General features: G+C 38.8%; 1 protein-coding gene and 1 pseudogene across 4 annotated transcripts; both read right to left on the bottom strand.

The window, feature by feature from the left end:
* Positions 1-17,973: 17,973 nt before the first annotated feature.
* LOC114320721 (homeobox-leucine zipper protein HDG2) lies at positions 17,974-39,014 on the bottom strand. 4 transcript variants are annotated; one of them, XM_028267793.2, is made up of 14 exons: positions 38,734-39,014; positions 38,467-38,611; positions 38,109-38,226; positions 37,179-37,390; positions 36,872-36,989; positions 36,452-36,640; positions 35,905-36,342; positions 35,708-35,809; positions 35,361-35,561; positions 34,927-35,107; positions 34,551-34,822; positions 19,944-20,039; positions 19,456-19,841; positions 17,974-18,418 (listed from the first exon to the last, which is right to left on the bottom strand). In XM_028267793.2, exons 3-13 carry the CDS (start codon positions 38,205-38,207, stop codon positions 19,476-19,478), a joined length of 2,274 nt encoding a protein of 757 aa, XP_028123594.2. In that variant the 5' UTR covers positions 38,208-38,226; positions 38,467-38,611; positions 38,734-39,014; the 3' UTR covers positions 17,974-18,418; positions 19,456-19,475. The 4 variants fall into 4 exon arrangements, with proteins under 4 accessions (XP_028123594.2, XP_028123596.2, XP_028123595.2 ...); XM_028267795.2 differs by having other exon boundaries at positions 19,460-19,841; XM_028267794.2 differs by lacking the exon at positions 38,734-39,014 and having other exon boundaries at positions 38,400-38,611.
* A 30,510-nt stretch (positions 39,015-69,524) lies between these two features.
* On the bottom strand, positions 69,525-69,643 carry LOC114320725 (5S ribosomal RNA; annotated as a pseudogene).
* Positions 69,644-72,089: the final 2,446 nt, after the last annotated feature.

The raw sequence follows: 72,089 nt of genomic DNA, 5'->3' as shown, positions 1-72,089 counted from the left end.
GTTTAATATACTTTCTTTGCATTCCTCTCTTTGGCCTAGAAGTGCATCATGCATTTAACCTACCATGCTCTCATGTTTTGGCCTAACTTTGTGAAGTTCTTGGCTATATCTTACCATGCTTGAGGTCTGTTAGGCATTTTTTTGATCATATTTTCCATGTTTGGTATAGCCCCTTTGCATTTTGGCTTGTAAGCCTTGAGGGTGTGAGTCATGAGCATGTTTTAGTTGGGTTGTTTCAATGATTTGGAGTCATTTCACATGCCATTTTAGTCCCTAATCCATGTTCCTATGCTTGCATCCATCACCCTTTTCATGCCTTGAAGAGGTGCCCTTTTGTGCCTTGAAATGAGCATTGTGCATGCTTATGTATTTAAGTCTTTGGGGCTACCATATCAGTGGGTTTTGGGGCATATTTTGATGCATAAAAACTCTGTTTTGGGTTGCTTAGTTCATGCCATGTTTGCTTGGGGTAGGTGTTGAGCAATGCTCTCTTTTGCAACCTTGAATACCTTCTATTTTGCATCCATCCCCTAGCATGTCTTGGTGTCATCTTTTGAATGCTTTTCAGAGTTTAACATGAGTGTTTAATGTCCAAGCATATTTCCTTTAAGTATGCTTAGAGTTGTCCCCTTCCATGCTTAGATGATAGGCCTTGGTGTGTGCATGTTTGCATACATGAGTCGTACCATTTTTGACCCTTTCGGCCACTGTTTTAGGGTGTGGCTGAGGCCTCCCATTTCAGTCTAAGTCCATTCTTGTACATAGTTGTATGTTTGACTTGTTGCCTCTCGGTGCATGCTTGCGTTGAACCATGTTTGCATCACATGTTAAATTGCATTGTATTGCCTCTTGCATGATTAGCACATTGCATGCTTGCATAATAGATTGCATTGCATTTGGCATGTTTTGCATCTTAGCCTCATGTTGCATTCTTGAGCCATGTTTTTATACATGCATTGCATTGCTTGGTTTGGGGTGTCAAACCGAGCATGAGGATTGAGAGTGTTCGTACTCCAAGTGACGTAACACGTCTCAATCCTCGGTCGCCGACGCCCTTGATCTCAATATGATAAGGTGTTGGCATTCATCTCTTTTGTTGCATGCATTTTACATTTAATGGCAAACATGGCCTCTTAGGCCATCATGCATCAAAATGCATAATTGATAGCCCGAGGGTCGAGGGTCATGCTCCCCTGAGTCCATTGCATGATAGGGAGTGTGGCCATGCTCACATTTGCTTGAAAATTCTATGCCATACACTGCTTGCCCTCTGCTGCTGTCAACTGCAGGATTCTGCAGGAAGAAATAGCCGGCCGACTACTTGGAGTGCCGACTGACCAAATACAATTAGCCGCTGGCTCAACCAATGGTCGATGACCATTCCATTTGGCCGGTGGTGTTCCCACTTGGTCGGTGATGCTCCCCAGTGTTCAGAGAAGCATCCTTGGGACTTGTGCAAATTTTCAGAGGAGCAGGGCAGTGTAAACAGAGGCAACAGTGGCATGGTATGGGCTTCCGGGCAAGACGGATCAAGCATGCATCATCCATGTATTCCGAGGTAGGGCTGCGGCCATCTCTTTTCTGTATTTAATTTATTAATTAATTGGAAGTTCTATAATAATTAATTTACTAGTATTCATTTGGTTGTGTAATATTTATTCAGACCCTCCGAGTGAGGGCAATTGTGTAATAAGTGTGCGTGAGTGTGTGTATGTCTCCCAACCCCATGTCTTTCTTCCCTTTTATTTACCAGCTTTCGATGGTTAGTCTAGGGCATATTTCGATTAGCATACAGTATGATAGCATGTTTGCACCCATTCATTCGTTTTGCATGCACCGGGCTCGGCGCATCATTCTAACTGCATATGTATTTCAATTCCGAATTGAATACGTGTTAGTTGTAGCATTTCACATGTCATTGTAGATTAGCTGAGCCTATCTTAGTTGCATTTTTGCATGTGTTGCATTAGCCATCTTAACATGAACTAGGATCATGCATGTGATTACTAACTAGTTTCTGTTTTGGCTCGGAGTACTCAGTAAGTTCTTATGCTTTAGCATCCTTGCATGCGTGTGAGTGTTGTCATGACAGCATGCTTACCATGAGGCTATTTGCTTATGTGATATAACTGCTTGAATGCCTGTGGATGGAGGTTGAATGACCTAAATTGGAATAATGCATTAAAACTGTGAGTTTTAAGCCCACTAGATAGTGGCAAAACCATCTTTTCTAAAGCCTACTTGAGGGTGGCAAAACCTACATTTTAGCCTACTTGCGAGTAGCAAACCATTTTCAAAACAAACATGCAATGTTTTGTTCCAACTTAGGTGATTTGGTCTATACTTGTTTGTTGTGCGCATAACATAGTAATTCTAGGCTAATAACCGGAATAAGAACGCATAATGCTTTCAAAACAAGATATCACGGATAGTAGAGGCCGATCTTTGATCGGGCGAGAGGGGGTGCTCATAGCTGACCTTCCCCAATCGTACCCAAGTTCCCGAGCCGAGGCAGCTTTGGTGATGACGGACACGTGGCCTTTGGCACCGAGTCAGAGTTTCCTAAATTTTCCAAAATAAAACATTTAGGTAGCGACTCTGTATCTAGCAAAGCAGTCCATGTTTGGCACTTCTTTTCTAAAAATCTGTTTCTTTTCTCAAAACGATTTGTCGGATTTGGACTCTTCGGTTTAGATTAAGAACCGTGACGATTTGAGTCCGAACTGTAGTGAGACCAAAATGAACAGAACGGGGATCTCCCCCGGGATGTTCGGGGACGTCTACAACTGGTTATCGTCATACCGAGCTATTATTGATTGTTACTGCCAGAGAGTCACTGTATGTACCTTGAGCGGGGATTGTTTCCATTTCTTGGGGGATCGGGTTGGTAGTGTGTTGCCACCAGTGTATGATCCGCGAGGGCGGAGTGAGCCTAGTGGTCTTCTCGCTAGCTTTATGAATAGTGAGTGTGATGAGACCCGGATTGAGTTGCCGAGAGTGGTCTGCGAGTATTCAGATGTTTTTCCTGAGGGTCTTGTTAGTTTACTACCTCATCGAGAGATTAAGTTCTCTATTGACTTAGTGCCTGGCACGGCACTGATTTCCATGGCACCTTATTGTTTTGCCCTAGCCGAGTTGAGTGAGTTGAAGGTTCAACTCTAGGAATTGCTAGATAAGGGTTTTGTCCGCCCTAGTGTTTCATCGTGGGAAGCACCGGCCCTCTTTGCTAAAAAGAAAGATGGTGCCTTGAGACTTTGTATCGATTACCAGAAATTGACTCGGGCTACGGTTAAGAATAAATACCCTATGCCTCGTATAGATGATCTGTTTGACCAGTTGAAGGGGTCCCGTTATTTCTCTAAGATAGACTTGAGATCGGGTTACCACCAGTTGAGGGTCAGGGAGAAGGATATTCTGAAGACGGCATTCCGTACGCAGTATGGCCATTATGAGTTATTGGTGATGCCTTTTGGGCTCACCAATGCACCGGCAGTGTTTATGGACTTGATAAACCGGATCTTCTGGGAATTCTTAGATCGTTTTGTGGTTGTTTTCGTAGACGACATCCTGATTTATTCACCTTCTGAGGAGGAGCACGAGGAACACTTGAGAGTGGTACTTGAGTTGCTTAGAGCCCATAAGTTGTATGCTAAATTTGGGAAGTGTGAGTTCTGGCTAAGGGAGGTCAAGTTCTTAGGCCATGTAGTCTCCGGGGAAGGGGTGTCTGTTGATACATCCAAGATAGAGGCAGTGCAGGATTGGGCACAGCCTAAGAGTGTTTTTGAGATCCGCGGTTTTCTGGGATTAGCTGGGTATTACCGCCGGTTTGTGAAAGATTTCTCCAGGCTAGCTTCGCCATTGACTAGATTGACGCGGAAAGGGGTCAAGTTTGTATGGAGTGAGACTTGTGAAAAGTCGTTCCAAGAGTTGAAAGTTAGACTTACCACCGCTCCGATTTTGATTATTCCGGAGAGAGGTTTGGATTATGCGGTCTATTGCGATACCTCACGAGAGGGTTTGCGTTGTGTGTTGATGCAAGAGGGGAAAGTGGTAGCCTATGGCTCACGTAAGTTGAAAATACACGAGAGGAACTACCCTACACACGACCTAGAGTTAGCAGCAGTGATCTTTGCCTTGAAGATTTGGAGGCACTACCTTTATGGCGAGCGGTTCGAGGTGTTCTCGGATCATAAGTTTGAAGTATCTGTTTACACAAAGAGACTTGAATTTGAGGCAGAGAAGAAGGATGGAGTTTATTGAGGATTACGATTTCGAGTTGCACTATCACCCAGGAAAGGCCAATGTTGTGGCCGATGCCCTTAGTAGGAAATCCATTAGTGATGTAGCTTGTATAGCCATCCGGGAGTGGGAGATGTCGGGTGCACTTGGCGAGTTCTATTTGCTCCTAGGCGAATCCGTTGAGGCTGCGGCCTTGTTTTCTGTAGTTGCACAGCCTACACTTATGAATCAAGTGTTAGAGGCACAAAGAGGTGACCTTGAAGTAGAATCCCTCCGGGAGAAGATCTCCAACGGGAAGGCTGAAAAGGGTTTGATTGTGTATCCCGACTTAAGTGTGAGATACCAAGACCGATTGTTTGTGCTGGGGTCTTGCCGAGAGGAGGTACTCCGAGAGTTTCACCATTCACACCTTGCGGTGCATCCGGGAGGCACTAAGATGTATCGTGATCTGGGTCGCCAGTTTTGGTGGCAGGGTATGAAGAGAGGTGTGGCAGTTTTTGTGTCTAAGTGCCTTACTTGTCAGCAAGTGAAGGCCGAACATCAGAGGCCAGCGGGTTTGTTGCAACCCTTGCCTATTGCCGAGTGGAAGTGGGAGCATGTCACTATGGACTTCGTTGTAGGTCTTCCGAGGACTCAGCGGGGTAGTGATGCTATTTGGGTGGTTGTAGACCGGTTGACTAAGTCGGTGCACTTCATCCCTATGCCCGTGAGAGATTCGGTAGATTATCTTGCCGACTTGTATATTCGGAACATAGTGAGGTTGCACGGGGTCCCAGTGTCGATCGTCTCAGATAGAGATTCACGTTTTACTGCCAGGTTGTGGTAGAGTTTGCAAAGTGCCTTCGGCACTAGATTGACCTTTAGCACGGCTTATCATCCTCAGACTGATGAGCAGTCCGAGCGTACTATTCAGATCCTTGAGGAAATGCTTCGAGGTTGTGTCCTTGACTTTAGTGGGTCGTGGGAGAGGCATTTTCCCTTAGTGGAGTTTGCCTACAACAACAGTTTCCAGTCAAGTATCGGTATGGCACCGTTTGAGGCCTTGTATGGCCGACCGTGTAGGTCTCCAGTTTGTTGGACCGAGATGGGTGATGCACCTTTGTTGGGCCCGGAGTTCGTGAGGGAAATGACGAAGAAGGTTGAGCTTATCTGTAGAAGGCTTGTTACAGTCCAGAGTCGCCAAAAGAGTTATGCCGACCGTAGGAAGAGACTTTTGGCGTTTGAGACGAGTGATCATGTCTTTCTGAAAATGTCACCTAGGCAGGGTTTGATGAGGTTTAGGAAGAGTGGAAAGTTGTAGGGAGTTTAACCGTGTAATGGGAGTTTTGATTTATCCGGAGCGGAAGAAGCCACTTGGGAACGTGAGTTGGAGGTCCGAGAAAAATATCCGGACTTGTTTGTTAATGTTTAACCATGTAATGGGAGTTTTGTTTCGTATTGATAGACCTTAAGAGTATAGAATATTTCTTAAGTTGTAAAACATGGTATATGTTTTGATTTATAGGAGCATTGTTGAATATGCTTGGAAAATGGAAGTTATTTTAGCATTGCATATGTTAATTCTGTTTTAGAAATGCAAATATATTATTGGCATTGAATATGTAATTGAATTGTGGAAAATGTGTTGAAATTGGTGAATTTCAAGAAAATGCATGATGATAATGCATGTTGTAATTTGCCCCTTGAGAAGGGATGGTATGACCGATAATGGGTTAGATTATGAGATATTGAATTATAATAGTGTTGATAATTGAAAAATCATGTTTTTGAAAACTTATTGCTAATTTCGGGGATGAAATTCCTTAAGGGGGGAGGTTATAGCGATCCCAATTTTTCCTTTACTATTGAGTTGTATTCCGGACTCGGTTCCGTGGTTGATTGTTGTTGTCTGTGTTGCATTTCCATCCTTTAACTCTTGGTAATAGAGGTTAGAATTGTCTTGGGCGTGTTTCGAACAGGTTAGTTGAGCTTTTGTCCCAACTCTTGTTGCCCAGATTTTTCGTGATCCGCTCGAGCGGGTCTTCTTGCGCTCGAGCGGAGTTTGCATATCTTCAGTAGTTTGTTCGTCTGCAAAAATACTGCAGATGTGTTTTTCACGCTCGAGCGGGTATCATTGCGCTCGAGTGGGTGTTCGATGTCTGTAAAAATACTAGAAGAGTGTAATCTACGCTCAAGCGGGTTCCTTCTTGCGCTCGAGGGGGTGGTGTTTTGTTTTGTGCCTTGGTGCTCGAGCAGGTATTTTTGCGCTCGAGTGGGTTAACTTTTTGTGTTTGACGCTCAAGCGTCCTATTCTCCGCTCGAGCGGGTCATGTGTATATCAGATCTGGACTGTGATATTTTAAATCACTTTTTACACACTCTCTCTCTCTCTCTCTTACTTTTCAAAACCATATTTTGAGAGCCTCTCTCTCTAGATTTCAACTTCTCTCTAAGGATTGATCTAGTTTGAGTGATCCTCCACCCTAGTCCCTTTGTAAAAAGTGTAGAGCTTGGCTTGGGCTACATTTCAATCCGAGAATCTTTGGTTTTGGAGCATTTCGAGTTTCATCATCTTCTCCTTTGAGTCTCATCTTTTGAGGTAGGGATAACTACTCATCTCTATGGTCTTTGACATAAACTTGTAGTTATTTTGAGTAAATGTTGAAACTTGGGAGTTTTGGGTGTTAGGGTTTCAAATGTGAAAAGAGGGGTTTTGTTCTCTTGACCAATACATGTGTATTTGGGTCCTAAAATGAGGTTTTGATGTTTAATGGTAATATTTGAGCCTTTGGGCCAGTGTTGAGAAAAGGGGGAGAAAAGCCCTAATTTGTTGTTATAAATTAATTTGCATAATTAATTTGGAAAGTCATGGAAATATGAAATTGAGTTGGGGATGATGAAATTGGCTCATTATGAAATAGAATGGCGGAGTTGGAACTATTAATCACTCACCTTAGAAATTGTTGATAATTTGTCCGTTTGACGCATTTATTATCTGTTTAGAAATAATTGCTTTGGGCTATCGGTGGAGGATAGTCTTGATTGTTGTAGACACTGCATGATGATTAGGTGAATTAAAACTAATCGATTGAATATGTCATTGAATGTGACGGCTGGAATAGTACATCAAATTTATGTATTGATTGATCTTGTATATGATATGTCACTACAAGAAAAAACACTTTTGGCGACCACTTATTTTTTTTGGTCGCAAATAGTCCACTTTCTGCGACCAAAATTTAACTTTTGGCGACCACAATTTTTTGGTTGCGAAAAATCACCTTTTGGCGACCAAAAAAAAAGTTGGTAGTGAAAAGTATACCTATTGGCGACCAAAGGCTTTTTTGGTTGCGGAAGATCACCTTTTGGCGACCAAAAAAAAAGTTGGTCACAGAAAGTATACCCTTTGGCGACCAAAAAAAAAGTTGGTCGCGGAAAGTATACTATTGGTGACCAAAGGCTTTTTTGGTCGCGGAAGATTACCCTTTGGCGACCAAAAAAAAAAGTTGGTCGGGGAAAGTATACTATTGGTGACCAAAGGCTTTTTTTGTCGCAGAAGGTCACCCTTTGGCGACCAAAAAAAAAAGTTGGTCACGGAAAGTATACTATTGGCGACCAAAGGCTTTGTTGGTCGCGGAAGATTACCCTTTGGCGACCAAAAAAAAAAGTTGGTCGCGGAAAGTTATGGCGGGATAAATTTTAAAAAAAATGATACTACTGTAATTACATGCTATTTTTCTGTTTAGGCATTAAAAGTTTTATGAAATAATATATAACCCAATTTTTATGGGTTATATATATTTTTTGCCAAATATGAACAAGAAGCATGTTATTGGCAGAGTGGATTGGGTGCATGGTGACTCATTGGTCAATAGTTCAAGTCCTAGGCAGCACAAAAGAATTAATTTTTTTGGGTCAAGGCGCTGACTTTTGGCGACCAACTTATCTTTGGTCGCTAAAAATTTACTTTTGGCTAATATGAATTGGAGTTTCCGCGACCAAAAAAGTTGGTCGCGAATGGTCACTTTTAGCGACCAAAGACTTTTTTGGTCGCAGAAAACTATCTATGACGAGGCTTTAGCGACCAACTCGCGACCAACATATTTTGGTCGCGAAAAGGTTTTAGCAACCAAATATGGTACTTTTCGCGACCAAAATGTTGGTCACAGAAAGTGTTTTTTCTTGTAGTGTGTGTTTATATACATTGTGTTGTGTAGGAGGAGATAGGGGACGTACTCCACGGTTTAGGAAGAGATAGGGGATGGACTCCTAAACCGGATATTATTTGGGAGGAGATAGGGGCTAGACTCCATTGATACAGCAAATCTGTGTATCATTTATGAAGTATGGAAGTGTTTTAATGTGATATTGATACAGCAAATCCGTGTATCATTTGTGGAGTATGGAAGTGTCTTAACGTGATATCGATACAGCAAATATGTGTATCTATCGTGAATTACAGAAGTGTTTTAGATATGAGCTATAATCTCATTAAGTTGTTTGGCCAGGTTTTGAGCCATGTGTATGAATTGAAAATTGGTTAAGTAAAGGAAAGTAAAATGAACATGGACATTTTGTCATGAAACTATAATGTGATATATGTTGGTTTATATGAGTTAAACAGTTATCAAATGCTAATGTTTTAGTTATTGCTCATATTATGTTTAGCATATCTCTATTGGGCGTTGGCTCACCCTATATGGGACATCATTTTCAAGTGCAGGTGACATGCCACCTCCAAGGACGTAGCTTGGGAGGCTTAGTGGCTGAGAGACCTTTTTGATTACTTTTTGTATTACATGTATACCAAGCCAAGGGCTTATTTTGTGTAGAGTTAGTACTCTCCTTTTTGTAACCAAGTGTTGGCTTGGAAAGTTGTAAGCCCGTAGGGCATTTACTTTTATTGTCAACATGTAATACATTCTGTAAGAATACTCTGATTTATGAAATATGATATCTCTTTCTTGTATCATGAATGTCTGTTTATGGGTTTATTTTGAGGACGTTACAATGTACAAGCGGCTGCCATTGAGTCGGGGACGACATTGACACACGAGGAGCTTTCAACGCAAGTGCTTGGACAGAGGAAAAGGTACTTGCTTGGATTTGGGAGTGGCCCACAACCCTCTACCATAGCTGCATCACGAGCACGCGATAAGGACATGGAGGCAATGCGTGCTGAGGTGGAGGCACTTCGTGAGGAGCGACAAAAAGATCATGACGAGTTAATGAAAGAGCGAGAGGAGCGCGAGAGATGTTACAATGAGATGTTGAAAAAGCGAGAGGAGCGCATTCAATTAGCCAATGAGATGTTGAAAGAGCGGGAGAAGGGACAAAAAGCAAGGGAAGAGACAAAAACAAAGGTCGAGCATCTTAATGACGTAGTCGCCAAACTGTCACAACTCTTAGGAATCTAAGTTGGGCATCCGACGTTTGCTTTTTCGTAAGAACAATATCATTAATGTCACACTTACTTTGTTTAAATATGTTCGCATTAAGAGTTGAAAATGTCATCAATGTGGGAGTTAGTCTGTCTCATTAATTCAATGGGAATTGTTTAATATGTTCACATTAACTTATGTTTTTAAGTTTCTGACCTGATTATGTGGTATTCATTCCTAGATTTCTATTGGTTAACAACATTCGTACTTTGTAGAATGTTGCCTCCTTAATTGGTGCAAAGTTTAGTCTTGTTAGAGGCTACTGTAAATGAATACGAAACAGACACTATGAGAACTGCTGTTAGTTAAGGTAGATTATGTTTGAAACAAATAAGACGTATCATTAGGGCTCTAATAAATCTTGATGTATAAAAATGCGAATGGTTCACAGTATATGAAGTGAGCACATATATAAGGCTTTGTACTAATCAACTGTCCCTTAAATCTGTACTTATATAGGGAGCACCCAAATGAAATATCTATTAGCCAAGTCAATGAAATTTCACATTTTGATACTGTGTACATTTTTTGGCATCTCATCTTGATTATATGAAGATAAGCTAAGGCCAATTTATACACCTACTTACATACAACTCTTCATCCTCTTCATCAGATTCTTCATCATCCTCATCATCTGAGCCTGCATCTGAATCTGCATCTGCATCTGCATCATCCTCAGACTCCTCATCGAGTATGGTATTTTTCACTTCTTCATATCGCTTCTCATTCTCTAAGAACTATGGATCCGAAACCAAAATATCTGGATGTGGGCAATAACAAGCATTAGAATGATATATAACCAAAGTTAAAACGTCGGAAGGATATACATATACGTAAAGCAATCTCTGAGTCTATTTCCTCTTCCTGAAGAGAGATTTCATGAGTTAGCTGATCTTCTTGCTCAACAAGATTCAACTCTGGACGAACAGTTGGATATCCCTACATATGCACATAGACATGAAGCAGTTTCGGTTAAGACCATTATTCACTGCTAAATACTCACAGAAACTAATCTACTAATAATCTACAAAATCAAATAGGACTGCACCTGAAACTTGGCTTTTCTTATTGCAAATAAACGTTCAATCAGAAATTGAACTCTTTTGTCAATTTCTCCTTCATGGAGAATCCAACAAAAACGCTGAAATATAGCTGTACACATTAGAAAGAATTAAGACAATAATAACTACAAGAGACAGCATAAGGAATATGAATGTATATGAGTCTGCCAGCATGACAATATGTGTACAGTTACTAGTGGAAGCATATGTTCAAGGGAAAAAGTGAAAAGACAAGACATCCTTTCCTAGGAAACAAAACTGCAGATGGAATCTAACTAGAAGAACCACCCAAAGAGAGGAAATGCTCATAAAGGATAGATGAGACTTTCAAAACTCTCCAATATGTCATCCTTGTACTGAGAACTATATTGTAGTCTCCGTTCACAATAAAATTCAAATAACTAAAACCGTAATAGGAGGGTTAGCCTAACAACCAAACCGTAAAAATCCCCATTAGATTCTTTATGAACAATAATCCTAAAATGAATCTTAGAATAGCAAAAAAAAGACTCATGTGGTCCACCCCGTCTAAGTGGAACACTTGGGCTTGATTTAGTTAGAGATCACAGTGGGAGTTAGAGTTGAAAATGTCATGAATTTAATCAACAAAAAGGGGTTTGGGGGGCAAAAATACAAAACAGCCTCCGAGCCATGGATTTTTTGTAACGGGAAGCTTCCCGGTGACAAATGTGACTTGTAGGGACAGACAGCACGTAAGTAGGACACATATGTTGGGAGTTAGAGTTCAAAATGTCATAAATTTAGTCGAGAAAAGGGGTTCGGGGGCGAAAATGGAAAACAGCCCCCGAACCTATGTTTTAATGTAACGGGAAGCTTCCTGGCTCCAAATGTGACATGTATGGACAGACGGTACGTAAATAGGACACCTACGTTGGGAGTTAGAGTTGAAAATGTCATGAATTTAGTCGACAAAAAGGGATCCGAGGGGCAAAAATGCAAAACAGCCCCCGAGCCATTGATTTTTCGTAACTGGAAGCTTCCTGGTGACAAATGTGACTTGTAGGGACAGACGGCAGGCACATAGGACACATACGTTGGGAGTTAGAGTTGAAAATGTTTTAAATTTAGTCGAGAAAAGGGATTCAGGGGGCGAAAATCGAAAACAGCCCCCGAACCTCTGTTTTAACGTAACAGGAAGCTTCCCGGTGCCAAATGTGACATGTAGGGACATACGGTACTTAAATAGGACGCCTATGTCGGGAGTTAGAGTTGAAAATGTCATGAATTTAGTCGATAAAAAGGGGTCCGGGGGGCAAAAATATAAAACAGCCCCCGAGCCATTGTTTTTTCATAACGGAAAGCTTTCCGGTGACAAACGTGACTTGTAGGGACAGACGGCACGCAAATAGGACACATACGTTGGGAGTTAGAGTTGAAAATCTCATAAATTTCGTCGAGAAAAGGGGTTCGGGAGGCGAAAATAGAAAACAACCCCCGAACCTCTGTTTTAACGTAACGGGGAGCTTCCTGGTGCCAAATGTGACATGTAGGGACAGACAGTACGTAAATAGGACACCTACGTTGGGAGTTAGAGTTGAAACTGTCATTAAATTAGTCGACAAAAAGGGGTTTGCGGGGCAAAATGCAAAACAGCCCCCGAGCCACTATTTTTTCGTAACAGGAAGCTTCCCGGTGACAAATGTGACATGTAGGGATAGATGGTACGTAAATACGACACCTACGTTGGGAGTTAAAGTTGAAAATGTCATAAATTTAGTCGACGAAAAAGGGGTTGGAGGGCCGAAAATGCAAAACAACCCCCGATACACTGTTTTCACGTAACGGGAAGCTTCCCGGTGACAAAGGTGACACGTAGGGATAGCTGGTATGTAAATAGGACACCTACGTTGGGAGTTAGAGTTGAAAATGTCATAAATGTAATCGGAAAAGGGCGTTCGGGGAGCGAAATCGAAAAACACCCCCCGAACCTTTGTTTTAACGTAACAGGAAGCTTCCCGGTGACAAATGTGACATGTAGGGACAGACGGTACGTAAATAGGACACCTACGTTGGAAGTTAGAGTTGAAAATGTCATAACAAATAGTTGAAGAAAGCGTTGGGGTCGCGACAATGTGTTTATGTGGTAGAATATGAAATGGTCATGTCGTGTGTAACTATTTTGGTAGTACCATCTTACACTATAGTTTGTTTAACTGTTTTAATATATTAGTTTGTGTACGGTTATATTTATGTGAAATTGTTTACTGCTTTTGTTGACTGTGGCCCCTTTAATTGCCATTAACCTATCATTTGGCATTCTTTCATAGAATTGATGTTCGTCGACCATTCCATGTTTGGGTGTCTTTCATTACTTAATAGCTATTACTCTCCTTGTGTTTTCAGGTTTGAAATTAATACAGTTGCTATATTCGAATAGAATTGCCTTTATAGACACCAAACTAATCACATTTTTTTTATTTGCAGATGGTTTTGGACATAAAAATGTGGATATGATTTTTGTTGACAAGTACGAAAGGGCATTGTTTTTGTACGTCTGTCCGTATATATAGTGGTTTGTACAAATAACTTTTTTGGTGTGGTACATATCAGCTAATTTGGCATGGTTGAAATTTGCATATATGCTAATTTATGTTGTGGTACATATGTCCATTTTGGAAATTAATTTGGTTAGTCCTGTATTATGTATGAAATGAAATTGTTGATGTTGGATTAGACTTGGTTCGTATGGAATTTGTATTATATATAGAATTGGACGTTTATTTTTAATGTTTTGGATGGTTGGAACTAGAATGTGTGCACGTTGTTGAATGCTTGAATGGTTGATAATATATTTATATATTGATGGATTATATTGGTTATACAGGACACAAGTTCTATTAAACATGGATATTGGTTGTGTAGAAATTTTTTGAAAATTTAAAAAAAAAAAAAAACATAAAATATTTGGCCACCAAATATTTTGGTAGTCAAATACGTAGTTGGAATTTTTTGGCGACTAATAATTTAGTAGCAAAAAGATAACCATCTCAACTATTTCTGACAAAATGGTTTGTAGCTAAAACAATTGAGAATGAGAGAAAGAAACTATTGGCCACTAAAATTTTTAGTCATGAAAAAAAATGTATCATTTGGCGACTAAATCATTTGGTGGCAAAAAGTAATTAAGTGAGTCTTCACAGTTTTTGGCTACGACCAACTTTAGTCGGCAAAAGTAACCACGACGAAATGACATGGTCGCTACAAATATGTATTGTATTGGTGACCAAAATATTTAGTCTTCTATAGTTGCTTAAAATTTTCATTTAGAACTTTAGTGACTAAAAAATTAGTAGCCAAACCTCACATTTGCCGACTAACTACGAATTCGTAGCCAAATGTTAAGTTTCGGTGACTAATATTTCGTAGCAAAAAGTGACACCTTCCCCGACCACACGCATGGTAGTAGCCAAAAGTGACATTGGGCAACTAATGGTTTTAGTGGCCCAAAGCTAACATTTGCCGACTAAAAGAAATGCAGTAGGCAAATGTGACACGTTCCGCGACCAAATAAGGTTTAGTCGGCAATACTATCGCCGACAGAGTATAGGCGACGGCCTTGGTGACAAAAAAATTTTGTCGCAAAATCATTTCACCGACCAAAATTCGGACTTTTGGCGACCAATATTTTGGTAGCCAAAAGTGACATTTCTTGTAGTGAACTTAAATTATTAAATTAATAACAGAAACATCATATCAATTATTGTTAAATATCACTTCACTTCACATTTAATAATGAAATTGTATATTTGTCTTTATTGTAATTTTTAAATTTATCTATTTTCATAACAAAAAGAGGGTATATTATAACTCATATAACCTCATTTAATTAGGTTTAACTTCTTCTTTTTTATTACAAATTATCAAAATTGTACTAAATAGATTTACAACAATGATTGAGACCCCTTTTTTTGGGAACCTCCATGACCCATTTTGGATCTCAACTATTGATGGTGTGAACCCCACACATACATGAGTGGGTCCCACACATACATGAGTGGTTGAAATCCAAAGGGGTTGTGGGGGTCTCAAAAAAAAAGGGTCCCAGACTTATATATATATATTTTTAATTTTTTTAAACTACTAACTTAAAAAGTTATAAGATATAAAAATTAACTTATAAATTTCATATATACCACAAGATAACATATTAAATTACTTCAACATATTTATAATGATTTGTTTTTTAATTTATAAAGGCTCATGCATAGCACGGGTTACAACTAGTTTGTTTTTAAGGCAATGCATTGTTTGATGTGAGGATTGGTATAAAAAGTGTATTGAAAATACTAAAATAATTAGAAAAATATTTTAAAATAAATGAAAAGTGTTATGAAACTAATGAAAAATATATTAATTTCTACACTAGTCTTGTTTTTTCTTGTAACTTTTAGACATTTGTTAACAAGACTTTTGTTCCAAAAGCATTACAATCAAGCAAAAAATGTGAGGGAAACACAAACACTTAAGTTTTGTTTGGTAACGTTTATGTTTTCAGTTTATATTTACAAAAATTTTATAAACTGGTTTTTGTTTATTTTTAGAAAAACATAAACTACAAATACGTTTGGTAATTGACAAAATGTTTAAAAAAATTTAAAAATATAAAAAAGAGTGAGAAACGGCAAGTGGTGGCAAGCGGCGGCGGAAGACGGTGGTGGAAAGTGGTAACGGTGGGTGGTGGGTGGTGGGTGGTGGGTAGCGGGTGGTAGTGGGTGGTGGCGGGTGGGTGGGTGACGGTGGCGGGTGGTGGGTCGTACCGAGTGGGTGGTGGTGGTCGTCGTCGTCGTCGTGGCGGCGGGTGGTGGGTGGTCGTCGTGGTGGCAGGTGGGGGCGGGTAGGTGGCAGGTGAGTGGCAGATGGCGGGTGGTGGGTGGTGGCGAGTGGGTGGTGGCGGTGGCGGTGGCGGTGGCGGTGGCGGTGGCGGGTGGTGGTGGCAGGTGGGTGGCGGATGGCAGATGGCGGGTGGTGGTGGGTGGTGATGGTAGGTGGGTGGGTGACGGTGGCAAGTGGTGGGTGGTAACGAGTGAGTGCTTGCAGTGGCGGGTGGTGAGTGGTGGTGGCAGGTGGGTGGCGAATAGCGGGTGGTGGTGGGTAGGTAGGTGACGGTGGCGGGTGGTAGTGAGTAGGTGGTGGTAGCGGGTGGGTGGCTGGTGGTGGTGGTGGGTGGCTAGTGGTGGCAGGTGGTGGATGGTGGTGGCAGGTGGGTGGTGGGTGGTGGGGGCAGGTGGGTGGTGAGTGGTGGTGGCAAGCGGTGGATGGTAGTGGCGGGTGGACAGCAGATGGTGGTGGTAGTGGTGGTGGCAGCGGCGACGAGGGGTGGGTGGTGGTGGTGGTGGCGAAAGGGTGGTAGGTGGGTGGTGGTGGGTGGTGGTGGCAGGTGGTGGTGAGGGGTGGGTAGTGGTGGCGAAAGGGTGGTAGGTGGGTGGTGGTGGCGGGTGGTGGGTGGTGGTGGCAGGTGGTGGTGAGGGGTGGGTGGTGGGTGGTGGTGGCGGAAGACAGTGGTGGAAAATGGTGGCGGGTGGTGGCTAGTATTGTGTGGTAAAAAAAAAAAACTCAAAACTTAAAACGGAAACACATTTTTTGAGTTAACATTTTTTGGCTAAATTTATAAACTGAGACCACTGATTTATAAATAAAAAATTTACCAAACAAGTTTTTATTTGAGTTTTTAAAATTTTTGTAAATATAAACAGAAAATTGAAAACGTAAGTGTTACCAAACGGCACATTAGGAGCTTTTGGTAACGTTTATGTTTTTTATTTATACTTACAAAAATTTTATAAACTGATTTTTATTTATTTTTAGAAAAATATAAACTATAAACGCATTTGATTTGAACAAAATGTTTAAAAAAATTTAAAAACATAAACCAAAAAATATATTTGTTCAAACCTAAAATATTTATATTTATTTTTTATTATTTATGACAATGGGATCATACACATTATAATTGAAAAAAAAAATATTAATTGGAGAAGAAAATTAATTGAAAAAAAAAATAATTGGAAAAAAATTTAATTGAAAAAAAAAATATTAGTCAGATTTTTAATTTTTTGTTTAAAAAGCAACGTAAACTCATTTTTTGAGTTTACATTTTTTCTTCAAATTTATAAACTGAGACAACCATTTATAAACCAAAAAAAATTATCAAACAAGTTTTTATGACAATTTTTTAAATTTTTATAAATATAAACTGAAAATTAAAAACGAAATTATTACCAAACAGACCCATAGTATTAATTTCAACCTGTTAAGCAATCTCTGCTTTCCAGTACTCTTTTCTTTCTTTGAGAAGAGAGGCCATGTAACATTGCTCACCTATATTTTTGACAAATGAGAAATCACAACTCACATTTATATTCCTTATCTCCTAACTATCTAACAAATGTGAGTCACCATATTGAACCTGTAATTTTACGTTATTAGTTTGGACCACCACGTCAATAATATCACATTTGGAAATACTTAATAATTACCCCTTGAGAAATTATCCAACACTTATGAATTGATGCAGTGTTCTAACTTGATGTTACTGATCTAAACAATTAAACTTTTGCGTCGATGTTTAATTTGTTGGGTTAAAGACTTACCTCTTGTGTTATCCAAAAAGACTTCTCTTAAAAGCTTATGCAGTGGTACCATTCATTCTACAAACATAACTCTACGGACATAATCCTAGCGAGTTTTTCTAAGTCATTATTTAAGTACTAAAATTGGAGTGAAAAGTGTACTGGTTACAAAGTATATATAGGGCATGTTTGATTGGGTAGATTAGAGTATGGGATTGAGATTATTAATTCGTAGACCCAATTATCCTATGTTTGTTTTAACATTTTAGTTTAGAATTATTAATCTAATGGATAATTAATCTAACAAATTTGTAGAATTATTAGTAATGGGGTAAGGGTGGGATTATTAATCCAATAGATATTAATCCAATTAGATAATGAATACCACACTAATTTAATAGGATTATTAATACTTCACTATTAATGATGACTATAGTGTTTTGGGACATTGTTTAAGAAGTATAACCAAGTTTCAACCAACCAATATTCCAATGTCAGCATAAATTAATAACCATTCATCAATGCAAAACAATCTCAATAAATATAGCTTGTGACCCAAGCACCACATAATTAAATCATACAATAAACGTTTGTTTAAAAACATAACATAAGTTGACAAATAATTGTAAGAAAGATTAGCTAATAACAAAATAGCACAAAACAGAATACAACACAAGTATTTATAGCAAAACCATTTCAGAACATCTTAGAAATGAAGAAGGAGTTTGCAACAGGTTTAAACTCTTCCAACCACTCTAAAGCTTCAAAAACACACGAACAAGCAAAAGGACCAGGACGATGCTTAGAAAGTACCGAACCTTACTCATGCAAACCCTAACCTAAAAAAGAAAGAACAGATGAAACTTTGATGAAACATAATATATATATATATATAAACTAATGTTTTTGTAATATTCTCTTTTAATTACTTTGTTCGGAGAAGTCAATGGCGAACCCCTAACCCTTTCAAATTTTGCTGAAATGATAAGGGCTGCTTCTTTGCATGCACAAAACGGCATAAAGAAGCGTATGAGGTGCGATCTTGACTTCTTCCCCATCTTCTATAGCTGGGATCCAACTGATTTCTCTCTTTCTCCTTATTCAGCTCCTACAGCAAGTAAAAACAGAGAAGGAAAATTAAATTTTGCAAATAGTTGAAAGTAAAGAAAAATAAATGTGGTGTAAATTAAATAAACATCGTAAGCATGAAGGCAAAGAAAGTGCATATTCATGAATCTTGTTAGCTTCTCTTTCTTGAGAGGATTAACTATTGTATTTTTAATGCCAATAATGAAACAATAGAAGGATTGTAACAAATCTCTACAATCGGATTATTGTAATACACACTCCCAATACTGAAAGGGAAACTATTACATAAATTGAACATATTTTTAATTTAAACATTGTACAAGTAGGTTGTGTTTGTTTAGGGATAAGGTAATGGGATTGAACTGTGTATCCTAGTCAACCTCCAATATAGGGAATTATTAAATCTCATTGGGGTGGAATATAAAACGGGGAGATTAAAATGGGATATGAATTAAGGATTTAAAAATACCATGTAGTGGATGCCTGCCGATTCCAAACAAACTTAAGAAATGGTAGGGTTTTAGCAATCCCCTCATAATCTAGAGAAATTCCAAATGTTGAATAAGATACATAATCTTGAGGATTGATAATTTTTGAATTATTAGTGAGGAGCCTAATTTTCATTGATGTTTTCTTGTAAACAAAGATGTTTGGTTTTGAAGCATCATTAAAACATTGGAATATTGGTTGGTGGAAACTTGGTTATGCTTCAAAACAAAACATCTTTGTTTACAAGAAAACATCAATGAAACAAAATTTTGGGAAAAACTGCATCATAGCTAAAACTAGAGCATCCTAACAAGATTGGCACTCTCCAGAAAGCGAAATCATATGCAACCCATATTGACGACATGCCAAGGCACGATACCAATCCAATGAATGTAAATCCAATTTAGCAATGTATATCCAGTCCTAAAAAGCATTTAAGAAATTTTTAGGCAATGATAATCATGAATATTTAATTGGCGTTGTGAATGAAGAAAATTAATTAAAGAAGGTAGGACAACAAATTAAATAAGTCAGCAATCTGAAGTAGCACAAATCAATGAAGCTTACCCACATTTTTGGCATGCAATTCATGCATTTTCACCAGCCACCGAAGCCTTAATCCTATCAACAGTGCAAGCAATGAGGTTGTTGACAGTCGCAACTGATCCAAGAGAAAGCTTTGCATTTGGAGTAGAATCAACCAAAATCTGAAATGCCACAGTGAGTAGAGAACCACCAGAACCTCCTTCACCAATGTGACCTCCATGCCCGGCTGGCCCATCTGGTAGTATAGCAAATCCTGATGGAAGAATGGCCACATAGTCCGGGTCTCCCCCACTTAACACCATGTTCATTGCGACAACATCTACCGGTGCATAGATCACGAATGAGCCAGTTGGGTCACTGCAACTTTCTTGTAGTATCAGCATATTGTTCTGGCTTCCACTTATGGTCTGAAATAATTTCCATTTGGTGATTAGTACAATGTTTGAATCACAAATGTTTAGAATAAAAAAAATGATTAAATAAATGAGAAGACAGAATCTTGAACTTACATTTACTCTCAATAGTGACACAGAATTGCCAGTTTCCCGGCCATTTGCAATGTGTGCCATTTCTTGAAGTACACCACCATTAGAAAGGATGTCCCACTGTGATTGTAACCATTCAATGTAAACATCATAAAAATTACATACATAAAAAGAAAAAGCTCCAACAATTTATCTATAAGGGACATTTTAGTGGGAATCTATTATTACTAGACTAATGAATGTCCCTATGAAATAATTATTCACAAATTTAAGTGCAAAATTTGTATTGATAGATTCAGTTTAACAAATTAATCAAGATGCTCCTATTAGGTTATAACAACACATTCCAAGTATACTGCAAGATTAAGGAATCTATCCTAAGCAGTGGTTAAGTTGTAGACTTTGTATCAGGAAAAATGATGGTGAACAGAGGAAGAGATGGTGGCTGGATTCCGGTAGTGAGGCAAAGGAATGGAGGTGGAGCACAAAATAAGGAAGCACAGCATGGTCTTATCACTGTCTTTGTGGACAACATCCCGTCAACTATGGACGCCAAAGCTCTGTACAAACTCTTCATCAAATTCGGGATTGTGAAGGATACTTACATTCCTTTCAAAAGAAGGAAAGTGACCAATTCAAGATTCGGGTTTGTGCGGTATAATTGTAGCGTTGCAGCATCTGTCGCAATCCAAAAAGGAAATGGGCTCTTGGTGGATGACTCTATGCTAGAGGTCAAACTGGCTGCTTACGACAGAAATAGTAGAAGTGAACAGAGTAAGGACAAGCTTCAGCCTCTCAGAAGATTCTCGGATATGATCAACTTCAAGGGTAAAGACGCACTGGTTGGGCACAGATCTTTTGCTGAAGTCCTAAAGGGTGACACCTCTGCAGTGGAAGGTAACACAAACACAAACATAACCATCAAAGCCAAAGCAGAGGGCAATGGTTGGCTGTACGAAAGTGCTATTGTTAGATTCAACAATGAACAGTCTACTCACAACATCCTCAAAGTCCTGGAGGAGAAAGGGATGGAGCAGGTAGAAGTCAGAAAAGGAGGAGGTAGAGATGTAATTATCTCCTTTAAATCTACAAGTGATTTGCAATCAAACATTGGCAAGCTCAAAGAGTGGTTCAAGGATGGGAGCCAATCTGTGATGGAATGGAGGCCAGATTATCATCTGCAACAAGAGCGATGTGTGTGGTTGAGATGCTATGGTATTCCCTTGCATCTTTGGAGTAGGGCTACTCTTAACAGCATTGGCAATATCTGGGGCACTATACTCAACATAGACGGTAACGTTTGTCACCCAAAATCCTTCGCTTATGCTACGATTAGAGTGGCTACTGTATGCATGGAGCTCATTAACAAAACTATTACTCTAGAGTGTAAGGGCTATCCTCATCCCATACTTGTTTGTGAAGACCATCTAGCCGACTCTAGTAGATTGAAGCCCTTCGGCTTGAATGACTCCACCCCCACAGAAACCTGTTTCAGTGATGAGGACAGGATCCTTCCAGCAGCAGCGGCTGGGGAGAAGATTGATGGTGATGAGGTGGCAGAAAGGAGAGCCTTGATTGGTGCTGACCTGGCTTGCACAAATGAGGTCGTGCCGAGGAAGGAGCTTCCTGACAGTCACATAGCTGATGAAGTGGGAACTGTTGTCGAGGAGACCCCCTGCAAAGGTGGTTCTAGCAGAGACAAAGCAGCATGCGTTGAGGGATTTTCGATGGATGGGTCAGAGCTAAATTCAAAAAGTAATGATGGCAAGTTGAGGTGTGCTCAGCAAGCTTTCTCTTCTGATCATATTAGCAGGTATGATTTTAATAATGGTATTGGTCCTGATAACTATTTGGACGAAAACTTGGCTATTGAACCTCTTACTAGTCTTAGGCCTAGCATAGGGCCTGGCATTAATTTGGAAGTCTTCTTGGCCCACTCTCCTAGTGGCTCCGAAATTCCACCACAGCCCATTGACTCTGTCAATTTTAATCCTCTAAGTAACGGCATAGCAGCCCATGTACACTCTGCTACTCCCCTTTCCAAGCCAAGACCTGCTGGGTTATTACCCATGAACCTCATTCATTCGGTCAAAGCTAAATCCCCCATCCTCAATACAAAGTCTCTGCAGCCTGAAAAGAAAAAAGGGAAGAAGAAGACTCATGTAGAGGGCTTTACTAGCTTTGCTAGATTACACGGCTATAGAACTGCAACAGCAGCCCACAAGCACTCTTCTAAGTCAGTTATCTTCAGTCCAGCAGCTTCTGCTTTTGCTCAATCTGATCTATCTGATGGTAGCTCATCTTCGAACAATGATCTATTGGAGGAGGCCAAAGCCACTTTACACTTGGGGAAATGCTTAGGCATCAAATACAATGGGAAAGATGACACTGTGTTGAGCAAGATAATTGATTTAGAGCTTAAAGACAAGGACAGAATTTCTGATAAGGGGCAGAATCAAAAATAAGCTTCTGCTCTTGGGAGCCTTGAGCCTGTCATTCTGTTTATCTATGAAGCTCTTATCTTGGAACATTAGGGGTTTAGGTAAACCTGAGAAGAAGGGAAGAATTAAAAGATTGCTAAAGGACAAGCATGTTGACATTGTTTTTTTCCAAGAAACCAAGCAAGCTGTAGACTCCGAAAATGTGGCTAGAAAGCTTTGGGGTTGCAGAAGCATGGAGTTCATGTCTGTGGATCCTGTAGGCTCTGCTGGTGGACTTCTATGCATTTGGGACCCTTCAGTGTTCCAATTATCTGGCTGCTGCTGCAATAGGAGGTATATACTACTTTCTGGCTCTTTGTATAATTCCTTTGATTGTGTTTTGATAAACATATATGCACCAAATAACCCCTCTGCTAGAACATCTTTTTGGGCGGGTATAGTCAAGCTTAAGGATCACTTTCCTGCACCTTGGTGTATGGGTGGAGACTTCAATGAAATTAGACATATAGGTGAGAGGATTGGCTGCTCCAGGAGAGACATGGGGATGAAGCATTTTAATGAGTTTATTGAGAAATGTGAGCTCCATGACTTACCTCTTCATGGTAGGAAATACACCTGGTGTAATGCCCAGGAAGCTGAGAAATGGAGCCGCATAGACAGAGTACTCCTCAGCCCAGAATGGTTGATTAGCTTCAGATTGAAGTTATGGGGCCTGCCTCGACTAGTTTCTGATCACTGTCCTCTGCTGCTGATGGAAGATGAAAGAGACTGGGGTCCCAAGCCTTTCAAGTTTCTCAATGCCTGGACTCTCCATCCCAGTTTCTCTAAGTTCTTTGTAAACATTTGGAGCAGCACTACTGTTACAGGGTGGGCCGGATTCAGAATTGTTCAAAAATTAAAGCAGCTAAAGACAGAGTTAAAAAAATGGAATGTTGAAGTGTTTGGTCATGTCACATCCAAACTCAAGGCTCTAGAGGCGGAATTGCATACATTAGACATCTTAGCAGAGGATGGACTATTAGATGATTCTGGGCGGTCAAGAAGAAGAGTGGTCAGAGGAGAAATGTGGCATTTGCTCAGAATGGTGGAGTGGATTTGGCATCAAAAATCCAGATTGAACTGGACTCTAAATGGGGATAAGAATACTAGATTCTTCCATGTTTTTGCTAATACCAGACAGAGTAGAAACATGATCAGCTCTATAGTAGTTAACGACGTGTCTTATGAGGATCCTAGCAGGGTTCAATTAGAGGTCTACCAACACTTCAAGAAGTTGTTTACTGAGGATTGGGCCAACAGACCCGTCTTGGGAGGGCCATTCAACACCATTGAGGCAGACTATGTTTCTCACCATCTTGTTGCAGAGTTCAGTGAAGCTGAGGTGTTGGCTGCAATTAAGGATTGTAATACTAACAAAGCCCCTGGCCCCGATGGTTTCAATCTGTTGTGTTATCAGAAATTTTGGAAGACTATGAAGCCTGAGATCATGCAATTCTTTGCAGACTTCCACGCAAATAGCAAACTGACTTATGGGATTAATAGTACCTTCATTAGTTTAATTCCTAAGTTGGAAAATCCCTCCGGCCTTTCTGATTACAGACCCATTAGTCTTGTAAGCTCCTTGTACAAAATTTTGGCAAAGGTGTTAACACATAGACTGAAGCCAGCTCTATCCTCAATTATTGGTGAAACTCAAACTGCTTTCATCGGTGGAAGAAACATCCTTGATGGGGTGTTCATTGCCAATGAAGTAGTAGATGGTTGGAAGAAGACCAACAAGAATGGTTTGATCCTAAAGCTAGATTTTGAAAAGGCTTTTGATTCGGTTAACTGGGAATTCTTGTTCTCTCTGCTATCTAGTTTTGGGTTTGGTAACAAATGGATCTCTTGGATGAAAACTTGTGTGTCTACAGTAAGGATTTCCATTCTTGTGAATGGTGCTCCAACTAAGGAATTCTCACCACAAAGAGGGCTTAGGCAGGGCGATCCGTTATCACCTTTCTTATTCAATATTGTGGCTGAGGGGTTAAACATTCTTTTGGTCAGAGCAATTAATCTTGGCATTCTTAGAGGTGTTCATGTCGGTTCCAAAGATGTCCTCTTGTCTCACCTACAATTTGCAGATGACTCAATTCTTTTTTCTGAGGCAGATTGGGATCAAATGGTACTTATCAAAAGAATCCTTAGGTGCTTTGAAATCCTATCTGGGCTTAGAATTAATTATCACAAAAGCGTGGTGTGTGGCGTCGGTGTGTCTGATTCTTTATTGCTCTCTTTTGCTCATCTCCTTAACTGTAAAGTACATAGCCTTCCTTTGAAATTTCTGGGTCTGCCTCTTGGTGCTAATCCTGGTAAAAAATCCACCTGGAAGCCTGTGATTGACAAGATCAGATCTAAACTCTCAGGGTGGAAGAGGAAACTGCTATCCTTTGCAGGTAGATTAACCCTAATCAAGTCTACTCTATCTAGTTTACCAGTGTACTTTCTTTCTTTGTTTAAGATGCCAGAAGGTGTGGCAAAAGAATTCGAAAAGATTGAGGCAGCTTTTTTATGGGGCAGTAATGATCTTAAAAGGAAAGTGCATTTAGTGAAATGGGGGGAGGTAACCAAAAGCTTGAACCAAGGGGGCCTGGGTATCAGAAGAATAAGAGATATGAATGCTTGTCTATTGCTCAAATGGTGGTGGAAATTTGGTACTCAAGTAAACTTTCTTTGGAGGAGAGCTATCTGTAGCAAATACAATATTGATGAGGCTAGTTGGCATCCGCCTTTAAAGTCCTCCTACAAACATTCTAGAGTATGGAAGGACATATTATCTATTGGGTTTCATAGCACAAATGTTTACAATTTCTACATAGATAACTGCCAAATCCAAGTGGGGGATGGGAGTAGGATTAAATTTTGGCATGACAGATGGTGTGGCAGCTCTAGTCTCAAGTCTTCTTTTCCCCTTCTCTTTAATCTTTCTACAGATAAAGAAGGTTCTCTACAACAGTTCATGGCAAGAAAGTCTAGCCCAAACAATTGGAATTTTCCTAATAGGAGAGTGCTTTTCAGTTGGGAATTGGTAGAAGAAGCTAATTTACTTGGTCTACTATCTTCAGCTCCATCTCTGTCAATTGACAGGGCTGATCGTCTTATCTGGGCTTCAGCATCTACTAGTCCTGGTGTATTTTCCGTGTCCTCTCTTTACTCTGCCTCTAACTCTATCCTAGGGCCTCATCCTATCATTTGCAAGCATATTTGGAATGGGGCTGTCCCTCCTAAGGTTTCATTCTTTACTTGGCTGGCCTGGAAAAACAAAATCAAGACAGCAGTGTTTATGCACAGAATTGGCATCTTAGATGCTTCTGCTTCTCTCATCTGCCCATTTTGTCGTTCTCAACCTGAAACTGCTGTCCATATCTTGCTTCATTGCCCATTTTCTTGGTTGATTTGGTCATCTATAATTAATGAGTGGGGGTTCTCCTGGTGCATTCAAGGATCAGTGGATGATCTTCTCCAATGGTGGATAAATGTCAAGCTCAAAAATTTTGATAGGTTAATTTGGAGAGCTATCCCCCTTATCGTTCTTTGGTCGCTTTGGAAACTTAGGAATGAATGTGTCTTTGCAGAGGCTCAACCTAGTCTCTCTGGATTGAGTGAAAATATCAAAACTAGAGCTGTACTTTGGCTGAAAGCATCTATTAAAGATCTTCCTTACTCCGTTGATGATTTAACTCTCAATTGGCGCCAAATCAGAGGATGTTCTTAACTGTTCCGAGCTGCTTTGTGTTGAAATCTGGGTTTGTATGGATGTCCAGTGGCTGGGGATGATCTGCTAGTGTTTGGCTGTTGTCTTCTTGTTTTTGTCTTGTTTTGTTTAGTTCTGCTCTGTTTGTTGGTTTCTCACCATCTTGGAGCCTCGAGTGTGTGCTAGCAGATGATTGGGTGTGCGTTTTGGTGCCAACCTAGTTGGGATCCAAATGTTTCACTGTGATGCTTTTTGCACCCTCTTCTTTATTGATGTATTCTTATCACTCTTGTTTTGTTTTTCATCAATAAAGCTTTTCTTTTGCCGATCAAAAAAAAGGTTATAACAACACATTGATTGTATTATATTATTTTATAATATAATAATTTACCTTGGTCACTACAAAAAATTAAGGTCTTAGAGACTAAAAATTAGAGACAAAATTATTTTTTAGGGACTAAATAATTTTGTTGCGAAAAGTATTGTCATTATATTTTTAGAAACAAAAATTGAATATTAGTAATGAATTATTATCTTTTTGGGACCAAATTTTTTCTCTCAAAAAATAAACTATTTTGAGACCAAATTATTTTGTCCCTAAAAGTCTATTTATTAGTGACATTTTCAAAATTTTGTCACTAAAAACTTTGTTTTTTACTTTTTGGGACGACTTTTCAGCGATATGCTCATGATGATAGAAATTGATCCCTAAATGTCTTTTGTAACAAAATTTTCACTTTTAAAGATCAAAATATTTGATTTCTAAAACTCTTATATGTTGTAGTGGATTTATAGGTACAAAGGAAATAATTATAATAATTTTAGTTTCTAAAGAGATCGTGGCTGAAGTATGCATATTAGTCCACACAGCATAGTTCACCCACACAACCAACAATGTTTCAGCAATCACTGTACATCAAGTTTGGAAATGTCAAACTCAATTAAAGTAGAAATTTCCTTTACTAGTACTTAAATCATCTATAGAAGAACAAAATAAAATGTGTCACCTATTTTATTCTATATTAATTGAATAATCAATTTTTTGATCAACAGAAGCCCACTTTATTGATGAAGAAAGTATAGCATACACAACTTACATCAAGAAAGAGAGAAGAGTAGAAAGCACAAGACCCTAAATTGGTGAGGAACCAATGAAGGAAACAAAGAGAAAGAAAAAAGGAAGAGCAAAGACAGAGCAGGATAGGGGGACCCTGAAATACTACCACCAAATGTGACTCCAGATACGCCATCAACCAACCCCTACAGCCAGACCAACAGCAGCATATAAGCCCCATACCAGCAGCCTACCAGCAACATATCTTCTTGCTAGAAACCTGACCACACACAGCATAGTAACAGGCTTCCAAAATTCGTACTTCACCTATAACACCACCAGCAGAGACCACACACCCTTGCTTCATGGCACAGATTAGGCTCTCGAACCAGTCTTAAAAGGCCCCAACAAGTCAGAAAGCTGCTGCTGAACCACAGCATCAGGTCAGCCAGCATACCTTCTAAACAGAGCAGGCAGGTAGCATACAGATCAAACCACCAGCAGCATACCAGCATACTAACCATTTCCAACCCGAATCTCCTGAATGTTGCAGATAATCTGCTGCACTGAGTAACAGCAATCCTGAGTGTACAATTTAGCCCACAATGCAATCCTCGTCTTGATTAACTCACACACAAGGTTCTGAAAAGCGGTTGCGGTCGCCGTAACGGTGGCGGTAACGCGGTTGCGGTTGCGGGGTGTAAAGGCCGTAGTGTAACGGTTGCGGTAACCGGAACCGTGAATTTTTTTATTTTTCGCACAATTTGAAAAAAACTTACCAATACACATATTTTTTGCCATGATCATATTTATTGGGTTAAAAATAAATATTGATCAATTTTTGTAAATTTTTAAGTATGATCCAATATATTTCATTTTTTTAAATCACTATAAACTGAGTTTTTTACATTTTATTTTAATAATTAATGACTTTATATTATATAAAAAATCAATCACTAACTATTATATATAAGATAAACAATGACAAAAGTAAGAGAATAAATAAGAGCCTAAATATATATATATATATATACATATTTTAATCAAGCCAAATAGATAATGACCACACTTATTATTATTATTATTATTATTATTATTATTTTCAAACAATATATAGATAGACACACAAACAAAATGGTTTAGTGATAGCAGCTGAATAGAATACCATAGGTCTTACAGTTTTAACAAATCAATAACATGTTTTTCATCTTCCCTCTTCTCTCTCTCTATCTCTTGCTCCTCCATTTTCTCTCTTTATCTTCCCTCTTCTCTCTATCCCTCTTCTCCCATTTTCAGCTTTTTTTTGTGTGTTTTTTCAAAAGAAAAAGTTTGGAACCGTTATGTAACGGTGCGTAACAGGCCATTACGGCTGTTACGGCACCATTACGACCGCTATGGCAGCCGCAACGGCCGACACACCTGTGAATCTCAATCACACTGCAAAAGCGGCCGTAACGGGTGGCGGTAACCGCCAAAACCGTTACGTAACGGCGTTACGTAACGGTTGCGGCCGCTTTTTAAAACCTTGCTCACACAGCTCCTCCAAGTGCATTTGGCTATCACAGAATAGTTTCTCATTCCTGAATTTCCATAACGACCACAAAATCGCAAATGGTATAATTCGCCAGATCTTATTCAGGTTTTTTCTCCACTTGAAGCCCCTCCACCAATTAAGAATCCCTTCCACTGTTTGTGGAATTACCCAAGTCAATCCCTACCACTGCATCAGATCACACCAAATTCTCCAAGCAAATGGGCACCATATAAGAAGATGAAATACAGATTCTAACCCTTCATTACAAAACACACACATAGCAGAGGCTTCCGGCTCCAACACACCAATCCTCTGAAGAAAACTAGCTGTTTTTAGTCTCCCCTTCCATGCTAGCCAAACTAAAAATTGAACCTTTGGAGGAGAAAAATTATTCCAGATGAACTTTGTTACCACTAGTGTAGAAGACGGCTCAGCCAAAGAATACAGAGAGGAGACCGAAAACTCAGCAGATGGAGATGCCAACCATCCAAGACGATCCTCCCTATCCGAGAGGCCAACCATATTCTGGTCCACAAAGGTACTCAATCTTCTAAGCTCATCATTCTCCCAACCCAATAACCTTCTTCTAAACTTGAAAGTCCCCCTAGGTGAAGCTTCCTTCCTCTGTAGCACCACTCTCAGAGACACCTCCTTTTCAGTTGAAAGACTATACATCCTAGGAAACTCATTCTTGACACAGCAAGCCCCCAGCCAGTAATCAGTCCAAAACTGAATTCTAAACCCATTTCCCACCACCACCCGACTATTGTCCAGGAAAACACTCAAAAGCTGTGGGTTAGATTGACCTAAACTAATAATACCATTCCAGATTTTTGAATAAGAGCCAGAGAATGAAGTACTAGGCAACCAATTTCCACCCACTGATCCATACCTACTACACAAAACTCTTTTCCACACAGTATTTGATTCAGCCCCAAACCTCCACCACCATTTAGTCAACAAGCACTCATTAACCATCTTGACTCTTCTAATACCCAAACCCCCATTCTCTTTACTTTTGGTTGCTTCCACCCAACTGACCAGATGAACTTTTCTCTTCAAATCAGACCCTCCCCAGAGAAAATTTGCTTGAATCCTTTCTATACCCTTAGCCACAGATACAGGAATCTTGAAAATGGATAAATAATAGATAGGCAGACTAGATAACACAGATTTTATAAGGACCAACCTCCCACCAAAAGATAGGAAGCGTCTTTTCCAAGAAGCTAATCTAACTCTGCACTTTTCTATGACTGGATTCCATGTTTTTCTTAACCTGGGATTAGCCCCCAAAGGCAGACCAAGATACGTCATCGGAAGCTTCTGGCTTGCACAATGGAGTCTAAAGGCAAACTCCTTCACCTCTTCATCTGACACACCAATTCCACAGAGGGAACTCTTATGAAAGTTAATCTTCAACCCTGAAACCAGTTCAAAACACCTCAGAATTCGTTTAATAGCCATGACCTCCTCCATATTGGCTTCACAGAAAATTATTGTATCATCAGCAAATTGGAGATGTGAAACCACCACTTTATGTTTGCCCACTACAGCTCCCTTGACCAGCCCCAAAGATCTGGCTCGATCCATTAGCAAATTCATCCCTTCAACTACCAAATTGAAAAGGAATGGAGACAACGGATCACCTTGCCTAAGGCCTTTTTCAGGAAAGAACTCAGCCGTAGGGGAGCCATTCACTAACACAGACACTCTGGCCGATGTTACACACTCCTTGATCCACCCTCTCCACCTAGCCCCGAACCCAAAATTTTCCATCATAGATACGAGACACTCCCAACTGACAGAGTCATATGCCTTCTGAAAATCCAGCTTGAGAATCAACCCTTTTCTCCGACTCCCCTTCCACCAATCAACAATCTCATTCGCAATGAGTACACCATCGAAAATGTTTCTACCTCCCAAAAACGCTGATTGAACCTCTCCAACCACCCTAGGCATCACCTTCTTGATTCTATTAGACAAGACCTTAGCTACAATCTTGTATAGAGACCCAATGAGACTAATCGGTCTAAAATCTGATAGACTAGAAGGGCATTTAATTTTTGGGATCAAAGTGATGAAAGAATTATTCACACCAGCCCCCAATTTCCCATTATCATAGAATTCTTTGAAAAATAGAAAGACATCAGACTTCACACAACCCCAGCACTTCTGAAAGAACAACAGATTAAACCCATCAGGACCAAGAGACTTATTCCCATCACAACTCCTAATAGCACTCCACACCTCATCTTCAGTAAAATCTGCTTCCAGGGTTCCAGCCACTGGATCCTGACCAATAGATTTAAATTGACCCATCAACTTTGGCCTATTTCTCTAATTTTCAGAGAACAAGCCTTTAAAATGCTTTAACACCTCCTGCTTCATCAAAATGGGATCCTCGAAGAGTACCCCTTCCACTGTAATTGAGTTCAGCAAATTTCGATTCTGTCTAGAGGATGCAATGATATGGAAATACCTTGTATTCTTATCCCCCTTCAAGCTCCAGTCTAGTCTTGATTTCTGAAGCCAAAGCCACTCATCCCTCTTCCTAAGAGACCACACCTCCTTTTTGACCTCCCTTCGTCTGACAATCTCAGCCTCTGACAAGACTCTAGCCTCAGCCACCAGATCAAGCTCATGAAGCTCCACCTCTGCTTTTTTGAGGGAGTAGGAAATATTGCCAAACACTTCATCATTCCATTTTTTCAATTCCATCTTAAGATATCTAAGTTTTGTAGCGATGACAAATCCTGCCCACCCAGAGACATTTGAAGTCTCCCATATTTGCTTGACCACATCTAAAAAATTAGGATGTAACAACCAAGCATTTAAGAACCTAAATGGCTTTGGCCCCCAGTCCCTCTCATCCTCCATCAATACCAATGGACAATGGTCAGACACACCCCTTGGAAGGCCCCACAGCTTAAAATTAAACCTACTCAACCACTCAGGCGCTAGAAGAACTCTGTCAATTCTACTCCAATTACCCCCATCTTCTGAATTACTCCAAGAAAATTGCCTGCCATGCATAGGGACATCATACAAGGCTAACTCTTCAATAAATTCGTTAAACTCTACCATCCCTTTATCCCTTCTTAAACACCCTCTTCTGTCCCCTAAATCTCTAATTTCATTAAAATCCCCTCCTACACACCAAGGTTCTGGAAATCCTAGATTGAGACTAGTAATAACTTTCCACACTTGCCTCCTACTTACTGCATCATTAGGCGCATAAACATGAACCAAAACACACCTAAAATCTGGAAGTAGTGTACCTGACAGTATGAGAAACCTTCTTGAACCACTACACTGAGATAATGAGAACACTGAGGGCTTCCACACGCACAGCAGCCCACCAGCCGAACCATCCGCATCAACACACATGTATTCCAATTCATCAACATGCCAAATCGATCGAACCAAATCGCCTGACATACTTTCTTTCTTAGTCTCTTGAAAAAAGGCAAAATCAATTTTTCTCTCTTTGAGTAGAGACCTGATTCTTCTTCTCTTTTCCGGCCTTCCAATCCCCCTAATGTTCCAAGACAGTAACTTCATTAAAAACCTCACAAGAAACACCTAAATCACCCATGAAAACCGTCTAAACTAAGACAGTTTCGTCCATTTTAGCTGCCCTCTCCACATCATTTTTTTCCAGCTCCATAATTCTGTGGACTATTTCCTTTTCCTTCCCTTTAAAACTGATGCCCAAGGATTTACCCATCTCCACTGTCTTTCGGGCTTCCTGAAGGACTTGGTCTTCTCCCTTCTCTGCCACACAAGCCGAACTTGACCGAGATAAAATAGCCGCAGCAACTCTGAATGCAGGTCCTTTATACCACACTCCTATAGATGGTCCGCCAATTCGACCTCCCTTTCCCTCTTTCCGAGCTAACTTACCACGCTCTCCCTTCAGCCTGGGCAGCAGAGCTTTCTCCTTCCCTACTGGTTTGCAATGTTGAAATTTCATCCCCCTCCGATCCACATTCTGGCCCACCTTCTGGCCTATATCCATCAAGTCCACACTCACAACTTCTGGGTTGGGCCTAGACACAACCTCTTTGTTTTGGGCCTCCTCTAACAGTACTTGAATTCGAATCCCAGGCCTCTCAAGGCCAGATCCACTTATACTTTTCATAAACCCAGGGTTCACAATTTCCTCATCCTCTCCCTCCCTCTCATTACTCCCCCTCTTATTTACCGTTGTAATACCAATATCTTTTCCACTGTTGCATGCTTCTGCCCCTTTTACATTCCCCATACTTGGAATGATAGTTTCTCCCACTAGCGACTGGGATGAATCGTCCACCTCCCACTCACCTGACCCTTGTATGCCATGCGTCCCAACATCCTTCTGCAAAGCTGCCATGCCATTCCTCTTCTGGACAGTCTGCTCACCAATATCTGCCACTGCAACTTGCAACTCTCCTTCCACCTCAGCCACCTCCTCTGCTACTGGTACACCATTGCTGCCATACATGTTCTCCATATTGTTTGAGCTACATCTTTCATGAAGAGAGCACTTACAGGCTTCTGTGATAGTTTTGGTTACCCTAACTTGTTCCTCACAAACTCTAACTGAATAATTTCTGCCAGAACACCTCACCTGAACAACTGAATTTATATACCCCATACAAGAGGTAACAATTTTAATTCTGCCACATTTGAAAGATAACTAGTTGGTTGTCTCCTCATCCAACCTGATTACCTCCCCCCACAATCTCCCAATCTTGTTAAAGGTGTCTGAACTCCATAGATTAAGTGGAACTCCATAACAGCTCAACCAAACTCCACGTTCTTGCTCTATGTGCCCGAACTTCTTCCATTCCGAAACTGATTCGCACCATTCATGCAAGCAGTCCTTTAATATTGATGCATTTTCCTTCATATCTTCAGATGATTTAAATGACACCACTGCCATTCTTCCTCCCCCCCTCCTAACCAGAATTTCTGCTGATCCTTTTTCCATGACTGCTTTTCGGAAGTTTGAAAATGAGTAATAGCTTTTCAACTTAACAATAAGGCTATCATATAGCCATCCATTCCCTGCCTCATGGGCTACCACCGAGGGACCCACACTTTTCTTGCTATCTCCCAGCTGCACTGCTTCTGCATATGACCGATAGCCTATGTTTGGTAGAGCTTTTTGGCCCTTTTGCCCCCGAGATCCTCCCTCCTCTCTTCCAGATCCATTCCCTGGTTGCCCTTCTTGACGTCCTCTGCCACCTACTGCTTTCTTTTCAAACTCTGCTTTCTTAACTCTCAAAGCTTTATCGTCACACCACAGCCCATTAGCTTTTTGGATTGCCACTTCAGCAGCTACAGGACAATCGTACCTGACAAAGCCAAACCTGGACCGCGTAGATTTCCTTAACCTATTTGGAATGAATACATCTCGAACAATTCCAAACTTCATGAACAGATCATTGAGCCCCTTCGAGTTCAAGGATGAGGGAATATTGTCAACAAAGATTGTATGAATACCAGCTCGGCCTCCATCATGGCTCTGCGAGTGCGTACCCTTGCCATATAGCACCGGTTTCCACCCTCCTCCTATCATCCCAATTCTCTCTCTCACTATAACTCGCACAACTATAATATACAAGAGATGATTACATACACTGTTTAGTTAATTGAATAATCAATTAAAGGATTTCTTTTTGCAACCCCAATATAATTAGCTCGGCACATATCTAAGTAGTAATCAATAAGATAGAGAACAATCTATTGAAGCTACCTTAATCAGGATTGTTTTCTAATCCACATAGTTCATTTCATTGGCATCATGAATTGACAGTTATTCATGTCATTGACATCATGAATTGTTTCTTCAATACTACTGAATAATTTTTGAACGTTCAAATACCTCATTCCGAGAGTGCTCATCCCGAAGGAAATCGAACACTCTTTTTGGTGGAACTGGAAGCCAAAATGAAGTTGCAGCGCTTAGCACAATACCAGGAGGGCGGCCTGGATCATCTATGCTCTTCCTGGTCATGACCCTCACATCATCAGCTCCACTGCCAGATAGCATCGTCCATGTGTGAGAAGTGGAAGCACTCACTCCTCCACAAAAGCTTGTAACCATCCTCTCTGCTAGCTTCAACATGCTCCTCCTTCCTTCTGTAGAAGTTATCACTTTGCAATAACAAATGACATAAGTAGAGCCCTAACAATGATAGTGTTTTTTACTAGTTTATTGTGTAATGATAGTCAGAGAAGTTTGGGGAAATTGTAAGTACCGGTATTACCAACATCGTTAGGAGGAAGATTTGTTGCCATGGCACTTGCAAGCCGTTCACATTGTCTATCAAGCGCAGAAACCCAGCGTTTTGCCCCAAAAGCAAGCCCGGAGTTGACAAGTGGCTTGTATATGTTATGAACACCTCTGTCATCCACTTCAACATGCTCTATCCATGTAACCTACAACATTTGAAAACAAGAAAGATAAACAGACAGATAGAAAAAAGAGAATTAGTTAGTGAACTAGCACTAAATACTAATGCTAATAAAGTTTCAATTGAACTAACATTAATGTTCTAGATATATAGAATCCGGTCACACAACCTGACATAGACGAACGTACGTGAGTAGCGTGTCCGATTCTGTGACTAGATTTTGTGTATATATGTATCAATTCTCTCTAACTAATAGTTAGTAATTTAAATTGTTTCACCTTTGAGTATCCATTGGGCATTTCCTGAATTAAACATCCAGATGGCCTTCTTCGGCACCTTGCTAATGGGCTAGGGCGCAAACTGTCCAAAGAAACATCCACCACTGCCCAAGTCCCATCAACATGGTGCTTACAGTACCTCACAAAATAGGTCTCCCGAGTCGGAACAAGAGGTGAAAGCACTTGGAATTCAGCAGTCATCTGAAAAATCAGAGTTTATGTATCAAGAAGCAAATTGGTTAGTACATAAAGAACAATTTGTGCAAATACCAGGAATACAATCAATCAACTTTGCAATGTTTTAACAATAATGACAAATAAGAGAAGTGAAGCTCTATGTTTGTTACCACTTGCAAGGCTCCATTATAGTTTCCTGCTACTCCTGTTGATAGGACCTCCATAGTCATAGCTCTCGAGACAATACCAGAGAACACAGCCGACCATTGATTCTAATTAACATAACAAGTTGTTTTAGGACCAAATCAAATATCCATCTAACTGAAAAAAAATTAAAAAATTAAAAAAATTTGAATATGAGAAATACCACATCCATGAGAATTTCGACAAGGTTAGTGTGGTTCATTATAACAACGGCAGATTCGCGCGATGCTTCAGATCTGAACCCCATAGGCTTTGGCCCAATTCCTCTAGGAAATGTCCGGAAGTATTCTTCTTCATTTAGCACATAGGTGTTGTCAATGCCCGGCATCCAAAGTGGGTCACCAATTTGGGCCATTCTGGTCAGCTCCTCCATGGCTGCCACTGCAAGCTCAACAATCATCTGCTTATCTGCTTGATCAGTATGTCCACCAATTGACCTCAGTAGGTCTCCCGCCCCATATAGCTCCGTCGATCCAATGCCTGGCTGCCCACCGAAATTCCCAAGTTCAAGTGACCGTGGAGTGATCGGAGGTGAAACAATTGGATAGTTAACTACAGGCTTGCCCACATACTTTGCAGCTATTGCAGCAATCCTGTCAATCTAAAACCAAAACAAACAGAACTTGCAACATCACTGCCAAAATAACTACTGCAGATTTATCAAATATTTGATTAAAAAAATCTACATATATATAGCAATTGGCAAATACCTCTTCTCTTAATCGAGAATTCTCCACGCGCAAATGATGCTCATCAAATGACATTTCCCCTAAAGCAGTTGGGCCTCCGCAAGTGGGGCAGGAGGCATTGCTAAGAGCTTCCCTGTACCTCATGTTTTCAGCCCGAAGCTTTTCGTTCTCAGCTCGAAGTTGTGTGTTGTCATGGCGTTCATGTTGCATCTGTGAGAGATTACCCACCAAAAATAAATAAATTAAATGGAATTAGCAAAGGAAACACAAAGGGTTGACTAATTTCAACCTACATTTTATTACAAAACAGTAAGATATTGCAAAGTATTCTTGCAATCAGATAAGATCACGAAAACTCACACAGAAAATATGGTAATGCAGAGAGTGTTATACTTGGAAAGCATAGTTTAAGGAAAAGAATGCAAAATAGAAAACAATTACCTTCATTTGGGTGCGCTTGTTTTGGAACCAAAACTTGATTTGCAGAGGCTCTAACCCCAATTCACGGCTCAGTTCCTTCCTTTGCTTGTCATCCGGGTGTGGACACTCTTTGAAGAAACTAAAAACCAAAAAATTCAAAAAAAAAAAAAAACATAAAAGAGGCTAAAAAAGTTAGGTCTAAAGATGCTTTCAAGAAGAATATCATAAACAAGCTTTTTTTTTTTTTTTTTTTTCCCCCTCCCAAATCTTTACAAAAAACATAAACAGCACAAAAATGTTAATAAGTTTGATATGAGCGCTTGCTTACGCTTCCATTTCTTGGATCTGATGCTGAGTATGACGGTGATACCGCTTTTTCCTCTTCCTCGAATTGGGGTCTTGATCCTCACCGGAGCCTCCCTCATGGTTGTCGCTGCCAGATTTGCTATCGAATTCGTCATCTCTCATCCTTCCGACATCACTTTCTGCAGTGCTTTGGGCAATCTCCAGTGGATTAAGCTGGCCGTCCATCAAGTTAGACTGCAAAACATCTATGAATCACAAGGAATTCCAGGCGTACTGTTTATATGTTTGCTTGTACCACTCAAGAGACAGAAAAACATACTCTCCAAGAATGTTTTATTTCACGTATATATGTATGTGTGTTGTGTGTGTACAGAAAAACTAGGACTGGAAATGTAAGGAAAGAATAGAGAAACCCTATTTGATGTGAAGAAACGAAATTGAGTAAAAACCTCTGTGTCTGTCTGCTTTCCAAGATAAACCCACGTTGAAAATGTATGACAAAAGAGTAAGAAACAGTTGACCTGGATTTAGATAGCTGAATTCTCTCTCTCTCTCTCTCTCTCTCGAAAAATACAAAAAGAAAAAAGAACATACGCGTTTTTCGAAAATCGAGATGGATTTACTTGAAAAGGCAAATGACTTTTGCTAATCCATATCAGACAACTTATAAACCATTTTATATTGGGTACAACTTTATAAACCATTTTAAGCCATATAAAATGGAAGAAATAAAAGAAAGATCTATGTATATGATGAGAGAGAGAAATCAGTCATGGAAAATCAAAAACCAAGTGGGTAAATCAATGTCTCAACAAAGAATTGGCTACAAAATTAGACATAAGAGCCTAAAAAGAAAACACATTAGCCACGACAAAATAAAAAACCGCGTATATCATTATGTATAAATTTTCTTTTTACGCAAATGTGTACACGAAGAGTTTTTAGAGATAACCTGTCCAAGGGTAAGCCCAGAAGAAGATCCAAATGCAGGCCCCCCAGTTCCGATCAAGGTTGGCATCTGTCTCGCGGAGATCATGATTCCAGCAGGCATGTTTCGCTCCTCAGAAACCCTAAACAGCATAGGAAATATGTGATCAGTGTATGCTATATGTATTCTTGATGTATCTTTGACGATTGAATTTCTCAGACATCCTTGTGGAGATGTCTGAAGAAGCTATATGGACTAGAAACAGTTTTTTATTTTTATTATTTTCAAAAAAAAAAAATAGAAGGCAGGTGTCACTGAAGTCTATCAAATCTTTCACGAGAAAGTGAATGAAATCCAAAGGCAGGGTGAAATATATATATACTTGATATAGGCTTTTCGCAGATCAGATTTTCAGGCTCTATATATCAAGTGTCGAGAGATATATCACGTTGAATCCAACTAAGTCAAGTCTTCACTTTTTTTTTTTTAATTTTATTTCTGTATCTCTTTCTCTCTCTTAAAACTACCTGCAAGAGTAAAATTGAAACAGATATAAATGAGATATATACAAGAGATATGATATGAAACGAGAAGAAGAATGGTGGTTTTGTAAAACCACTAAAACAAAACAAGATACAATTATACATACTTGACCACAGAAAAGCTATTGAGAAGCTCTGTAAAAACCCTATAAAAAGAAGGCTTGATAGATCTAATGAAAGACTCTCTTGTTGATTGTAAACACAGAGAATGAGAATGTAAATGTGGGTTTTGACAAGGCGGGCCTTGGGGATGAAGTAGGTTAAGAAGAAGCCAAGGTGTGTAGATAGAGAGATGAAGATGAGAGAGAGAGAGAGAGAGAGAGAGAGAGGGGATAAGAAGGGGAAGAGAGAAAAGAGAGAATCAAGAGGAGATAGCAATGGACGAAGTGGTGGAAAGGGCAGAGAGAAAAAGGGAAAAAGATGGAGAAAAAATTGAAAATTGTGGCAGCAAGCAGTTATTGCAAGGTGTGTAGAGATGGTGCAATAGCATTTAATGGATAGGAGCTGTAAATGCTTTGGAGAGAGAGAGAGAGAGAGAGAGAGAGAGAGAGAGAATTTGGTTTACAGTTTTCTTCTTGGAGTGTTTGGTGAAAAGGTTGAGGACTACCAAACTCCTTACCAAAGCATTTTAACCATACCTTAATTATTAACTTTGCTCTTCATTAGGATGATGATTGCTTTTCTTTCAATTTTTGAGTTCCTTTATCAAGAAAATATGAAGAAACAAAAATGGATTTATAGTAGCCAAAGAGAAGATTTTTAGTATGTAAAATGTTGCAAGGTAAGGTAATTAATCTTTAGAATCAAAAGATATTGTAATATTATGATTATTGTTGATTTTACAAATCTAGGAAGTTTGTAAATGCCATAATCTCAGAAAAGTTGGCCCTCTTATTTTTTGGCCACCTTCTCGGTTAGCATTATCTCAAAGATGAAAGTGGTGTAAAATACGTGGCATATAAATTCTTAGAGTGATTGGATTAGTAGAAACTTGAGAAATTGTCTCATTAATGTTCAGCCTTTTTCTTAAAATTTCTTAAAGTGGTGCATTGTATTATTGAGATTTAATAACAAGTCACATTAATTTTTTAACATTAAATCTCAACCACACACTACATCACTTTAGGAAATTTTAAGAAAAAAACACTCTAGAAAATCCTTGGTGTCAAAGGAAGTGGCGGTGGCAAGAAATTGAGTTGGAAGGAGCACTATTAATTATAATTTTTTATTTAAAAAAAATCATGATGAACGTTAAGATAATAATAATTTTATGAGTTAAATTTAAGCATAAAAATTATATATTCATTATTAATATGAACAAATTAAAATTTTATAATAGTGTAGAATAGCTCGGTGCGGGATGGTGATGTAAGTTTGTAATTTTAACACAAAATTATGGATCAAAATTCTTAATTTTGAAAAATAAAAACACATCGTTTATGGCATAAAATAAAGAGATGACATTGCTTATAAATGATGTGTTTCAAATGAAAATTATTAAACAGTCTTAGAATACCATATAACATTGCTTACGTGATGCTCAAAGCATGAGAAATCACAAAACACACTAAATAGTCTGTCAATTGCTTGAAAATAATGAGTTCATTATATCCAATCTATAAGATTTTCGCTATACTATTAGTTTAAACTATTACATAAATAATACCTGATAGTGCTCTTAGGTCATGTTTAATTCACAAGACTAATAGTGAGGTATTAACAATCCTATCAAATTAGTGTAGTATTCAATATCCCATCCCTACCCCATTACTAATAATCCTATAAATTTGTTAGATTAATTATCTATTGGATTAATAATCCTAAACCAAAATGTCAAAACAAACATAGGATAATTGGGTCCGCAGATTGATAATCTCAATCCCATACTTTAATCCTTCTAATCAAACATGCCCTTAAAGTATCAAATAATACAATAAATCATTAACTAAAAAATATGTTAAGAAAAAAAATATACATTTTGTATATGAAAACAAGACACACACAAAAAAATTAATAATAATAAATAAATAAATTTCTCAAAATTGAGGGGCACGTGACCCTGTCGCCCTTTTCCCTCCACCCTTGCTTGAAATTGTTATTTGATGGACGATCTAGATACAATTAATCACCTTCTAGTGACGACGTACATTGAATTTTGAGCGGATTCTAGGCATTCCAGTCAATTTTTCCATTTTCAAAAATTATTAGTTTAGTAATAACTTAATTTTGAAATGTCTATTTTTAGTGTCGTGTTATTGCGTAAAAAATTACAATGTTTCTATAAAACCATTTGAAAGTAGAAAATGGAGTCATTGCTGTAGTAAAAGCATAGCAGTGACTGTGGTATCTCAATTTAAAGTGTATTATTGGCTTATTTTTATGATTCAAACCGTTCATATTGTAGGGTTTGTTGAGTACTTCATGCCTACCAAAATCATATTAATCGGATATCAATAACTATATTATCGATAACCAAAAAAATAAACAATAAATTTTTCTTTTGAGAATAGCATAAACAATATGCTATTCAATCATATAGTTATTGATATTCGATTAATATGATTTTTGGTAGACATGAAGTACTCAACAAACCTTACAAAATGACGGTTCGAATCATAAAAATAAGTTCATAATACACTTTAAATTGAGATACAACAGTTACTGTTGTACCTTTAGCAGAACAGTGACTCCATCCCCTTGAAAGTAGAAGATAAAAAATTTTCTTGTTGACCAAATTGTAAATAAGAATTCGGCAACATGACAAAGCAATAGAAGGAAAAACATACCCCATTCTATGACCAAAATAGGTGAAATATAAAATAACAGTTTGTCATATGATTAACTTGCGTAAATATTAACCTATATCAATTTTTTTTTCAAAATTAAAATTACTCAACGCTACAAATTTTGAAGGCACAATTACCACTTTTAAGTTACATTTTACCTTGATAATATTAGATTATGCTAAATGTCATACGTTGCATTGGTTTACCAACCAATTGTTCAAAAGCGCACTAAAATAATGAGTAAGATGATACCATATATTTTACATCATTTGAAAAAAAATGATCAAACAAATTACGGTGACAAAATTATGGACATGCCAATGATTTCTTGAAAGTTACTAAATTATTAGTTGCCGCTAATGACAATTCGTGTCAATTGTGTCGCGGATCTTGGAAGCTACTAATTGTTATATATCTGTAAAGATTCTCTTATCAATAAAAATTTCAACATAATAAATATGATAAGAGAGAAATGGTTAAAATGAGAAAATGACAATTTATATAGACCTATAATTAATGTTATAGACGTTAAATCAAGAAAACAAATTGCATGGACATTAAAATAAAAACAAAATTAAAAATGGTTAAAATGAGAAAATGACAATTTAAATAGACGTATGAACTTGATAAATAATTGATATTCAGAAGAGGATTTACTTCAATCTTGGAAGTTGCAAATGCCATATGTAATAGAGATTCGGGCAGCAATTGTTTTGTCACAATTCTCAATTAAAAAAAAAAAAAATTGTTAGAAAAAAAGAATGTCATCCCGATTATAATAACCATAAGACAAATAAATGTAACACAAAAAGATCCTCGGAAGCTGCTACATAAATACTTGCACAAATAACAATTTGGGTTGAAACTTGAAAGTTGCTTGGCCTGATATTTCGCAAAGATTGAATCAAGAGTTTTTGGTTATAGTTTTATAGTTAAGTTCTTCTTAACTTTTTTGTTTAAAAAAAAAAAATTTCGTGAGGTCAAAGGATTGGTTGTATGGATGTGAGTAGCAGTAGTAGGGGTATTTTGTACTTTTCGAATCTCTCTCGATGCATGTCATCTGCCTAACCTTTAATTTCATATTATTAATGAAATTTTTCTTTACTGATCAAAAAAAAAAAAAAAAAAAAAGAGTTTTTGGTTATATTGCAAATTAGTCATAAGAGTGATATAGTCAAATAAACTTTTCAATGACAAAGTGTTAAAAAAATAAATAAATAACAAATGTAATTGCAAATTATACCATGGCCCTTGTACCTAGTCTTTTTTTGTCATTTTGTTGTCTAAGTTTCAATTAGCTTGATTTTGCTTCGTAATTTCAAATCATATATCAATTTAATCTAATTAATAATAGACCTTAAAAAATTGAACTGACATAGGGTATGTGAACTACACATGACCTCTACAAAGAGGTAATTTTGACAAGACACCTTCAATGCGTTAAGTCAATTTGAGTTTACTAACTCATTGAGTGGACACACTCTTATCTCTCACCCCTCTTTCCTTTCTTTTCTTTTGACTTACTCTTTTCTCTCTTCTTCTCCCCTTTCCTTTCTTTTCGTTTGACCTCCTTCTTTTCTCTCTTTTTCTCCCCTTCCATTGTTTTCTCTTTTAGAGTTACAGACACTGCAAAATCCAGTTTCTCATGTTATAACCCAACATACATATATACATATTATTTTTTTAAAATTGCAATAGAACGAATTATATATATGTGAGAGGCATAGTGTTGTGGAAGAGAATTTGTGATTGATTTATGGTTGTTGACAAATTGTCGTCATTGAAGGGCCATGGAGATTTGTAGAGGACAGTGCATTGAAGGTTGAAATTTGATTTTTGCATAGAGACAAAGAAGTGGAGGATTGGTTTGGCAATGATGGGAGTGATTAAAGGGTAAATGATCTCTGCATAATCAGAGTGTATATCACTATAACGAGGAGGGTGTAGTGTTTGTATATGATAATGAGGTCAAATGTAAACTTGTAGCCTTCTTTATTAATTGTGGGCATTTAATAGGTTAATAAAAAATATTTTTTCGTTACATGGTAGCAATTTTTTTTCGAAGAAGCCGTGCATAATGGCTTCTCAAAATGAACTTATTGTCTGATAAAAAAATAAAAAATAAAAATAAATAAAAAAATAAACTACAAACTACATTTTGATGTAGTGAAGAGCACTTGCATATTTACGAGTACAAATCTTATGCCAAATGAATGTAGTGGGGTGGAAGATTTGGTGGTAATGAGGGAACGAGGCAAATGAGGTTTGGATATAGGTGGCTATAGGTGTTGGTGAGTTGTTGAAAGGAATAGTAGTTGAGGTGGATTTAAAATTTTGCCCATAGAGATATGCGATATGCCTCTCACGTGTACATATTTTGTTAAAAATCTCTAACTAGGGTTAATGATTGGATTGAAATGACATAATATTAAAAATGAACAAGTAAAATCATGCTAATTAAAACTATATGGACCAAATTGATGTAAATGGAAAAATACAAGGACTACCTATATAATTTGCTCAAAAATTAATGTGACAAACAACAACACATTTCATAAAGATTTCTTAATACCAATGTCACACCAATCACAAACTACTAGTACATATGACAAGGTGATATGCTCACAACCTCATGTCTTTTAGATCCCGTGACAATTATAGAACCCTAGCAAAAATTGGTAAACATGTAATATAAGTGCATAAGCATTGTATAATTCCAAATTTATTAACTACATAAGTTGTAAGCATACAAACCTTCTAAAATTTCTCAATAATGATCCTCATTAGGATGTATCACACCATGCTAACTTAACTTGGTTCTCTAAAAATTGAAGAAATTTATCATGCACTAGTGATGCTACTTAATTTGTTAATTCGCCTTTCACTATGTAAGTGTTAAGTCGCCAATAATCTCAAAAGTTTATTTAGACAATTTAATATAGTAGCCATTTCAATAAGGAAGAGAATAAAGAGAATAGATCGAGACATTATTAGGGTGCATGAGGATAGACTGCAGAATGACATAGATAAATTATGAAAATGAGATTTGAGTTTATGACCCCCATGAACCAGAGCTCTAATACCATATTAAGTCACCAATCATCCAGAAAACTTTGTCTGGAAATTAGCCTAGCAATGTATATGATCAATCTAACATTAACTATGCTATGTTCATTTCAAGTTGGGTTATTGTTTGGAACTAAAGTTTCATGGAAGATATTAAAGCAACACATACAATTAGGATTGCTTGTGATTTTTTGCAATAGCAAAGGTAGGAAGATCCTCATTCCTCTATGCCAAAAGAAATCCATTCTTGTCTCTCTATTTTATTTCAAATAAGCATTTTTTTTTTTTTTAAAGATGTGCCAATTCAATACATGAGTTAATTAAAATGTCAAGTTGAGATACCATAAATAATTCTTCTAATGTCCTTACGATATACACTAGGACTGCAAGACGAACTAAACTAGGTCAGTTTGAACATTGATAGGCTTGGTTTCAAACACACTCAAAATCAATTGTAAAATAAAGAGGTCAAACTTACTTACCTCCAATTAATTTATTTGTTTCTTAAGATGGGGTTTGTAGTAAAATGAGCATTCTGAGATTACAAGACACTAAATTACTCCATTCTGAATAAAAGTGTGCTAAGATTGGTCTTGACCAAAAAAAAAAACAATGAGCTTAAGCTTCATATTCTAGCTTATTAATTCTCTAGTAAAAAGTATTGACCCCTTATCAACTCAACTCCTCTCATAGACCTGCATACAAGGTTTCTCAATAAATAGAACATATTTGCAAATTTCAAGTCCAACTTTTTTTAAAACAGCCAAAAATAGATTTATTGATGATAATTAAGTAACAAATACAATGACATCAAACAATAAAGGACTGAAGGCAATGGTAAGCTTGCACAAACGGCAAGGACCAAACAAAGTTGGTGAGAAGCCATCTTTTTTTTGATCGGCAAAAGAAAAGCTTTATTGATGAAAAACATAACAAGAAAGATAAGAATACATCAATAAAGAAGAGGGTGCAAAAAGCATCACAGTGAAACATTTGGATCCCAACTAGGTTGGCACCAAAACGCACACCCAATCATCTGCTAGCACACACTCGAGGCTCCAAGATGGTGAGAAACCAACAAACAGAGCAGAACCAAACAAGACAAAAACAAGAAGACAACAGCCAAACACTAGCAGACCATCCCCAGCCACTGGACATCCATGACAAACCCAGATTTCAACACAGAGCAGCTCGGAACAGTTAAGAACATCCTCTGATTTGGCGCCAGTTGAAAGTTAAATAATCAACGGAATAAGGAAGATCTTTAATAGATGCTTTCAGCCAAAGTACAGCTCTAATTTTGATATTTTCACTCAATCCAGAGAGACTAGGTTGAGCTTCTGCAAAGACACATTCATTCCTAAGTTTCCAAAGCGACCAAAGAGCGATAAGGGGGATGGCTCTCCAAATTAACCTATCAAAATTTTTGAGCTTGACAGTCATCCACCATTGGAGAAGATCATCCACTGATCCTTGAATGCACCAGGAGAACCCCCACTCATTGATTATAGATGACCAAATCAACCAAGAAAATGGGCAATGAAGCAAGATATGGACAGCAGATTCAGGTTCAGAACGACAAAATGGGCAGATGAGAGAAGCAGAAGCATCTAAGATGCCAATTCTGTGCATAAACACTGCTGTCTTGACTTTGTTTTTCCAGGCCAGCCAAGTAAAGAATGAAACCTTAGGGGGGACAGCCCCATTCCAAATATGCTTGCAAATGTTAGAATGAGGCCCTAGGATAGAGTTAGAGGCAGAGTAAAGAGAGGACACGGAAAAAACACCAGGACTAGTAGATGCTGAAGCCCAGATAAGATGATCAGCCCTGTCAATTGACAGAGATGGAGCTGAAGATAGTAGACCAAGTAAGTTAGCTTCTTCTACCAATTCCCAGCTGAAAAGCACTCTCCTAATAGGAAAATTCCAATTGTTTGGGCTAGACTTTCTTGCCATGAACTGTTGTAGAGAACCTTCTTTATCTGTAGAAAGATTAAAGAGAAGGGGAAAAGAAGACTTGAGACTAGAGCTGCCACACCATCTGTCATGCCAAAATTTAATCCTACTCCCATCCCCCACTTGGATTTGGCAGTTATCTATATAGAAATTGTAAACATTTGTGCTATGAATCCCAATAGATAATATGTCCTTCCAAACTCTAGAATGTTTGTAGGAGGGCTTTAGAGGTGGATGCCAACTAGCCTCATCAATATTGTATTTGCTACAGATAGCTCTCCTCCAAAGAAAGTTTACTTGAGTTCCAAATTTCCACCACCATTTGAGCAATAGACAAGCATTCATATCTCTTATTCTTCTGATACCCAGGCCCCCTTGGTTCAAGCTTTTGGTTACCTCCCCCCATTTCACTAAATGCACTTTCCTTTTAAGATCATTACTGCCCCATAAAAAAGCTGCCTCAATCTTTTCGAATTCTTTTGCCACACCTTCTGGCATCTTAAACAAAGAAAGAAAGTACACTGGTAAACTAGATAGAGTAGACTTGATTAGGGTTAATCTACCTGCAAAGGATAGCAGTTTCCTCTTCCACCCTGAGAGTTTAGATCTGATCTTGTCAATCACAGGCTTCCAGGTAGATTTTTTACCAGGATTGGCACCTAGAGGCAGACCCAGAAATTTCAAAGGAAGGCTATGAACTTTACAGTTAAGGAGATGAGCAAAGGAGAGCAATAAAGAATCAGACACACCGACGCCACACACCACGCTTTTGTGATAATTAATTCTAAGCCCAGAAAGGATTTCAAAGCACCTAAGGATTCTTTTGATAAGTACCATTTGATCCCAATCTGCCTCAGAAAAAAGAATTGAGTCATCTGCAAATTGAAGGTGAGACAAGAGGACATCTTTGGATCCGACATGAACACCTCTAAGAATGCCAAGATTAATTGCTCTGACCAAAAGAATGTTTAACCCCTCAGCCACAATATTGAATAAGAAAGGTGATAACGGATCGCCCTGCCTTAGCCCTCTTTGTGGTGAGAATTCCTTTGTTGGAGCACCATTCACGAGAATGGAAATCCTTACTGTAGACACACAAGTTTTCATCCAAGAGATCCATTTGTTGCCAAACCCAAAACTAGATAGCAGAGAGAACAAGAATTCCCAGTTAACCGAATCAAAAGCCTTTTCAAAATCTAGCTTTAAGATCAAACCATTCTTGTTGGTCTTCTTCCAGCCATCCACTACTTCATTGGCAATGAACACCCCATCAAGGATGTTTCTTCCACCGATGAAAGCAATTTGAGTTTCACCAATAATTGAGGATAGAGCTGGCTTCAGTCTATGTGTTAACACTTTTGCCAAAATTTTGTACAAGGAGCTTACAAGACTAATGGGTCTGTAATCAGATAGGCCGGAGGGATTTTCCAACTTAGGAATTAAACTAATGAAAGTACTATTAATCCCATAAGTCAGTTTGCTATTTGTGTGGAAGTCTGCAAAGAATTGCATGATCTCAGGCTTCATAGTCTTCCAAAATTTCTGATAACACAACAGATTGAAACCATCGGGGCCAGGGGCTTTGTTAGTATTACAATCCTTAATTGCAGCCAACACCTCAGCTTCACTGAACTCTGCAACAAGATGATGAGAAACATAGTCTGCCTCAATGGTGTTGAATGGCCCTCCCAAAACGGGTCTGCTGACCCAATCCTCAGTAAACAGCTTCTTGAAGTGTTGGTAGACCTCTAATTGAACCCTGCTAGGATCCTCATAAGGCACGCCGTTAACTACTATAGAGCTGATCATGTTTCTACTCTGTCTGGTATTAGCAAAAACATGGAAGAATCTAGTATTCTTATCCCCATTTAGAGTCCAGTTCAATCTGGATTTTTGATGCCAAATCCACTCCACCATTCTGAGCAAATGCCACATTTCACCTCTGACCACTCTTCTTCTTGACCTCCCAGAATCATCCAATAGTCCATCCTCTGCTAAGATGTCTAATGTATGCAATTCCGCCTCTAGAGCCTTGAGTTTGGATGTGACATGTCCAAACACTTCAACATTCCATTTTTTTAACTCTGTCTTTAGCTGCTTTAATTTTTGAACAATTCTGAATTCGGCCCACCCTGTAACAGTAGTGCTGCTCCAAATGTTAACAAAGAACTTAGAGAAGCTTGGATGGAGAGTCCAGGCATTGAGAAACTTGAAAGGCTTGGGACCCCAGTCTCTTTCATCTTCCATCAGCAGCAGAGGACAGTGATCAGAAACTAGTCGAGGCAAGCCCCATAACTTCAATCTGAAGCTAATCAACCATTCTGGGCTGAGGAGTACTCTGTCTATGCGGCTCCATTTCTCTGCTTCCTGGGCATTACACCAAGTGTATTTCCTACCATGAAGAGGTAAGTCATGGAGCTCACATTTCTCAATAAACTCATTAAAATGCTTCATCCCCATGTCTCTCCTAGAAGCCATCTTAATGCCAAAAAAAAAAAAAAGCCAGATTAATGCCCAGAAATCTGAAAACCACCAAGACTCTAATTCCCCAAACAGAATTTGATACTCCTCAAATTAAATAAGAAGTCTTGAACAGTTAGATAATACTCCTTAAGGACAGGTAACATCCAAAGTGCAATTGTAATCTTAACCAGCTCGCACAACTTAGGCAAATTAGGTGAATAAGCATTGAACACACAATCATTTTTATGTTTCCATAAGGACCACAGAACAACGAGTGGAATAGCTCTCCAAATCTTCCTCTCCTTAATGTAGAGCCTAAAACCATCCCACCAAAGACATAAGCTATCAATTGAACTTGGAAAAGCCCCTTGAAAGTCCCACCAACTCAACATAGCAGACCACAATCTCGAAGCAAAAGGACAAAACAACAATAAATGATTCACTGATTCATTCTAATACTTACAGAAAATACAAAGAATTGATAAATTACTAGGTAGGACACCAATCTTGTAATATCCCTGTCCCGTAGTATGATAATTGGTCCTTAATATGAATATGATTATGTGTTTGATATGATTGTGTGTACCATTATGTGAAAATATGTGGTTTTGAATTTCTATCTGTTCACCATTGGAATATATGTTTGATTATCTGCTTTGGAAATTAAATTGAAGACCTTATCGGCCACAGAACCCGAAATTGATTACGCCATTGTGATTGGCATAATTTTTAGAGCCTACGGTAAAATTTAATTTGGAAATTGATTCGGATCAAATTAAATTGATTTAATTAATCATAAAGTGCTCAATTGTCTATTATTAAATTAATGTGACTTAGTGGGGCACTATGTACTCAAACATCCTCTTTGTTATTCTACTTGGCTGATTCTAACTCAAGAAAAAGAGGGAGGGGTCGGCTAGAGAGGGAGAAAGAAGGAGAGTTGGGTGTTAGGCTCAATATTGTGAAGATTGGAGGATTAAACTCACGATTTTGCCATAGATTGGGAGAATTAAGCCTCTAGGTAAGTGAGTGCATGAATTGTAATTAGTAATTTTGTGAATTGAAGGTTGAAAAATGATTAAGAACATGAATTAAATTGTTTATGAGGAGATTGAGTTGTATGTGTTGAATTTAAAGTCAATAGATGCATGCATGTAGGAAATTACTATGAATTTCCATATTTGAACACAATGTGTATAATTTATGTTGAATCTTGTTTGAAATCCATGTATTTGATCATCTCTTCACCAATTAAGTTGATATGAAAGAATATTTCTCACATGCAAGAGTAGAACATGGAGGTATGAGCTTTGCATGTTTGAATTTGATGTGTTGGTGATGAGTTTGGGTTAATTTGAGGCATACATGTAAGTAATTCAAGAAATTGAGCTTCATTGTGTTGTAATTTGGTGTTGGTATCATGTTAGTATATGTATATGTGAAATTTGAGCCATGATATGCAAGAAATGTTGGTTAGAGTGCTGAATTCGAGCTCAAGAATCATTCTGGAAAACCCAGAAGTTGTGATGTCTACTTGAGCGGGGAAACCGCCGCTCGAGCGGGGATTTCGAGCTCCTAGTATTTTCTTGCAGGCATGGTGTCCTCTCGAGTGGGGAAGTTCATGCTCGAGCGGGGAGCTATGTTAGATGAACTTCCGCTCGAGCGTTCGAGTTCACGCTCGAACGTAAAAATGATACAACCAGCACTTTTGCAGACCTAATGGGTCTGCTCGAGCGGGAAATCCCACGCTCGAGTGGGGACCCTGTTTTCTAAAATTTTGAAAGTGTATTCTGTGTTTCGTTTTCCGTTCTCTTTCACTTGCAAGCACTCTTAGGCATGCATTAAGCATTGTAATTGAGTTAAAGAGATAAGAATGAAGCCTAAAGAGGAATATGTGAATTAAAGAACGAATTGAATCGTTTGTGACCTTTATGTGCTATATGATGTGTAGGGTCAAGCTCCAGGGCAAATCCACAAGCTGATCACTGTGAGTAATATCTTAACAAGATATTTAAAATATGTTGTTGTCCAATTGTTTACTTCTATGTAAGTTTTGTAAGTTCATTAATTTGAATGGTGGACAACGATTGACATGAATGATTGGGCCGAAGGCCGATTGACAAGAATGATTGGGCCGAAGGCCGATGGACATGCATGATTGGGCCGAAGGCCGATTGACAAGAATGATTGGGCTGAAGGCCGATTAACAAGAATGATTGGGCCAAAGGCCGATTGACATGAATGATTGAGCTGTAGGCCGATTGACATGAATGAATGGGCCGAAGGCCAATTGACATAAATGATTAGGCTGAAGGCCGATTGACATAAATGATTGGGCTGAAGGCCGATTGATACAAGTGATTGGGCCAAAGGTCGTCTGCTGTAACTGTTTCAAAGATTGCTTATGTATCTTTCTTATTTGATATTATTCACTGGGCTTTTGCTCACGTTCATTCATGTACATGTAGGTGAGCCAAGGGACGTCTAGAACCAGCCTCGGTGAAATTGTGAGAAACAGTCAAAGTTTTGAGGAGTCAGCCCAAACGTCTCACGCACGAAACTGTCTTCACCTTTGTCCTTTGTTCATAGTTTTGTTATGTTGGCGAAAGCATTGGACTACTTTTGTATTTAAGTCTTGGGTTCGACTAACTTAAACTTGTGTTATCCTGTATGTACAGTGTTCTGTGTTAGTACATATTTTGATGTGAGTTATTAACATATAAATGTTTGGAATGTTATGGTGTGCATATAAGCACAGCTCTATGGACAAAGTTTTAAATTTGCTTCCGTTTGGCCCATTTACTCTGATGAGTTTTGTTTTATTTAGTTTGAGGCCATAGGTAATCTCGTGATTACTGACCGATTATGGCCTTAACCCATAGGGGCGGGTTCGGGTCGTGACAGAGTGGTATCAGAGCACGAGTTAATAACTCACACACTTGTCCAGAACAGCAATAAGCGTCCAGAAAAGATCTAGGACACATTCATGTGATAAGTATGAATCTGAAAGCATCAAGAATACGCTTAACTGTTAAATGTGAACAACTATGTGTTATAAGTTTGTGAACTGCTTGCATTTCAAATTATTTGATTATGTATGCTCTTTAGTATATGCATACCTGTATATCTTTTGTATAAAGTATAATGCAAGTTTAATCAGATGGAGAGAACAAGAGGTGATGAGATAGAGAAATCTTCTACTGCCAGACTGGATAGAATGGAAAGACTGATTCAAGAAATAGCAGAGACATTGAGGCAACAACAGGAATAGCAACAACAATGGCAGTAGCCACATCCTCTACCTCCACCTCCGGCACCTCCTGTGCTTGATAATCAGAATGATGACTGAATCATAACTCTCACCAAAGAGTTCAAGAAAATGAAACCACCACAGTTTCATGGCGGATTAGATCCTTTGAAAGCTGAAGCTTGGGTCATCGGCATCGAAAAACTGTTTGAACTGTTCCCGTGTTCAGAGACACAGAAAGTGCTTCTAGCCCCCTTTATGTTAAAAGACGAAGCAAGAAGATGGTGGATGTTAATGCGTGAGAATTACAAAGATGCTGATTGGGCAAAATTTCGAGAAATTTTCTATGACAAGTACACCCCATAGTGTGTCCGGGATAGGAAGGTGGCAAAATTCATGGAACTGAGGTAAGACAGTATGACTGTAGCCGAGTATGAGGCCAAATTCACTGAATTGGCCAGGTTTGCGCCACACGTGATTGATACAGACTATAAGAAGGCGAGACATTTTGAAGGCGGGCTTCGAAGTGACATTCTAGAGAGGGTGAATGTCTTGAAGCTGGAAACCTACATTGGGGTACTAGACAGGGCCATAATATCATAAGCTAATATAGCTAGACAAACTAAACTGACAACTGACTGGAATGGTAGTAAAAGGCAGGGCTTCTTTTCAAAGAAGCAAAATATGAGCTCCTCGAATACTTTTAATTCTTTCCGAGATATAACCCCGTTGTGTACTATTTGTAGTAACAGGCATCGTGGGGTTTGTTACCGTGTGTCAGGAGCTTATTTTAATTGTGGTAAACAAGGACATATGGCCAGAGATTGCAAACAGAACAGTGGAAAATTTGCTTCTAGTTCGACAGCATTAGTCCCAAAACCAGGAAATGCTACGAGATCTACTCCCGCCGAAGATACCGTGAGACAAGGGAGAGTTTTTGCGCTTGTTCCAGGCAATACCCGGAATGCCAACGTAGTTGTCTCAGGTACCATTTCTATATGTAATTAGGATGCCTTTGTGTTAATTGACTCTGGATCAACACACTCATTTGTAACATGTGCATTTGCATCTAGACTGAGTAGACCTCTAGAATTATTGCCGTATCTACTATGTGTGTTTGCTCCACCTGGGGAATCAGTATTGTGTGAATCTGTCTATCGTTTTTGTGACATGTGAATTGGAAATGCCATTCTATATGTGGACTTGTTACCCTTGAACTTTAGGCACTTTGACATAATTCTGGGCATGGACTAGTTAACTAAATATTGTGCCACCATTGACTGTGTGACAAAACGGGTTGTGTTTAGACCACCAGAACAAGAAGAAATTGTGTTTGTGGGTAACGGGGTAGTGCCTCCACCGTATTTGATATCTGTAATGAAAGCATGTAAATTGATCAGGAAAGGGTGTCAGGGTTATTTGTGCTATGTGTTGTCTGAACAATCTGTAATACTGAATTGAATGATATCCCTATTGTTAGAGAATTTCCAGATGTGTTTCCAAATGAACTACCAGGGGAATTGGTGGACAAGGAAATAGAATTCACTATTGAAACTGTATCAGGCACCCAGCTTATTTCTAAAACTCCCTACAGAATGGCTACAGCTGAAATGAAAGAATTGAAAGAACAGTTACAAGACCTGCTTAACAAAGGATTTATCAGACCTAGCACTTCACCATGGGGTGCACCGGTGTTGTTTGTGAAAAAGAAAGATGAAACCTTATGCTTGTGTATCGACTATCGGGAATTGAACAAGGTAACAATAATGAATAAATATCCCTTACCCCGTATTGATGGCCTGTTTGACCAGTTGTAGGAATCACAAGTGTTTTCCAAGATTGATTTGAGATCTGGGTATCATCAGTTGAAGGTAAAGGCGGAAGATGTTGAGAAAACCGCATTCAGAACTATGTATGGACATTTTGAGTTTCTTGTTATGCCATTTGGAGTGACTAATGCTCCGGCAGCATTTATGGACCTAATGAACCGAATTTTTAAAACCTACCTCGACGAATTTGTTGTGGTTTTTATTGATGACATTTTGATATACTCTAAAGATAGACTTGAACATGAACAGCATTTGAGAAATGTCCTGCAAATACTTAGGAAAAGGAAATTGTTTGCTAAACTAAAGAAATGTGAGTTTTGGTTGGATGAAGTTGTTTTCTTAGGGCATGTGATCAACAAGGAAGGGATTTCAGTGGACCCACAGAAAATAGAGACAATTATGAATTGGCCTACACTGACCAATGTAACAGAAGTCCGCAGTTTTATAGATTTAGCTGGGTACTATAGGAGGTTTGTGAAAGATTTTTCGAAAATAGCTGTGCCTCTTACCCAACTGACACGCAAGGGGCAACCTTTTGAGTGGAACGATGAAAGAGAATCAGCCTTTCATGAATTGAAAACAAGATTGACCACTGCACCGATTTTGACACTACCATCAGGTACGAAAAATTTTGTAAATTTCAGTGATGCATCTCATAAAGGTTTGAGTTGTGTGTTAATGCCGAACGGAAGGGTTCTCACTTACGCCTCTCAGCAGTTGAGGCCACATGAGAAAAATTACCCAACACATGATCTAGAATTGGCCGCAGTTGTTTTTGCTTTGAAAATCTGGCGGCATTATTTGTATGGGGCAAAGTGTGAAGTCTACACAAATCACAAGAGCCTGAAATACTTCTTTATACAGAAAGGGCTGAATATGCGACAAAGGAGATAGCTTGAACTGATAAAAGACTATGATCTTGAGATTCAGTGCCACCCCGGGAAAGCCAATACAGTTGCTGATGCCTTGAGCAGAAAATCAATAGGGAGTATGGCTTGTTTGCTTACTGAGCAGAAAGAGATCTTGCAAGATTTTGAGAAGTCTGAAATTAAAGTGGTATTGTGTGAACATGGTGGATTGATAACTGCTATTGCAGCTGAACCGACAATCATTGAAGAAATTAAACAGAAACAGAAAGATAATGGATTCCTCAAGAAAGTGATTGATGAGCTTGAGACAAGTCCGAAAGCAGAGTTTGGCATTGTAAATGAAGTGTTGAGGTTTCGGAACCGAACGTGTATTCCAGATATTCCGAAACTAAAGAAGAGGGTTTTAGATGAAGCCCACAAATCAGTGTTTGCTATAAATCCGGGCAATAATAAAATGTATCGGGATTTGAAACAAACCTATTAGTGGCCTAAAATGAAGAAGGAGATTGCAGAATATGTGTTCAAATGTCTTCAGTGTCAGCAAGTTAAAGCTGAACATCAGAAACCAGGCGGTCTACTGCAACCTCTCCCTATTCTTGAATGGAAGTGGGAACATGTGACTGTGGATTTCGTTGTTGGCCTACCTCAGACTCCTCGAGGTATGGATTCTATTTGGGTTATAGTTGATAGCCTGACTAAATCTGCACATTTTCTACCTGTTAGAACTACGTTTAATGCTTATAGATTAGCTACCATATATGTTTATGAGATTGTCCGTTTACACGGAGTTTCGGTATCTATTGTGCCGAATAGAGATCCGAAATTTGTATCTAAATTGTGGAAAAGTTTGCAGGAAGCTATAGGGACAGAACTAAGGTTCAGTACTGCATTCCACCTACAGACAGATGGGCAATCAGAACGAACAATACGGACTTCGGAAGATATGCTTCGAATGTGTGCTTTAGATTTTCAGGGGAGTTGGGAAGACTATTTGCCACTTGTAGAATTTGCATACAATAACAACTTCCACTCCGGCATCGGTATGGCACCGTACGAGGCTTTGTATGGTAGACGGTGTAGATCACCAATTTGTTGGACAGAAGTCGGGGATAAAGCTTTTCATGGGCTTAAAATTGTGCAAGACACTTCTGAAAAGATCAAAACCATTCGGCAAAGGCTCAAAACAGCTCAGGACCGACAAAAGAATTATGCAGACGTTCAAAGAAGACCTCTTGAGTATGAGGTCGGTGACCATGTGTTTATTCGTGTGTCCCCAATGAAAGGCCAAGTCAGGTTTGGAAAGAAGGGCAAGTTGTTGCCCCGTTACATTGGGCCGTTTCAAATTTTGGAAAGGCTTGGTCCAGTGGCCTATAGAGTTGCTTTGCCACCGGGATTTGAGCAAATCCACAATGTGTTTCATGTGTCGATGTTGAGGGGTGTAGACACCCCATTTTTGACCGACCTTAAGACTCAGACGTCACCAGTTGAGCGCTCGGTGATGTTGCATTTTGTGCTCAATCTGAGGTTTCAGAGTCTCGGCTGCAAGCCTTGCCTCCGGACTTCGGGGCTCTTTTTATGCCTTGCCTCGGTTTGCGAACCGATCCTGTTTTCTCTGTTTTCTCTTCCCAAAGGGAGGGAGAGGTCTCGTAGACCATCTCTCAGTGGCCGTAGGCTACGTTTCGTGGTCGTAGGCTATTTTTCCCGTTTGGAGCCCGGTTTCCGGTTTTCGGAGCCATCGGCCGTGTGCCTCGGTTCGGGACCGCTTAACTACCTCCGTTTGCTTCGGTTTTTGGTACACATCTTATTTCCTCCCTTTAGAGGGACACTGTGGCCCGGGATACCACCTTTGTGGTCATACGCCACTTTCGGTGCCTAACAGCCTGTTTTCAGGGCCCCGAACCGCGCGTTTTGGCCCCTAAACCTTCGTTTTGCATCCGTTTTGGTCCATTTTTGGTAGGGACCCTATTTTCATTGTTAGGAAGGGATTAGGATGGTGGCCGGCCATCTTTTCCCCTGAAAAGCCAGTTTTCTCTTTTTCTCTCTCCAAAAGCCGGTTTTCTGACAGAAAGCTGGTTTTTCTCACATTTGAGCCACATTTTCTGGCTTTTCATACCACCATTGTGTTGTGCTCATCTGGGAGGCCACCAATATGGATAGGCCGGCCAGAAATTCATCTTGAACCTTTTGAACCTTGCTTAAAAGCTAGCTTTTCTCTCTCCTGGGTCACTTTTTCTGGTTTTTCTATACACATTTGTATTCTACTCATCTAGGAGGCCACCTTTCTGGGTAGGCCGACCAGCAATTTTGCTTGAACCTTTTGACCCCTGGTCGGCCGACCAGGGGGAGTGGCCGGCCGGCCACTTGAACTGGCCGGCCTGCTTCTTGCTTTTGCTTTTTCTAAGTGTAATCCAGCTGTGCCAGCTGGAGGCCATTTGGTGCATCCTCCATACTAGGGGTGCAACTCGGGCGGGTTCGGTCGGGTTGGGGGTCTGCCCAAGCCCGACCCGAATTGTATTTGGCAGTGCCCAAGCCCGCCCAGGCCCGACCATGAACCCGAGCATTGCTGCCCAAGCCCGGCCCAAGCTTTGTATTTTGAACTCGGGTTAGCCCGAATTGCCCGAATTGCCCGAATTGTCCAGAAACCTGTAGGTAGATCTAAGGGTAGACATAAAAGATGCTAATCTAATGGTAGAAGACTAACAAAAAAAAAATAAAAAATAAAAATTAAGACTAACTCTTTACTTAATAAAAGACTAACCAAAAAAAAATAAAAAATTAAAATTAAAACTAACTCTTTTACTTAATTTATATATATTATATAATTTATTAAATTATATATATATATATATATTATATAATATATTAAATTCAATTCGGGTTCGGGTTGCTCGGGTTGGCCATTGGTTCTGCCCAAGCCCGGCCCGAATTGCAATTCGGGCATCAAAAATCTGCCCAAGCCCGTCCAGATTACAAGATATAGTTGCCCAAGCCCTAAAAAAACTCGGGCTGGGCTCGGGTTGCTCGGGTTGAGCCCGCCTGAGTTGCACCCCTACTCCATACACGTGTATGGAGGATACTTGGGGTCTCTTGGAGATATTTTGAAGCTTCTCCTCTATAAAGGAGAGGCTTGGCTTCTTGTTAAGGGGTTAGACATTTTTGCTTAAGGCTCATAACCTCTCTCCTCCATTGTCACTACTCAAAGCTCCAAAATCCTCATTTTCTTGGTCCATTTGCACTACAACCCTTAGCACCACACCTCCTCCATCCATTCTAGCACTTTGGGACTGATTTTCAAGGGTTGAAGGTTCACCAACTTGGTCCAAAAGCTCCATCTTTGCTGCTCTTCAAGGGTAAGTGCCTATTTCCCTTAAACTTGCATTTTTTTGCTCCATTGATTAGCCCTACTTGAAAGTATTTCTGGGCTTCTATATAAACTGAAAAAGTTCTTATTTTGAGCCCCTCTTCAACTTTTTTTAAGGAAACTTTTCTATTTGAGGTCATATACTTCCCCTTACCTTCTATCTCTCTTTTAGGGCTTTTTTTGCATCATATTTTAGCCCTACTTGTGAACATTTTCGAGAGTTTTCATAAACTGAAAAAGTTCTTATTTTGAGCCCCTCTTCAAGTTTTATTAAGGGCATTTTTCTGTTTGGGGTCATCCTCCCCTATGCATGCTTCATTCCTTCATGATTAGGGCCATGCATTAGAGCACTTGCATTGGCCATGGTTTGGCCTCTTAGCCACTGAAATCCAGTGGATTTTCAGTGGCTTAGATGTATTTTTGAGGGCCAAAATTAGAGGGGGGTGACCCCCTCTCTCCTTGTCTTGTTTGGGGGTCTTTTGGGCCTTCCAAAGGGACCCTATTTTGCATGCATTGAAGTCTTGTTTCAGGACTCATTCTGTGAGTTTTAAGGTCTGCCTTGACTCTGTCAAAGGCCCTTTTGGCCATATTTTATGTCTACAATGCATGTGTAGAGTAATCTCATCCAAGGCCTTTCAAAGGGGCCTTTCTTTGCATGTTTCCTAGACCCATTTCAAGGCCAATTTGATGAGTTTTAGGGCTGTCATAGTCTATTTCCAGAGGTGGTTTTGCCATGCTAAGTGTCTATCTTGTATGTACTTAACAACCCCTTGCAAGGCCCTCCAAAGAAGCCCCTCATTTTTGCACGCATTGGCTGCATTTCAGTGATTATTTTAGCATATTTTAGCATATTTTATTCACTATTTTTGGTTGGTTTGATGAGTTCTCATACGCTTCATATACATGCCATGTAAACCATGCTTGCTAGCCGAATTTGCATGCTATTTTAGTCCATCATGTTAGCATCTTTTGGCCATGCTTTAAACCAGAAATGTGCATATTTTGGGACTGCCTTGGCTCTGTCTTTATGCTTCATGATCAAATAATGCTTGCTTTGTGCGCTTGTGGTTCAATGCATTGGACTAGTTTTGGGTTTCGAGGCTTATTCTATGCATTGGGTGTCATATTTCTATGTTTCAGGACCATTTAGCATTATGTTTCAGTGTTGAAAATTACATTCTTGAATACCATGCTTCATCTTTGCCATGCTTTGGTAGAGTGGCATTTAATGCCTTAGGTTCGGTCCTCGATTTGCGTGCATGTGTGCACGCATTTCGGTCATCTCATTTTCATCTAATGGCCACTGATGCGAGTGTGGCTGAGGTCCACTCATGTTGGTATAAGTCCATTATGCATTGTGTATGCCTTTTCAATTCATAGCATTGCGTATGCTAGGTCGCATGTTAGAGCATTATGTATGCCATTTCATAGCATTGCGTATGCTAGGTTGTATGTTAGTCGCATTGTGTATGCCATCTCATTTGCATTGTGTTTGGGATAGGAGTTAGTCCGAGCACGGGAAACGAGGCACGTTTCGTACTCCGAGTGACGGAACGTGTCTCAATTCCCTGTCGCCGACACTCCGGATTACCCATGATGGAGTTTAGGTCTTGTTGTGCTTTCATATGCATTCATCTCATATTAAGCCGTGCAATTCCACTCCTCGGCCATCATGCATCGATATGCGTGATTGGTGGCACGAGAATCGAGGACTATACTCCCCGAAGAGTAGTCATGCATACATATGTGAAAATACTTTGCCATGCCCCCTTTGTTGCTCTCTGTTGCAGTAAATCAGAAATCAACGGCCTTCTGGAGCTTTGCACAATATTCCGAGAAAAATTGCAAACAGAGGCAAACCGGGGCATCGCAATAGATTTTCGCGCAAGGCAACTCAAGCATACATCATTCATCATTCGGAATAAGAGCCGAGGCAGTCCGTGGATTTACGTGCTAATTTATCTGCTTTCCTAGATTAATCTGTTAATTAATTAGGATTTTTGTATTTATTCAGACTGTATATTATTTATTCGGACCCTCCGAGCGAGGGCAATGTTGTAATAAGTATGCGTGTGTATGATGTATGTCTTCCAATCCCACGTCTTTCTCCCTTTTATTTACCAGCTTATGATGGTTAGATTAGGGCATGTTTCAATTAGCATACAGTATGATAGCATGTTTGCATCATTCATCTGTCTTATATGCACCGGGCTCGGTGCACCATACTAACTGCATTTGTATTTCAATTCCAAGTTGAATACTTGTTAGTTGTAATATTTCATATGCCATCTTTAGAATAGTCGAGCCTATCTTAGTTGCATTTTGCATGTGTTGCATTAGGCATTTCTGTATAGTTAGGATCATGTTTTGTGCTTTAGCATCCTCGCATGCGTGTGAGTGACTGCCATGATAGCATGCTTACCATGAGGCTAAGTACTTATATGATATAACTGCCTGAGTGCCTGTGGGTGAAGGTTGGGTTATTTGAATTGGAACAATTCATTAATTGTGAGTTTTAAGCCCACTAGATAGTGGCAAATCACCTTTTTTTCTAAGCCCACTTGAGGGTGGCAAATCCACATTTTAGCCTACTTGCGAGTAGCAAACCGCTTTAAAAAACAAATATGAGATGTTTTGTTCCAATTCAGGCGATCCAGTCTATACTTGTATGCTGTGCGCATCACATAGTAAATCTAGGCTAATAACCGGAATAAGAACGCATAATGTTTTCAAAACTAGATATCGTGGTTAGTAGAGGCCGATCTTTGATCGGGCGAGCAGGGGTGCTCACGAAGTGACCTTCCCCAATCGTACCCAAGTTCCTGAGCCGAGGCAACTTTGGTGATGACGGACACGTGGCCTTAGGCAACGAGTCAGGGTTTCTTAAATTTTCCAAAATAAAATATTTAGGTGGCGACTCTGTATCTGGAAAAGCAGTCCATGTTTGGCACTTCTTTCAAAAAAATTTGTTTTCAAAAACGATTTGTCGGATTTGGACTCTTTGATGATTCATCGGTCTTGCATTGCACTCTGCGAGATTAGATACTGGACCGTGACTTTGAGTCCTGAACTGTAGTGAGCCCAATGAACAAAACCGGGGGGAGGGGGGATTTCCTCCCGGGACGTTCGGGGACGTCTACAAGGGGTTACCTCCGAAACCCGTTTCATGTGATTGATTATCATCGGGTAGCTTTGGATGAGAATATGGAATACGCCGAATGACCGGAACGAATTGTTGACCGGCAAGTGAAACAGTTGAGAAGCAAGTCCATCCCAATGGTGAAAGTGGAATGGAAAGAACACTATGGGATGCATGCTACATGGGAAAAAGAGGAGGAAATACGACTACGCTATCCACATTTGTTTCCCGACGAAGGTAAAATAAGTTTGGAGGACCAAACTTCCTAAAGGGGCGAAGACTGTAATATCTCTGTCCCGTAGTATGATAATTGGTCCTTAATATGAATATGATTATGTGTTTGATATGATTGTGTGTGCCATTATGTGAAAATATGTGATTTTGAATTTCTATCTGTTCACCGTAGGAATATCTGTTTGATTATCTGCTTTAGAAACTAAATTGAAGGCCTTATCGGCCACAGAACCCGAAATTGATTATGCCATTGTGATTGGCATAATTTTAGAGCCTACGGTGAAATTTAATTTGGAAATTGATTCGGATCAGATTAAATTGATTTAATTAATCATAAAGTGCTCAATTGTCTATTATTAAATTAATGTGACTTAGTGGGGCACTATGTACTCAAACATCCTCTTTGTTATTCTACTTGGCTGATTCTAACTCAAGAAAAAGAGAGTGGGGTCGGCTAGAGAGGGAGAAAGAAGGAGAGTTGGGTGTTTGGCTCAATTTTGTGAAGATTGGAGGATTAAACTCAAGATTTTGCCATAGATTGGGAGAATTAAGCCTCTAGGTAAGTGAGTGCATGAATTGTAATTAGTAATTTTGTGAATTGAAGGTTGAAAAATGATAAAGAACATGAATTAAATTGTTTATGAGAAGATTGAGTTGTATGTGTTGAATTTAAAGTCAATAGATACATGCATGTAGGAAATTACTATGAATTTTCATATTTGAACACAATGTGTATAATCTATGTTGAATCTTGTTTGAAATCCATGTATTTGATCATCTCTTCACCAATTAAGTTGATATGAAAGAATATTTCTCACATGCAAGAGTAGATCATGGAGGTATGAGCTTTGCATGTTTGAATTTGATGTGTTGGTGATGAGTTTGGGTTAATTTGAGGCATGCATGTAAGTAATTCAAGAAATTGAGCTTCATTGTGTTGTAATTTGGTGTTGGTATCATGTTAGTATATGTATATGTGAAATTTGAGCCATGGCATGCAAGAAATGTTGGTTAGAGTGTTGAATTCGAGCTCAAGAACCATTCTGGAAAATCCAGAATTTTTGATGTCCGCTCGAGCGGGGGAACCGCCGCTCCCCCGCTCGAGCGGGGATTTCGAGCTCCTAGTATTTTCTTACAGGCATGGTGTCTACTCGAGCAGGGAAGTTCACGCTCGAACGGGGAGCTATGTAGGATGAACTTCCGCTCGAGCGTTCGAGTTCACGCTCAAGCGTAAAATTGATACAACCAGCACTTTTGCAGACCTAATGGATCTGCTCGAGCGGGGACCCTATTTTTTGAAATTTTAAAAGTGTATTATGTGTTTCGTTTTCCATTCTTTTTCATTTGCAAGCCCTCTTAGGCATGCATTAAGCATTGTAATTGAGTTAAAGAGATAAGAACGAAGGCTAAAGAGGAATATGTGAATTAAAGAACGGATTGAATCGTTTGTGACCCTTATGTGTTATATGATGTGTAGGGTCAAACTCCAGGGCAAATCCACAAGCCGATCACTGTGAGTAATATCTTAACAAGATATTTGAAATATGTTGTTGTTCAATTGTTTACTTCTTTGTAAGTTTTGCAAGTTCATTAATTTGAATGGTGGACAACGATTGACATGAATGATTGGGCCGAAAGCCGATTAACAAGAATGATTGTGCCGAAGGCCGATTGACATGAATGATTGGGCCGAAGGCCAATTGACATGAATGATTGGGCCGAAGGCCGATTGACATAAATGATTGGGCCGAAGGCCGATTGACATAAATGATTAGGCCGAAGGCCGACTGATACAAGTGATTGGGCCAAAGGCCGTCTGCTGTAACTGTTTCAAAGATTGCTTATGTATCTTTCTTATTTGATATTATTCACTAGGCTTTCGCTCACGTTCATTCATGTACATGTAGGTGAGCCAAGGGACGTCCAGAACCAGCCTCGGTGAAATTGTGAGAAACAGTCAAAGTTTTGAGGAGTCAGCCCAAACGTCTCACGCACGAGACTGTCTTCGCCTTTGTCCTTTGTTCATAGTTTTGTTATGTTGGCGAAAGCATTGGACTACTTTTGTATTTAAGTCTTGGGTTCGACCGACTTAAACTTGTGTGATCCTGTATGTACAGTGTTCTGTGTTAGTACATATTTTGATGTGAGTTATTAACATATAAATGTTTGAAATGTTATGGTGTGCATATACGCACAGCTCTATGGACAAAGTTTTAAATTTGCTTCCGTTTGGCCCCTTTACTCTGATGAGTTTTGTTTTATTTGGTTTGAGGCCGTAGGTAATCTCATGATTACTGGCCGATTATGACCTTAACCCATAGGGACGGGTTCGGGCCGTGACAAATCCTTTGGAGAAAGACAGAAGTCTTGACTTTATTTTTCTAGGATAACCAATAAAAGGATTGGACTTTGGGAGGAAGATAATTAATCCACACAAGCTTACTAGTTAATAGAGTTGGACCAAAAGAGTTTTCAATACATTTGTAAGCAGAAGATACTGAAAACACACCTGAGTTTGAAGCATCCCAAGATAGTCTATCAGATTGATTAGTATTGATGGTAGGAGCAGCCACAAGAAAATTAGTGAGCCTAGAAAGCTCCCTAAGCTCCCAATCATAAAGTTAAAGATCCAATTGTCTGATCCATCTTTTTTTTTTTTTTTTTGTCATACATTGATCTCAATGATTCATCTTTGTCAACTAACAATCTAAAGAGACTAGGAAAATCATCTTTCACACACACATTCGAACACCATTTATCTTTTCAAAATTTGACTCTAGATCCATCCCTAACATCTATAAGATTCTTTTCCACACCCAAGAATGTCTATTGCTTGGACTAAATGATGGAATCCAGCTTCCCAAATGTAAGTTGTATTTGCTACAAATGACCCTCCTCCACGAAGCCTCTTTTTCAAGCCTAAATCTCTACAACAACTTGACTAATAAGCAATCATTAACCACTCTCACTCTCCGGATGCCAAGCCCACCTTGCTCCACACTTTTTGTAATATCCTCCCACTTCACCATATGGAGTTTTCTCTTCAGTTCAGACACACCCCAAAGAAATCTAGCCTGAAGTTTCTCAAACTCTCTGGCTACCCCTACTGGTATCTTAAAGAGAGATAAATAATACACAGGCAAAGAAGAAGTTACAACTTTAATTAGAGTAAGCCTACCTGTAAATGATAGTAATCTTCTCTTCCACCCAGTTAACCTGCTTCTGACTTTGTCCAGAACTAGTTTCCAAGATGCTTCCCTATTTGGATTAGCTCCTAAGGACAGCCCCAAATACTAAATTGGCAAGTTCTTAATCTTACAATTTAACTTTTTTGCAAAGGAAGCAATGGCATCCTCATGCACGCCCACTCCACACACTAGAATTTTGTGGTAATTAATTCTCAAACCTGAGATCAGTTCAAAGCATCTTAAGATCCTCTTTAAATTGCATACTTCAACCTCCTCTGCTTCACAAAAAAGTAGTGAACCATCTGCAAATTGAAGATGGGACAACAACACACCATTTGCTCCAATTTTTACCCCTTTAATAAGACCTAACTGTTGTGTTGTAGACAGAAGAATACTAAAGCCTTCTGTTGCCAAATTGAACAAGAAAGGGGATAAGGGATCCCCTTGCTTTAGGCCTCTTTGTGGACTAAACTCCTCAATTGGAAAGCCATTGACAAGCACTGATAAACTGGCAAATGATACACATTCTTCAATCTAGTTAGTTCATTTTTCTCCAAAACCAAAATTCAAAAGCATAGATTTAAGGTAAAGCCAGATCACAGAGTCAAAAACCTTATCAAAATCAAGCTTAATTAGCACACCTTTCTTTTTAGCTTTCTTCCAACCATCTATCACCTCATTTGTAATTAGCACACCATCCAAAATATTCTTTCCTCCTATAAATGCTGATTGAGATTCACTAATGATATGGGGCAAAACAGCTTTCAACCTACTAGCCAACACCTTGGCCAAAATTTTGTACATTGATCTAATAAGGCTAATGGGTCTATAATCTCCATGACCCACTGGATTATCCTTTTTGGGAATGAGTGAAATGAAGGAACTATTTAATCTCTTCAACAATTTGCCATTCATGTGAAATTCCTTGAAAAAGTTGCACACATCTCTCTTCATCAATTTCCAGAATTTTTGAAAGCAGATCATATTAAATCCATCAGGACTTGGAGCCTTATTACCATTACAATCTCTAATTACAGCTTTAATTTCTTCCTCTGAAAACTCTACCTATAAACCCCCACAATAAGAGCTACACTACACTAACTTAAATGACCCTCCTAGATTTGGTCTGGAAACCCATTCCTCAGAGAAAAGCTTGCCAAAATGCTCATATACCTCTTTCTTAATTTGATTAGGATCTTGAAACAGTACATCATCAACTGCGATGGGATTGATTTCATTTCAACTCTGCCTACTCCTGACCATCAAATGAAAAAATCTAGTATTTCTATCACCTTTCATGTTCCACTTGAGTCTTGACTTTTGCAACCATATCCATTCCACCATCCTACTTAGCTTCCAAACTTGTTCTCTTACTAATCTTCTTCTTAATATTTCATTATAAACCAGATCTCTAGATTCAGCAACAAGATCTAATGTATGGAGTTCCTCATCTGCTGTCTTTAGTTTGAAAATTACATTCCCAAATACCTCCTTTCTCCAGCTTTTTAAAGAAACCTTCAAAGTCTTCAATTTGATTTGGAGAATAAAGCCAGCCCAGCCCTGCACTACTGATTCCTTCCAAGTCTACTCTATAAAAGATAGAAAATTAGAGTGCTAGGCCCAAACATTTAGAAAACTGACAAGCTTAGGGCCCCAATCTCTATCATCCTCCATCAACAATAGAGGATAGTGGTCGGAAATAAGCCTTGGCAAAACCCATAATTTTAAGTTAAACCCCTCTATCCATTTTGGATCTACTAAAGCTCTATCAATTCCGCTCCACTTCTCACCTTTTACTGAATTACACTAGGTAAACTTCCTCCCAAGTAATGGCAGATCTTTCACTTCACACTTACCAATAAAGTCATTCAACGCCCTCATGCCCCTATCTCTCCTAGACAAACCTTTTCTCTGGCTTGCATTCTTAATTTCATTGAAATCTCCACATAGTCACCAAGGATTATGGAAGTCCATCTTCAATTTAATCAAACTATCCCATAATTTCTTCCTATTGCCAACTGCATTTGGAGTATAGATATTGAGAGTAACACAATCAAGCGAGTTAAATAAAGTACCTGACAGTAGAACGAATCTTTTACTACTACAACAAGCTTGTAGTTGGAACACCTCAGTATCCCTAATGCATAGGAGACCTCCAGATAGACCTGTAGGGTCTTTAACCATGAAATCCATTTTGTCTCTAGCCCACATTGATCTAACTTCTTTTTTCTGATAGTGCAATTTTTTTGGTTTCTTGAAACAGGGCTAAATCTACATTTCTTTCCTTAAGAATTGTCCTTATCTTTCCTTTCTTCTGATGCGAGCCCACACCTCTAATGTTCCATAAGATTATCCTCATAACAACTTTTAAAACGCCTCTTGATCCCCAGAATAGAGACTACCTAAATGGCTGCTCCATTGCCCCTTCCAACTCTCTCTTTAGCATTTACCTCAAGTTTCATAATTTTGTTAAGAGCTTCAACCCCTTTCCTATAAAATTCACACCCAATAGTTTTCCTATCTGCAGAGTAGCTTGGGCTTTATTCAAGATTAACTTGCCTCTATCATCCTCATTCTCCATCGAAGCTGAAAGGAAAGCTTTAGCCATAGCTGCTCTGAAGACTGCTCATTTTATAGCTGTTTTCCTTGTTGATGCACCTTTGTGACCATATCTTCTTGCTAGGTCGAAATAGCCTTTTCCCTGAGGATGACTTTTGATTTTAACCTTCTTGGTCGCTTTCTTCTTTCATTTTTTACTTTGAATGACAGAGTTACATCCCATATTCATCCCTTGCTCCTGAGATAAACTAGAAACTGAATTAAGAGACCCATTTACCTATACACAATCATTTCCATTGGGCTCATTCTAATTTGCATGTAGTCCTCCCAATTCATTACTTCTTTGGATAAGGCCCAATACCACCTCCAAATTGAGCCCAAGCCTAAGGGTACTTGATCCACTCAAACTCCTAACAAAATCAGGTGTGTACACTTGATCATCAAATCCCTAACCCATTATCCTCATTTCATTGCATGCTTTTACCTCAATTTCCTTGGCTAATCCATTGTATGACTCTATAACTACCGTGTCACTCTTCCAGTGTGAATCTTTGTTCATCTGTAAATCCTTATTCTCTCCATATGGCTTCTCACCCCTTGTCATCTCAGTGTTTTGGTCCACCTCAGTGTTTTGGACCATCTCCTTGTTTTGGTCCACCTCAGTTTGAATCTTTGTCCATCTGTTCATCATTTCACTGTTCAGCTTGCCATTGCCGTTTGAGCTAATGTGATCATCAACTAAAACCTAATGCTTCTTGCAAATACATGGTTCCTTGATTGTTTGTGTTATGATGGTCTGGTCTTCACTCACCCTCACAGGATATAATGTACCTATGTAGTCTAAGTTTATGACCTTGTTAATCTATTTCATATAGCTGGTGAGGATTATAATCTTGCCACAAGAAAACGATTGCGGTTGGCACATATCCTCTTCCAAGTAGATTACTTTTCCCTATACACTGCCAATTATATTGAAGTTTGTTCTGTTCCATAGATTTAATGAAATACCATAGCAGCTAAGTCACACTCTTCGTTCCTGTTCCAAAACCAACCCAGGTCTCCATTGGATTATGTCATCACCCCAATCCATGATTACCTCTCCTGCATTTTAGAGTTAATTTCCTCCTTGGAGTTGAAAGATCTCACTATATCTCTACCTCCTCATTTTCTAACCATAATGCCCTCTGTGCTTGTTTCTTCTAGTTCCTGTTTCATGTTAACGTCTGCATAATTAGCCTTAAGACGAACCACAATGCTCTTATACAACCACTCATTTCCTATTTCCTCTGCCTTTATTGTTAAGAGTCCACCTCCCACAATAGTAACTCCTTTTGTTGCCTTTGCGTAGGACCTCCTATCAACAAAGACATTCTTTCCACTCATACCCTCTATATCTGGGACTGATGGCTTTGATTGATGAAAATGGCTAGGGCCCTTCTCCACCATTCCTTTTCCAAACTGTGCAAGTTTTACATCAATTGCTTTGTCATCCATCCACAATCCATTGGCCTTTTGTACAGCAACCTTTGTTGCTACTGAACAATCAAATCTTACAAATCCAAACCTTGTGTTAGTTACTCTTCTTCTTTGTTGCGGAATAAAAACATCCTTGACCACTCTACACTTCACGAATAAGTTGAACAAGCTCCTCTAGGATCCAAAGATCTTGGCAAGTTATCCACAAATATGGTGAATAATCTAGAGCTCACATCCCTACTGCCTTGTCTAACTCTATGCCTCACCACTGGTATCCATCCACCTTGCTAAATTCCTTGTCTCACCATTCTCTAGCTGAAGTGGTGAAAATGAGGAGCGGGCTGAACAAAAAAAAAAAAAGAAAAAAGGGGAAGAATAAGTGATAGTGGCTGAGGCTGGAAGAGAGAGAGATGAGGACAAGGATAGGGGATTCGAGTTTGGGTCACCAGTGAGGGAAATGAGAGGAGAGGCGTTGCAGGGAGGATCGAACTGAAGTGATGAAGGATGATAAGAGACAGATGGAGGGACTGTGGTTGAGGCTGGAAGAGAGGGAGGAGAACAGGGATAGGGGTTCGAGTTTGGGTCTCCGGCGTAGCTTGAGACACGATTATGGAGATTCAATAGTGTTAGAGATGCAGCAGTCAGTCATAGATCCATGATGATCGATGAAGATCTAAAATTTGAAGTTCCTGAATATAATGAAATTCAAAAAGCAAGCGGCAAAAGTGGTGCAACAAGAGGATTTCCTAGGAGGTTACCGATCCTAGCACTACTTTCGCCCAAGCATGCTTAACTGCGGAGTTATGATGGGATCCGGTGCATTAATGTTGGTATGATCACACCCAATTTCAAGTCCAGCTTGACCTTATTAGCAAGTTCCAATCACAACAACATATAAAACAATAGAAAATATCAAATTATGAAATTAAGCTTGTCATTGCATAATAATACACCAACAAAGGCAGGGTAGTTTATATTTCTAGTCCCAGATGACATCAAAAGTAAGCAATGATATGGGAATATATAAACCTTAAAAAAATGGAAAAACAATTCTTTTATTCATACAAATTAAACCCTTGATAATTGCTGACATCCATCTCTATTCTCTAGTAATTAAAAAGAGAAAACTCATTAACAATAAATTTGGTGATTTAAACCACAAGTCAACTTACATAGGAGCATATATATTTCGTAAACATGGAATAGTAAATTACTTTATACATTATGTACAAGCATTCTAATTAATAAAGACGAATCAATAAATATATATATATATATATATATATTCTAACATGTCTATAAATAACATATAAATAAATAAATAAAAACATTTCATCAATAAAGTTTTTTTTTTTTTGCCTATCAAATAAATAAATAAAAAACATCTATATAGTATTTGTTTTCCATATACTTTTCAATAAGGCAATAAAATTGGGATAGTGAATAACCAAATCATCTCGTTATGATCATGCTCTAACAAAACTTGATAGGAGAAAAATAAATCTATTTCTGTCACCTACATCAATATTCATAGTAGAAAAATGCGGCAGACCCCTACCAAAACCGACCCCCAGTGCCACGTGGCACTGGGTGATTGGAAGGAAAGGAAAAAAAAAAAAAAAAAAGGAAACTGGCCAATGGGGTTGAGCTGGGGTGCTGGGGGTGCCCCAGCTGGGGTCCCTAGCACTTCTGATTCATAGTATCACTTAAGAAAGTGTGTTCATTTATTTTGCCGCATCAACTCCTTTAAAATTTGATAAAATTAGAGATGGAATACTAGATGATTAATGATAGTCAAGATGCAAGCTATATAACCAACAACAAAACTATCAATGGTAAGAATGAGATAATTTAGACATTCATTAGTTATATTATTTTTAATACAAAGTATGTAGGGAGACAATCATTTATATGTGGGGTTTTTTTTTTTTTTTTTCGTACAAGAGTTTATCATTAATTCGATTAGCCTTATGATAATAGAAAAATAAAATAAAATTATACTCCTGCCGTCCCAATTTGTTATTCCCTTTTAGGGATTCCAACTTTTTAAGAGAGCATACAATTACTACACTTAAATTTAAATTTCAAAGTATTTTTTTTCCACTAATGTCCCTATCTTTTCAAATTTTTAATATATTTATAATTACTCAAAAATGGTAGTTTTGGAAAATCAATTATTTTTTATACTTTGACTTTTCAAATGAGACTATCATTTTGAGATATCCCAAAATGAAATAGTGGACCAATAGAATGGGACAGATGGAGTAGTTGTTATTAATGTTTTAGATATCTATACTAAACAAGGGGATTTTGTTTTTAATGTACATGTACATAATTTTATTGTGTGTGTAGTCAAATAATTGGCTGATTTGTACATTGGAGCATTCTCTCAATGATCTACTTCACAGAACAAAAGTATAATGGTTCTTTTAGAATTAGAACAAAGAGTGCACACTTCTTTTTTTTTTTTTTCTTTTTTTTTTTTCTTTTTTTTTTTTTGTATTATGCAAGTGGAGAAATACTATAGTCTACTAGTCAAATTTTAAAGAGCTTGCTAATTTGGTGAAATTTTTTAAAAATTAAGGGCACAATTGGTAATCGGTACCATTTTCATTTTTAGTGCTCCAAACAGAAAAAATGAAAACTTATACGAAGAACTTGTTTTGCAATCTATTTGTGAAAATATCTATTTTTTAAGCCAACACTTTTATATTATTTTTTGAATTTTTAAAAATTATATATTTTCGCAAAAAGCAAAATGATATGGAAATGATGAGTATTTCTAAATTTTCATTGTTTTTGTTTTTGATAACACAAAAAACATAAACATAAATAAAAATAAAAACATGGCATAGCATGTTCGTTAAACTTTTAAATAGATATAATACAAATTACAACCCAAAAAAAAAAAAAAATTGTTTTTAAATTTAATGATGCCAACAAATTTATCTTGATCATCACTTTGGTTTGAATATTTTTGCTTGAAATGGGAGTTACTTTCATCGTTCAAAAAAGAAAACTAGAAAATAATAAATAAATAAATAATAAAAGGGAGATAAGTACGAACAAATCCCCGTCATAGTCATTAAGGTTAATGCATTAATGAGATTAGAACAAATAGAATCCATTAATACATGGGAAAGGGGTTATTACCTTTCCCGTGGTAGCTTTTCCATTGCATCGTTGACTATGCTCTTCTTCTTTTCTTTTTTTTTCTTTTTTTTAATTTCAAAGATACTAGATATTTTAGAAGTTATATTAAATTTTTTATCAAATATCTCATATGAGTA

Source organism: Camellia sinensis, chromosome 7, assembly GCF_055761805.1.
Source record: "Camellia sinensis isolate YWXY chromosome 7, ASM5576180v1, whole genome shotgun sequence".
Lineage (NCBI taxonomy): Eukaryota > Viridiplantae > Streptophyta > Magnoliopsida > Ericales > Theaceae > Camellia > Camellia sinensis.
This window is presented reverse-complemented; position numbering and strand designations above follow the sequence as displayed.

Coding starts and splice junctions, on each gene's coding strand:
- LOC114320721 (XM_028267793.2), bottom strand. CDS start 38,207: ATGCCTGCTGGAATCATGATCTCCGCGAGACAGATGCCAACCTTGATC. Junction 36,343..36,451: donor ATTCTCGATTAAGAGAAGAG/GTATTTGCCAAT, acceptor TTTTGGTTTTAG/ATTGACAGGATTGCTGCAAT. Junction 19,842..19,943: donor TGTCACTATTGAGAGTAAAT/GTAAGTTCAAGA, acceptor AAATTATTTCAG/ACCATAAGTGGAAGCCAGAA.